The sequence below is a fragment of the Macrobrachium rosenbergii genome, chromosome 47 (genome assembly GCF_040412425.1).
Source record: "Macrobrachium rosenbergii isolate ZJJX-2024 chromosome 47, ASM4041242v1, whole genome shotgun sequence".
Classification (NCBI taxonomy): Eukaryota; Metazoa; Arthropoda; class Malacostraca; order Decapoda; family Palaemonidae; genus Macrobrachium; species Macrobrachium rosenbergii.
This window is the reverse complement of record NC_089787.1, coordinates 14714841-14786929: the sequence shown is the minus strand read 5'-3', so window position 1 is coordinate 14786929 and position 72089 is coordinate 14714841. Positions and strand designations below refer to the sequence as shown.

Here is a 72089-nt window from a genome sequence, read left to right as displayed (position 1 = left end):
ATATATATATATATATATATATATATAGATAGATAGATAGATAGATAGATATTAACTTTATCACATATTGTTCTGTGCATTAGTAGAATTAATAAAAGGACCTCATTCAAATTGGATGGTGTCTAACAGAGTTTTTTATTCAGAAAAAGTTACAAGCTTTCTTGGACAAACAGTCCACATTATCAAGTTTCCGTATAATGAGCAGATGCGTAGTCCGGCTGTATTTATATCTGTGTGCTGGGTACCTTTAATCCTATAATCGCCTAGCTCCTCCTGTGTGACCTCCACCCACTCGTGACCTTGGTCTTTCTCTGATCCCTCCTTCCAGATGTCCGTTTTCCGTGCGTTCTCTTGCTTTTTTTCTTCGTTTCCTTGCTACTGTGGAGTATACGATTTTTCTAGATATGCTGTCTTCAAAGCCGTTTCCGGTGTTCCCTGCCATCGTGTTGTTGGTGCAAGTTATGAAGGCGTTCTCTACAACCAGTCTAGATGTTTTGTTGGTGTTCCTGTACAGAAAACTCATATTTTCCCAGTCTATTCTGTGATCATTTTCCAAACAGTGTTTGGCAACTGCTGACGTCTGATTATAATGCCTTATGTTCTGCAAATGTTGTTTGCTTCGCTCTTTACATGATTTGCCAGTTTCGCCATAGTACCCTTCTTCACAGTCTAGACACACTGCCATATATACCCCTCCTCTAGTCTCTTCCCCCTCTGCCAACTTTTTGTTTCTAACTATTTTATTCCTGATGGTGTTTTTGTAGCTGCCTATCAATTTGAAATTATTTAGCTTTCTGTTGATGGGTGCAATAGAGTTGTTGTTCGGGACTGTAATTATTTTCTTTCCTACCAAATGTTCCTTTTCTATCCTTTCCCTCTCCCCAAAATAGTTTTTCCTTGCTTTGATATGTGCCCACTCCCACCAGTACTTAGGGTAGCCTAATCTCCTAAAACTCTCCCTCAGGTAATCCAACTCTTCGTCTAAAAATTCGGGACTGCAAATCCTGGAAGGAGGGACTGAGAAAGACCAAGGTCACGAGAGGGTGGAGGTCACACAGGAGGAGCTAGGCGATTATAGGATTAAAAGTACCCACCACACAGATATAAATACAGCCGGACTACGCGTCTGCTCATTATATGGATACTTGATAATGTGGACTGTTTGTCCAAGAAAGCTTGTAACTTTTTCTGAATAAAAAACTCCGTTAGACACCATCCAGTTTGAATGAGGTCCTATATATATATATATATATATATATATATATATATATATATATATATATATATATATATATATATATATATATATATATATATATATATATATATAAAACAACATAAGAGATGTTTTATGTCCATTTTGAATATTCTGAAAGAGGTAAAATGTCCCAAATATCTACGGGTTTGATCCATTTAAAATTTAGAGCTTTAATTTGTTGGAAATGCCAATATAATAGCGATTGAGTTGTGTTTCCTTATGGAGATATATGTGTTTTTTTTTTTTTTTTTGTTCTCAAGAGGAAAAACGTCCTTAGTATCCATGTTTTTGGTTCCATGAAAATTAAGTGTTTTGATTTATTGAAAATGCTATATAGTAGTAAATGGGTCATATTTACACATTCTTTTTCAGTTTTATTATATTTTTGTCTTCAAAGACATTCGTAAACTATTCGCAACACGATGCTTGAATGAGAGAGAGGGGGGTGGGAGGGTTCCTCTCAATCTGGTTTATAGTTTTTCGAAAATGCCAGTATAAAACTAACTGGGACGTGTTTCCACATTGTCATAATTTTTATTTTAATTTTTTCGTCTTTAAAGACATGTAAACTATTTACTACACGCTGCTTGTATGAGAGGGAGAATTTCCAATGGTTCCTTTAAGACTGTTCACAATTTTTCGAAAATGTCAGTGTAATAGAAACTGGGTTGCCTCCACATTCATGTCTTATTTAATACTTTTGTATTTTTTTTTAAAGACATCCATAAGCTATTCACAGTACGCTGCTGGAATGAGAGAGAGAGAGAGAGAGAGAGAGAGAGAGAGAGAGAGAGAGAGAGAGAGAGAGAGAGAGTTTCCAATGGGGAGATGTAATTCCGCACCAGGTGTCTCTCTCTCTCTCTCTCTCTCTCTCTCTCTCTCTCTCTCTCTCTCTCTCTCTCTCTGCTGAGTAGGAGTAGAGTTCTTTTCAAAGGAATTCTCCCTCTCCTTCAAGACGGTTGTCTGTCGTCAAAGACCCAGTATATATTCCCCGAGTGTCTGTTAAAGGAGTGTTTTCTTTCCGTTTATAATTTTCTGTTTGGTCAATGCGAAACATTCTGACACACTTTTCTGTAGGAATATGTAACGACTGCATTTATCATCTGTTTTTATTTTCATTGTTTTTTCAATTTTTCTAAAAGTGTTTCGACTCCATAAATACATATGATAACTCTGACACACTTTACTTTGTTGGCTGTTAGAAGATATTACGATTCTTCATATTATCTGTTTTTTTTTTTTTTTTTGCACAGCTTTTCAGTCTTTTGAGCCTTTTACTTGACCTCCATTCCCGCTCTTTTTGTTCAGAGTTGCTATCCAACACCTCTGAGTATTGCTTCTTAGAATAAGTGTAGGGGTTTTTCTCTGAATGACACTTTGAGATCCTTGTGCTTCATCTTCTCCATTTTCTGGATCTCTTTCTCGTGCTGTCCAACTCCAATTCTTTTCACTGTCTTAATTAAGCACCGAATGGCCGAAAGAGCCCACCCAGTGCTTGCAGAGTGAACCGTAAACAGTGGAGAGATATGATGAACTTTCATAATGACATATCTGCCATTTCTTAATTAAAAAATATTGATAATGAAGGAATGAAGTAGCACTGTCCCTCTGCAGTAGCAAGCTTAATGTAGTATAGACTTGCCTCCCGCTCCAAGTGGCTCATTCAGGGGACTTACTGAAGTGATATTTAGTTATTCACTGCACATGATCCGTTGTCAGTCCTTTTGGGACAGCCACATTATTATTACCAGCTGACGTCAGCGCTGTCGGGAATATGCAAATCTGTTCATTGTTCAGTAATCGATGCCTTTCTTGGTTATAATGATCCTCCTGTAGAGGAAATTTCAGTTTGAGTGTAATAGGTCCTCTCTCTCTCTCTCTCTCTCTCTCTCTCTCTCTCTCTCTCTCTCTCTCTCTCTCTCACCGAATCCATGGCTGGAGTGTCCATTGGTGCAAATATTGGATCAACTTTATTCTTGAGGGCGACTGTACTATTTTGTTTATTTTTTTGCATAATTACCCATTATCCGCCCCCCCCTTCTCTCTCTCTCTCTCTCTCTCTCTCTCTCTCTCTCTCTCTCTCTCTCTCTCTCTCTCTCTTTTGTTCGAATCCAAACTTAGTGTGTCCGTCGGGCCAAAAATTGAGTCAACTGATTAACTTTACTTCTTAGTGCCACTATACTCTTTTGTTGTTGTTGTTGTTGTTGCTTAATCACCCATTAGTTCTCTCTCTCTCTCTCTCTCTCTCTCTCTCTCTCTCTCTCTCTCTCTCTCTCTCTCTCTCTCTCTCTGTCCAAAAAAATTTTCTGTGGTTTTCCTAATCTTGGTTTTAAAAAATTCTTATATTCCTGTATTGTTTTTTGTACTTGCTTTTAAAAGTTCACTTTTATTTATACTTTTGAATACTTAGTTGAATTACTAAACTCAAAATCTTAAACATTTTTCTGAAGTGAAAATTATGGAGAGAGAGAGAGAGAGAGAGAGAGAGAGAGAGAGAGAGAGAGAGAGAGAGAGAGAGAGAGAGAGAGTTGGGGGGTGCTGTGTTCAAAAGGTGTGTTCATTGAACAAGACGAAAGGCAAAAGATTCTTTACTAAAAAAAACAAGCAAAATAATGAGTGAGAATCGTGATAATATAAATTTCCTTTTTCATCACCTGTCGGATGGCCTCTGAAGAACAAAACTTGACGTTCCATAAGGAGGTTTCGCTGGAAGAATGGGAACACGGAAGGAAAAACGACATTTAAAGCAAAGGGGAACAAAAGACCCAAAGAGATGACGTTTTTTTTTTTTTTATCACTCTTGAGGTTAAAAAAAAAAATCGTAATTGAAACGGCCTCCGCAAAGGATGTGCTGAGTTTATTAATGGTTGTATTGCGATCATAACGAGAGGAAAAGAGTTGAAGAAATAAAATCCAGAGAGAGAGAGAGAGAGAGAGAGAGAGAGAGAGAGAGAGAGAGAGAGAGAGAGAGAGAGAGAGTTATATCAATTATAGATTCTTTTTTATTATGAAACAGACAGTAATAGTAAATTCTCTTCTGTAATGTGTGTGTGTGTGTGTGTGTGAGAGAGAGAGAGAGAGAGAGAGAGAGAGAGAGAGAGAGAGAGAGAGAGAGAGAGAGAGAGAGAGAGAGAGAGAGAAATACGAGTTTTGTCAATACTAGAGTATATTTTATTAGGCAACAGACAGACAGACGATAATAGTAAATTCTCTTCTATGAGAGAGAGAGAGAGAGAGAGAGAGAGAGAGAGAGAGAGAGAGAGAGAGAGAGAGAGAGTTATACCAATTATAGATTCTTTTTTTATTATGAAACAGACAGTAATCGTAAATTCTCTTCTGCAATGTGGAGTGAGAGAGAGAGAGAGAGAGAGAGAGAGAGAGAGAGAGAGAGAGAGAGAGGAGAGATCAATTATAGATTATAGTTTTTATTATGAAACAGACAGTAACTAAATTCTCTTCTGTAATGTGTGTGTGTGTGAGAGAGAGAGAGAGAGAGAGAGAGAGAGAGAGAGAGAGAGAGAGAGAGAGAGAGAGAGAGAGATACGAGTTTTGTCAATACTATTGTATCTTTTATTTTGAAACAGAAAGACAGACAGTAAGAGTAAATTCTTTTCCACAATGTATGTGTGTGTGTATGAGAGAGAGAGAGAGAGAGAGAGAGAGAGAGAGAGAGAGAGAGAGAGAGAGAGAGAGAACTCAGACATTCACTTCAATTACTTCCAGACTAAATGACTGCAAAGTAACTTTCTATATTTTGTATCATGACTGATTCATATAAAGTATAACGTTTCCATTTGACAGTTTTATTCAAATCTACAAAATGAAAGTGTCAAAAATGAAAATAAATATGAGATCAGACCCAGAAAGGGGCTTTTGGGTAGGAACAAAAGCCTGAGCAATGAAATTAACAGATGCACAAACGCCCAGTCTTGCACTTTGAGCAAGCACTTGCCAAAATGGAACTGTGCTTTCGTTAACACCAGGATTATTTCTATGTGAAGTCATAGAACAAACGCTCTTCTGTGGGAGGGGCTCGTTTTATGCAAGTTGCAACAGGTTTATCTCTCTCTCTCTCTCTCTCTCTCTCTCTCTCTCTCTCTCTCTCTCTCTCTCTCTCTCGCCAAGTTTGTCTCTCTGTACAAAGATTACCCATTGTGAGTTGTTCCGTGGAAGTTGCAAAAGGTTTAGATTTCTCTCTCTCTCTCTCTCTCTCTCTCTCTCTCTCTCTCTCTTGTTTTTGGCTCTCTCTCCTTTTTTGGCTGGAGTGGAGATTATTTTCATCTTCTTCTTTGGCTACATTTATTTAATTTTCCATTTGCTTTTACTTAAACCTCTGTGTAGGACTTGTTTTAAAAACATCCCATTCAACTTTTTCTAGTAACCAAAGAACGCACAGTGATGATTGTGCATAATGACATGGAAATACGATTGAAACTCGTAAGTTTTCTTTATTTTTAAGTTGTACGGGAGAGAGAGAGAGAGAGAGAGAGAGAGAGAGAGAGAGAGAGAGAGAGAGAGAGAGAGAGAGAGAGAGAGAATTGCCCTTCAGATCGAGGTGTTGGTCTTTGTTATGACATCTTTCTTTCTGATTTTCCCTTTGACAAATTTTGTAGTCGTGTTTCTCAGTTAAATTGTTTGTTTCATTCCTTGATTTAGGCTTTGCAAACAATATTTCTTTTGAAGCAGTGCCACCTATCACAATCAGTCTTTTTTAAGAGAGATGACAGACTCAAGAGTTTCAACAGGAAGAATATATTGGAATATAAATGGACGAGTTAAAACTAGAAATACTTAATACTTTAAAAGGAAATAATTCATCTCGGTTATTAAAGCATCAAAAAATGATGCATACAACATCATAACTCTTCCTTATCATTCCTCTCTCTCTCTCTCTCTCTCTCTCTCTCTCTCTCTCTCTCTCTCTCTCTCTCTCTCTCTCTCTCTCTCTCTCTGCGTACTGAAGATTAAGTCCACCAAGTAGGATTATGGGGATATTTCTCTTGATTGGAGCGGACTTATTCTGAGGATTAGACTGGTGATTGGGAGCAGCCATAACAGAGAGAGAGAGAGAGAGAGAGAGAGAGAGAGAGAGAGAGAGAGAGAGAGAGGTATTGTATTGGCAAGTAACTACGAAAGGAGAAAGGAGAACTACCACCGTGATACCATCTCATCAAGTTTCAGTATCTCTCTCTCTCTCTCTCTCTCTCTCTCTCTCTCTCTCTCTCTCTCTCTCTCTCTCTCTCGTAATTAATCCCCTCTACTGCCTAGCAAACAGACAGACGAAGTGTAAATATTGTCAAGCGTTCTAGAGAGAGAGAGAGAGAGAGAGAGAGAGAGAGAGAGAGAGAGAGAGAGAGAGAGAGAGAGAGAATAATCATTACCTAAATGAAGCGAAGGTCATTATTCACTAATGAGGTCCCTTTTTTTATTTGATGTGAGATAGTGATATATACCACTCCCCCTTTCAGAGAGAGAGAGAGAGAGAGAGAGAGAGAGAGAGAGGGGGAATGAATATTCAGTAAATACTTATTTGCATATTTCCAGTGGCATCAATATCTAGGGAAATTTTATGTTTATAATCCCATAGAATTTGAGTTCCATAATTTTAATTTCCAAGACAGGAAATATTGAGATAATAAGACATGATTCAAATAATTTTTTTTAAGCCAATGGTGAATATTACGACGTGCAGAAACCACTAATCCTCGTTTATTCTCATATGAATGAGAATCAGTGATTCTCACTGATTTCCACGTAATTAAAAATCAATGATTCTCACTGATTTTAATACAAATGAAAATCGGTGATTCTCACTTAATCCCACTCAACGAAAAAGAAAAGGATAGTTTTCATGAAGCAAAATCTGAAGAATGAAGTCAACCAGCTTTGGTGACGCTCCTGATGCAGTTCACCTTTGAAGTAGAAACATTTTCTTTCTTTTATTTCATTCGTCAGAAGTGCTCGCTTGTCTTTTTTATTATTATCTTATCCGGACGCGAACGAATTTGATCCGGACCGTACTATGCGCCGGCCGTAAAAGCATGCCAGATATTTGATTGGGATTTATCAATGAATGTTGTTTTAAATCTGATATATTAATAAATGGCGTTTTAATTTAGATATATTAATAAGCGGTCGGAATGTATGGAGCATAAATTGGGTGCTCAGAATGTTTATCTTCTCGTATCCAGTCGGAGTATTGGAGGAGAAAAGGCCTCTCTCTCTCTCTCTCTCTCTCTCTCTCTCTCTCTCTCTCTCTCTCTCTCTCTCTCTCTCAGTTCCAAAGGCTATTCATAGAGGATGGAATTGCGTGCATCTAGAAAAATAACATTCTCACGCAAAAAGTAGTTTGACTTTCCTAAATCTCGAGGCGTATGTAGCCTATGTATGTATGTATACCTTTGTGTAGAAGTTGGGAATATATGTTATTGTTACCTTCCTCAGAAATTTAAGGCATAAATATGACATTATTTATAAAATATTAGTCAGATGCATCCTATTGCAAGGAAGTATTATTGATTGTACATGTCGATTGTACCTAATGTTCACACTTAATGCAAACATTTTATGAGAAGGCATCTTGTACCAAGGTTAAAAAATTAAGTTTGAGAGAGAGAGAGAGAGAGAGAGAGAGAGAGAGAGAGAGAGAGAGAGAGAGAGAGAGAGAGAGAGAGAGAGAACACTGAGTATGTTCTATTCTTCAACACATATATATCCTGAAGACAGACAGACAGACAGATGGACAGAGAGATGTTTCTTCTCAGCAAATTCAGCGTCAAGAGTACTGCATTTCCATTTCGCAGAAGTCTGCAAAAGTCCCCTAATTATAAAAATATCTAATTAAGAAATAGCTGAATCTTACTCCACTCGAGTTTTACTGAATTCTCAGTTCTTACAATTCCCTTTCCATTCTTAATTAAAATAAGCTTTGCTTTAATAATAATAATAATAATAATAATAATAATAATAATAATAATAATAATAATAATAATAATAATAATAATAATAATAATATTTCCTTTTATATAGAAGCTCAATGGAGGGAAATATAAATTCATTTGGGGAAGATCTTTTTTAACAACCAGGTCACCAGGGCGTCCATCACCTAGCTAGATTATAATGACGTTGGTTTTGTTCAAAAGGGAAAAGATATATTCTCTGAGAGTCAGTTCTGAGTGCGTCAAGTTTGCAATTCGAGGCAGAGAGAGAGAGAGAGAGACAGACAGTCCTTTCCCAGTCTCCCGTGTGCCGTTTCTTTTATTTAACAATAATCTCGGCTTTGGAACCACCTGCAACAAGTTTTATGATATTTCCTGCACTTGTTAGAAGATAATTTAGAATATTGTCAGCAAGAATCTCAGAGATCCCTCGACCGCCAACGAGGTAACATGTTATATGTGGCTCTAACTTGTATATATGTAGAATCTACTGGTCACTTTTTACCATATACATATGCAATTGTAATGGCCACAGTGCCCTCTTCACTTCTCGAATTCTTCGCGCTTTTTTGGATACGCTTGTCACTACAAAGCCTTAAGATCCAAGTGCAAGAAAAATGAAGTTATGATGTCCGGTGGCGGGAACGAACCTAGGTTCCATAATCACAACTAGGTCACGTCGTGGTCAGGTCGGCAACATAACCTAGTTGTGATTGTGGGCTTGCAACTTCATCTTACAATACTCGGTGAAAATGCACCATCCACACCTTGCCCCCAACTTTCAAGAAAATTCTTATGAATGATAAAAACTTGCCAATACAAATTTATATATCATACACCTGTTGAGTAAATAACACAAACATCATATTCTGAAGCCTTATATATTATAAAACTATTAATTTATTTATATTAATTCACACTTAAAAAGCTAATCATTAAAGAATTTTCGCTCTCAGAAGATATATCAAGATTTTATATATATATATATATATATATATATTATATATATATATATATATATATATATATATATATATATATATATATATATATATATATATATATATATATATATATATATATATATATATATATAGAGAGAGAGAGAGAGAGAGAGAGAGAGAGAGAGAGAGAGAGAATGTATATTTCGTCTTGCTGAAATATATAAAAATGTTCATTTTTGTCAACAATAATACGTTAATTCTTTCTCAGAGCCACCAGTTAATACTGTCATTCTTCTGGTTTCAGTGACCTTTGTCATTTTAACCCAGAAAAATCGCAATTTATCATTTGTTTATTATTCCTCCATTATTCAGTAATAATAATAATAATAATAATAATAATAATAATAATAATAATAATAATTTAGAGCTGAATAATAATAATACCAACAATACTAATAACAATGATAATAAAAATATCGTTTATTTCAGCTCAGGGTTATATACGGGGATCGGCATCAACTTACAATTTATCGATATTAATTCATATATTATATGAACCTTCTGAATAAAATTTTAAATGATATGATATACAGTAGACAAGGCGCCGCCTTCCGCTAGTTAACAAACTAGGGTAAAGGCTACTTTTGGCTTTTAACGATGATATAATTGCCATCCCTGTAGTTACGTAATGGATCAGACGATCACGTGACCCATAGAACTGTTACTCGAAACTGGTTTGGTCCAGTTATTTATTCTGAAAAGGATACTACTAGGGCCATCTATGATCACTTTTAGGAAACCGAGCTTTCAAAACAGAAACTATGGTTGTTGTGATGAAAGGCAAACTAACATCTGTACATGCCTTGAGTCAATGACTTTTAATAAATATAAATGTGTTATACAAATATCAATACGTAATTAATAAGGATTTAAAACAAAACTTACGCTAAATAATTCTCAGAGTTAGTTTTGTTATGACGAAAAAGCCGGAATGTAGATGTGCGTGCATCCAGTTTGACTAACAGAATATGCAATATACAGCCATCTATCTATAACAGATATATGTCAATCCTTCTGTACTGTTATAGAAGTAGTTATTATATGTTTTTATCTTATTTTCATTCTTCATAAAAGGCTTTATAAAGTATATTTCAACCGACTCCTGCGCAGTAAAATCTGTCAAGGTTTGTGCAAATGGTTCCCAAGGTCACCTTGGGAAAATTGCCGTTCCTGAAAGTTTTCTTTTGACCAAATATTTACAGAAAACAACCATTGATTACTCCATAGGGCGTATTGCATTCAATGTATAATTTCGTACTATCGTGTATTATAGTTTTTGTATAATTTTATACAATATTCGTACGTAATTAAAGCGTAATAAATCAATTTGTAGATGACAAACATCGAAACTGTCGCAGGATTACCAATGGCAACTTTACGAATGTTTCATTGTACGAAAATCTGGACGGTAATTTCTATCTATAAGACTATGGAGAAACTACTGGAATTTGAAAATATAATGTTATTAGTTAAAGTTGAATAATGCCTTTTGGTGCTGCTTCACGATATTTATATAACTTAAAAGGATTTTACGTTGGTTATTCTGAAGGACAGATCCCCACGGGTTTTAAACAGCATTTCTTTTAAGATATTCCATTTCTCTAAATATTAGCTAATTCAGGAAACACAGCTCATGCACATTATTTTATTGAATATATGGTTGTTTGAAGCTTTCCTCTTTCCAAGTAGCATCTCTGAATAGGCAAAGTTTAGTCCAAAATTAAATTAAAAGGAATCGTTATTTGCGCTCTCAGTGGCCATAGGAGAGTCAGGAATGCCAACTTTTTCAAATCGCAAATTAGAAAAACTAAAGTCAATGTCTTATTTCTTGAGCGGTTGAACCAGAAACAGAAGAATGGTAACAATTCTACTTTTCTTCTTTGATTCGGGATGAGAATAGTTTGTTATTAGCTAGAATATCTTATCAGAACCTCTTGTTAGGTTGGTCATCCTGCTATCTCAAATGGACAATAGAAAACAATTCGTTCTTCTCAATTCTTCTTCCCTCCCAGGCGTCAATTCTAGAGGGAGAAATATTAATTCGTTTCAGTTATTTTGCTGAGAGAGAGAGAGAGAGAGAGAGAGAGAGAGAGAGAGAGAGAGAGAGAGACTTTCAAAAATGAAGATACAGTTAACTTATTACAGTCGAGTTCATTTTTCGTGAGATATGACAATTTGCACCCCGAAGGAAAATGTATGATAAGCCTTCGTATCCTGATAAAGATCTGGGGTTAATATAGTAGGGTGGTAATTGTCTATTTAAACTCACGTCCACCCCAGAAGACATGGGTTCGAATCCTTGTCATGTCAGAGGGGTTTTTATCATTCCCTTCTGGTCTAATAAATATATACTATTCAGGGGAAACAAACGCGAGATTAAAGCTTATGATGTGATCTCGTAGGCAACATGAAATTGATCAAATTAGCTCTGATAAGCAAAATCGTATGTGATGCACACACACTTTCTTAGACATTAAGGTCCCTATTATTGTGCTGTCAAAAACGTGTTTTGGTATATATAGGCTATACATTTAACTAAAGGTACGTGATTGTATATGATTTTGCAGATGAGTAAAACCACCAGCATCATATGGTGCAAAGGATCTCACTGAAATTATACCATGGAATCAAAAAAAGACAGTATTCCATATAAAACAAATGATAGCAAACATGTTTTCTTTCTCTTCTTGAAGGGAATGAGGGAATCTGGGGTTAAGCCAGGTTAGAGAAACATACCAATTACTCCAGGAAAAGACTAGAGTGTCACTCAGCATCAGATATAAAACTGAGCAATGTACAAAAGGGATTGACCACATACGAAAACACATATAGGCCTAGACCAAACGTAGTCAGTAGGACTTGAGGCAAAACAATAATAACTAGGGTTAATATTGCAGTGAGGTCATTTTAACCAGACATATGTAAGAAATATTAAGCATAAGCTTAAGAAGACATCAAGCATCATCAGCTGGGAGGAGGAAGAGGCGTATGTCAACAAAAAGGCCATGGCCTTGTTGCTCCTCAAGTTTTCGTGTATTTTAGTGCAATTAAAACTGTTGACTCAATTAAAAATTACTTTAGAGGTACGTACATTTGCTGTGATAGCATTTGCTGTGATAGCATTGAATATGTTAATAATGAGCCATAAGTTTATATTTGGGATGTTGTTTTTTTTTTTAAACCTGATCATTTCGTGATAAATTATATAATTATAATTGTATATTTTATCACATAGGTTTATGGGTTATAGGTAGGAATCTCGTTATTATTCCTATAAATTAGTGAAGACAAAGATTGTGAGCGAGGATTCGGACAGCTAGGATGAGTTTCAAAGAAAATGGAATTACATCAATTATAAGGTATCATTCTACTATTTTATTTATAATTGAATCTTTCGCCATGTATAATTATGTGTTTTAAGCTTTATGTTTTTCAGTATTCTATCAAAGGAATAAATTTGACGCATGTACTCCAAAGTAAATATTACCTAGAATAAGAAAAAGGTCAAGAAATACAAAACATAAACAGATAGACGCCTACCTAGCAGATTCAGTTGATGTCGTCATCTCAGTTGTCACAGCAGGCCAAATGTCATTTCATGGTATCCTAAGTGATATAATATAATATATGGAATTTCAGCACTGTACAAAAGGGAGTAGATTGCATATGATGTCATAACTAGGCCTAGGCCAACCTTCGTGATACCTGATTGCCCTGAATTATTCTTAAGCATAACCAATGGGCCTTAATTTGGACCACCTGAACAATTATTTTAGACCTAATATTGCCAATAGTGAATCTAACGTAAGCATTGAGGTTATTTTAACCAGACAAAAGAACATTTTAAAAGTATGCCTAAGAAACCTTACAAGTGCGTATACGATTTCAAGCGTCTTTAGTTCAAAGGGAGGAGCGTTGGTAAGCAAATGTCTCTGTAACTGCTTATGTTGTCGTAAAATTCAATTGAATTAGAGCTAGTGATTCAGTAAAAAGTAACGATAGGGTATATGAATATGCTGTGGTGACAGTGATCAATAAAATCAAGAGTGTTATGTGGTATTTTCGAAATAAGAGAGAAAATTTTTAAGTGGCTCCGGGTGAGAGCCAAAGTGAGGGCGATGGTGCTGCCATCTATTGACAGACTGTGTTATAATTATTTTCTTTTTTACTTTTTTTAACCTTGCCGTTGAAATCGTAAATGAAATGGCTTTTATAAAGATGATACAGATAATAGGTTCCTGTTATAGGAATACAGGTTATAAATAGGAATCTTATTATTCCTATATATATATATATATATATATATATATATATATATATATATATATATATATATATATATATATAATATAATATATATTATATATATATATATAAATATATCAAACGTCCTTTAATATCAATTCACATAGTTCTCTTCAGGTGGGCTATATATCACTCATTTATAATATATTTTTATGATAATAAGTCCATCGTCCCGGGGATCCACCAGCGACGGACGAGGAATCAGGACTTTTTATGACACACTAACCAGTCGGCCAATTTAGAGGTGGTTCGATCACGGGACGACGGACTTATTATCAGCTAAAAAAAAAAAAAAAAATTTATAGAAAATATATTATATCATAGAGAAAATATATTATTTCTCTTGATATGAATCAATGTGATATTGATATATTAAATATATAATATATTTTATAATTTGATTGTATATGAATCACATATGATGTGATAAATAGTCATATATATATATATATATATATATATATATATATATATATATATATATATATATATATATATATATATATATATATATATATATATATATACATCACATTAACGAAAGGCATCCTCAACATCTACAGTTTATTCTCAATGCCGACGTTTCATGACGAATTCCAAGTCGCATTTTCAAGGCTATAAAATATAATATAATTTAAAACATCAATAACAAATTAATGCAATGGCAACAGCTCTTTATGTAGTAAAAATATTTAAAAAACAAAACACCTCATTCCAAGACAAGTCAATAATAGGTAGAAGGAGTTCACTAAAATCTTAAAACAGCCTACCTATAAGAAAGAAAGAACAAGACTAACATAAATAAGTAAAAACAGAGTGAGGAAAACCAGTTGTCCAAACTAGGCTATAAACAATTTCACTGAGGACGATTGAGTATTTAACGACGGTACAGTCTTCTTGATAATTATGGATTCTAGGATGGTTAAGTCGTTGTTGTTCTGCACTTGGCCTAAGATGGAAAAATCCTTGCTGTCAATATAAGTTTTACATAATTTTGAATGATTTCGTATATTTGATTGCTCAGGATTAGATAACCTGCTACCTGTTCTATGACTTATGCCCCTGTGGGAATCTATGCGGACCTTCAACAGCCTCCTCGTGCATCCCACGTATATCCCGTGATCACATCCCGGGCAAGTATACTTGTAAACAACACTGGACGAAAGCAGAGGACTGAGCCGGTCTTTGACTCTGAACAGAGACCCTATTGTTAAGGAATTTTTCGGGATGATTTTCAGATTTAAAGCTGGAAAACTCTTTTGAATAATGGCTGTGCATTTTTTCCTAAAAGTATCATCATGCACGAAAGGGAAACTTGCGTACATCTTCAGTTTCATACAGTCGATTCAGGTGTTGCCGGTACTCATTTTCTGTAGTAGCAGTTTATTTAGGGATCTGAAAAAAAGTCGTGATGGAAAACAATTATTATTGAAATATTTCAGTAAAAAACCACCCATCTCATCGTGAAAACTCATCCAATTTGACGAGTGGGTATAAGCCCTATGGAGGAGGGTTAAAACAGAGTTCAGTTTAAAATTAAAGAAACACGAACTATAAAAATTCATTCCCAAATCAGTAAATGTATTTTTTCTATACACACCTGTGTAAAAACCTGAGTCACCTCTGGAAATAATAAGATCAAGGAAGGGGAGTTTGTTATTTACCTCCTTCTCCATCGTGAACCTTATGTTTGGATGTTGTCGGTTGACGAACTCCAGAAAGGACTCTGCATGACATTCATGACGAAACAGGGAGAACGTGTCGTCAACATATCTTCGATAGTTTTAATTTTTATAGAGTAAAAATTATCTAGCCGACGCCATGGCCGATGATTACGAGCCAAGAGTCGAAAAACATTCGTTACGTAAGCAAGGTAAACACCGTTTGACGAAATGTTGCCCCGCCCATCCACCAGACAGAAACTCATTCACCTTGTTCCATCGGCTCTGAAACCCATAGCAGTCAAGAATGGCTAACAGGATTTGGAATTGTCCCCATGGTTGCAAAACTGCATTTGTCTTACGACTTGCAACTTTATACAGTCAAGAGAAAGCCCGTGGCCATACTTCTATAGCCTGAATAGGTAATTATTCAGTTTCTAGTTTAAATCCAATGTTTATGGTCTTATTTGTATTTAGCGTAACGTGATTATAATACTTGTAATGTCATTCAGGATTTTGAACATGTCCATTAACTATTCACTATGCCACCAAGAGAGAGAGAAAGAGAGAGATTGTATGTAAAAAGTCTTTATATAACTATTTTTGTTAAAATAAGATTTTTATCCAAAGTAAATACAAGCTTATATGTGCTAAAATCTCCAGCAGACCAACGGATCATCCGATATAATGTTTTTCTTCTTCTTTAGGCAGTACGACCGTGTTGGATATGTTTTGGGCATGACTGCAGGTGCAGTGAGGGTCACCGTCAACCGTGCCTCCAGTTCCGTTCCTTCACCATCGTCAGGATCACAAGCGCCGCCTGTCTTTGATAGCTTTATGATTGGTGCCATTCGCCGCTGTATCCACAGAAAGTTTGCCGAGAAGGAGCATTTTACTGTTGGTTCCTTGACAAATGACCTCAAAACAGCTGGCATTATTCCGGAAATGACATCATGGGCTTCAGTACTTCGACTCTTGCATTCTATGGGATTCAAGTATAAAACTTCCCAACGTAAGATGTATGTAAGGAAGGAATCTCTGGAAATTGTATGCCGCCGGATAACTGCTTTCTGTGATCTATGACGCCAGCGGGAGGAAGGAAGGGTGGTCGTTTACGTAGGTGAAACCTGGTTTACGACAAGGATGGCCCACAACAGGGAATGGGCAGACACTACGCAGGATGTCACCAGCCCCACTTACAGTCGTCAGGTTCCTCCTGGAGAAGGTGAGCGTTTTGTGGTGGTGGCAGCTGGCACGAATGAGGGCTTTATAGATGGTTCATACCTGTGCTACCCGGCCTAGACCATTCAGGGAGACTACCATGGTGAGATGAAAGCAAAGTTGTTCAAACAGTGGCTAACGACGCAACTTCTGCCATCCCTTCCCGAGCCATCTGTACTTGTGCTTGATAAAAGTTAAGTATAACATAGTTTAACCAGACCACTGAGCTGGTTAACAGCTCTCCTGGGGCTGGCCCGAGGGATTAGACTTATTTTTACGTGGCTAAGAACCAACTGGTTACTTAGCAACGGGACCTACAGCTTATTGTGGAATTATTGTGGAATGTGGAATTATTATGACGAGAAATGAATTTCTATCACCAGAAACAAATTCCTCTAATTCTTCATTGGCGGCTCGGAGAGTCGAACGCTGGGCCAACAGCGTGCCAGTCATGCATCATATCATAGCACACTGATCGAGGAGAGTCGATGCCCCACATCAGCAACCAAAAAGGCAGATCTTGTCAGGCAATTATAATGACTTCCAATATATATATATATATATATATATATATATATATATATATATATATATATATATATATATATATATATATATATATATATATATATATATATATATATATATATTGTTCAATTCAATTAACCTATTTTAATGGGAACTTTATCAAATTGCACTTTATTGCTTCTAATACATGTAACAATTTATGATCTATCTTTAAGGTATTAATGTTCTATTATGTTCTCTCATCAGGTGGCTAGAACAGCGCAGGATATCGTTCCGACCTTCTGCTACACGCTCGGAGCTGCTGCTTATTTGCCAAAAGAATCGGCTGGAGCGAAGGTGTGAGATTGACAACACCATCTGTGAATGGGGCCATGAGGTTGTGCGTTTGCCCCCCCCCCGCTCACCCCGAGCTCAATGCAATTGAAGAGGTGTGGGGGGTCATGAAGAGACAAGTACGTTCCTCTCTCCGTCGATTTACTTGATCCGACATGCAGGACAGGTTGGAGGAAGCCAGGCTTTCTGTTACCCCGGAAGTGTGGGCAGGAGCAGTTCGACAATCCCGTCATTTCGAGGAGGAGTATTGGGAGTCGGACAATATCCGAGAGACAGTAGAACCAGTCATCATTAGCCTGGCCAGTGACGATGAGGACGGGAAGATGATCTTTTCCTCGAGAGTGATGGACTGCATTTTGTAAATAAATCATGAATAGTTTTAGGAGTTTTATTTATACATCTAATGGGAATTTATAGAAGTAAAGTGAACATAATTCATTTATCCTTTAAAATAATTACAACATGTAGCAAAACAAATAGTAAAGATGATAATGCAATGAAGGAATGATACCATACTTTATCTTTAGCTTCAACATCGGCAATTACATACCCAGTTGACATAATTTGTTAGCTTAATGAAATAACCTATCATCTAATGTTATACTTAATTTCTGAGGAGGCCATGGCTTATTGCACAGTGAAAAAACAAGACAAAGACTTTACAAATGGCGGAACGATACATAGATGTGGGTGGGATATCTGTGCTAGCGTAGTAATACTACTGTAGCAGTAGTGACGCAACAGTAGTAATAGCAGTAATATACATGAATTAAACGTTTAGGCCAACTGCTGGGATCCTTGAGGATCATTTAGCACTTCTTACAACTACTCGAAAAATGAGTTTTTATAGCCAGAAGTTAAATTTTCTAATCCAACAATGCCCATGATAGCCTTCAGTGTTATCCTGAATTATAATGAGGCCAAAGTGGGTGGAGCCTCATGAAGTCATCACTCTGACGATAATTATTGGTGAAGGTTTAAAGCCAAAATACGGTACCGGCTATTTTTTTTTTTCAGTAAATAGGTAGATAGCCAATAAATAAAAATTGCTTGACATTGGATATAGCAGTTATCAAATCAAGCCTGTCTACTATGTTTTTGAAAAGTACCAACTATTCCCTACATCTTGTCAATCTGATTGTGACCTATAAAGTAGACTGTAATTTCTTAGGAAACTTATTCTGGGAGCTAGACTAATAATCGAAGTGTTTTTATGTTTATTAACATATTTTGTTGGTTTGTTCATAATGACAATTATCAGTGGAGAGGTTTCAGAGTTCATAAAGGTGTACTGCTTTGCTTGTATTTAAATTTTTATGTCATTGTTGCCAGAGGTCTAGCCTTCGTTACGTATAGCAATCATCCATCGAGAAAGAGGGAAGAGATGCTGTCATAAGTTACGTAACGAGTGCGTTCGAAACCTTTTCTCTGAGTAAGTTGGCCCGTCTTCAAAAAAAGTCACTTTTACATTATAGGTACCAAATTTATTCAACCTACGTAATGCAGAATACAGTCAAAATTTATGTGTAGATATAATGTGTATTCTGAATAAGCATTATATTTATTAAATGCATAGATAAAAAGTTATTGCGAAAAAACCCGTGTTACAGAGGCCCTGAATCTCACAGTAGGCCACATATACCGTAGTTTCAGTTACCAGATTTTTTTTTTTTTTTTGCCATGAAGTTATATTTGAAAATCCATTGTGTCAAACAATATAATCTTGAAGTGAAATAAGCCTTTTTGCCATGAAGTTATATTTGAAAGTCCATTATATCAATAATATAATCTTGGTATACATATATTAATTTAGAGTAAATTAATATATATTTATATTTCAGATTGTTACTTTCAACATGCAAACCTACAGAAAGATACTTCAAAGTCATTGAAACGGAACTCTGACCATGAATGAATTATACGAAGGCAATGACACCAAGTGACTGAGGCCACGTGAGGCGAGAAGGCCTTTCTTTCCATGGAAGCTGCAGGTGTGAGGAGACAGCGCGAAACGAGGCTCACATATGGCGAGACGGCAACTCACGTGAGATGAGGCCATCGTAGCTGCAGATATGAGGAGAGTTACCAGCTTAGTTCTTTGTAACTATAGTTACTCTGTAACTGTAGTTACTTTATAACTGTTACAGTTTGTTGTTATTGAATAAAACTGCTCCAGTTTGCAACTGCTTTCCTCGCCAAAGACTGACAAACATCATTCAGTTGCTGGTAGGATGTAGTAACCTTGAAAAAAAATTATCAGAAAGATAGAGGAAACTATATGTATATATATAAATATAAATATATAATAAATATATATATATATATATATATATATATATATATATATATATATATATATATATATATATATAATAGTGATAGCTGATGCAGTTATCACTTTCAACACTACCTGCATTAAAGAAGGTCTTCTACCTACATTTATTATTATTATTATTATTATTATTATTATTATTATTATTATTATTATTATTATTTTGTTCTTAATTACTGCTATTATTTTACGCACAAGAAGTTTAGCACAAGAATAACACGTGTTATTATCACACAACAAGATTCACCACTGTTTTCTGACCTTCATTTATTTTCTAGGCATCACTGCAACTTTCCAGCCATTCACATGCCCCACCTTGGCACTGAAGCCTGCTCTACACAACTTATCAAAATCAACAGAGAACTTCACAGCGTCTAAGTAAGTAGGCATTTCCAACAATTGCATGGTGTAATATAGCCAGTGCTAAAGGTTGTTTGTGGCGTCCCTAAGGGCCCTAGCTGCACCCACACTTTTTAGCATTTTATTTTGCTTTCATTCTGCTTGCTTGCTTCAGTCTTACTGTCCAACCACTCCAACTCCCTCTCTCTTCACTGTCTGAAGCACTGAATGGCTGAAAGTACCCAAGTAATTGGCTTTGTAGAGATTTTCATACATTAATTAGTCAACTGTTTGATTCTACAAGTGAAAGAACATGTCCACTGAGTCTTAAACACTCATTTAAAGATTTTAGAGGGAGTCTCGATTTATTTTCTGTCTGTGTAGCGTCATAAAACACGCTGCAAATAAATTGGTTTTTGAACAGTTCATGAATTAAATTGGTAGACATTCGACCAACGTAATACAGTATATTACTTATAGATCGATATCATGAGAATATTGTTTGTTTTGCGAGGAAAGTTTGATAAGAAAGTCAAAATTCTCGTATGCAAGGCTCGACGAATACAACCATGTCCCAAAATGAGAATATATATATATATATATATATATATATATATATATATATATATATATATATATATATATATATATATATATATATATATATATATATATATATATATATATATATATATATGTGTGTGTGTGTGTGTGTGTGTATCAGAATCTACTGGTCACTTTTACCAGACACATATGTAATTCTAATGGCCACAATGCCCTCTTAACTTCTCGAATTCTTCGCGCCTTTTTGGATATGCTTGTAACTACGAAGCCGTAACATCCAAATGCAAGAAATTGAAGAGACTGTGATTGCCGGTCGCGGGAGACGAACCCGCATCACCATAACCACAAGGAGGTCACGTTGCCGACTTGACCACGAGAAGAATAAAAGTCTATTAACTCTCGTGCATACATATACCTGTCATTTTCAGATATATTAATTATTAGAGCTGGAATAGACCAGTAGATTATACATATATATTTCAGCCTAAAAAGCAATAAAAACGATTGCCCACTTGGATATGATGGTGAGGATGGGTCTATTCCAGCTCTAATAAATATATATGAAAACGACAGGTATATGTATGTACGAGAGGTAATAGACTTTTATCCTTCTCATGATCAGGTTGGCAACGTGACCTCCAAGTGGTTAACATGGTGACGCGGTCTTCAACACTCATTTAAAGGCAGTCAAAGTCTCTTTAAAGTTTTAAATAACGGCAGTCACAGTCTAACTTACACATTCCAAAAAATTGGTTTTTGAAAGAAGTTGAAGATTAAGACTATTAGAAATTATAAGCATATCCAAAAGATATATATATATATATATATATATATATGATAAGAAAGATATATATTAACAAGGTTATATGTTATATACCATATATATATATGTATATATATATATATATATATATATATATATATATATATATATATATATATATAATATATATATATATATATATATATATATATATATATATATATATATATATATATATATATATATATATATATATATATATATATATATATATATATATATATATATATAAATATATATATATATATATATATATATATATATATATATATATATATATATATATATATATATATATATATATATATATATATATATATATATATATATATATATATATATATATATATATATATATATATATATATATATATATATATATAATATGTACACACACACACTCATTTGAATTACATTTCCATGGATGGTCCTGTCCAGGTGAGGGGAAAAGTTAATGAATTTTTTCGGCTTATCCAGATTCATATGCAAGGCCGGAATAGTTTTATTTTTCATTTATTTAATTCATTTATGTCCTTTGTTCAACCAAGTGAAATATAAACATTATATGGCCACTTGGCAATCTCGTTATTTACCAAATTCTGACTTGGGGCATGTCTACCCTTTACCTGTTGGAATTGAGTGTATACCTGTAGTTAACGGAATCTCGTATATTGTTTAATATTTACTGGTCTGAGGGGTCCACGGTGCGTCTGATTTCTAAACAGTTTTAACCCAAGATCATAGCTATTTGTAGCATTTGACTGGCGTCACCTATAAAATGATTAAATAAATAGAGAATTAAAAACTTGATATGATCTACAGAAACCAGGTTTCTTGAAGCAATAAGAGATATATATGATATATATATATATATATATATATATATATATATATATATATATATATATATATATATATATATATATATATATATATATATATATATATATATATATATATATATATAGAGAGAGAGAGAGAGAGAGAGAGAGAGAGAGAGAGAGAGAGAGAGAGAGAGAGAGAGAGAGAGAGAGAGAGAGCAGGAAGGGTAATGTAGCTTTACTGACAAATGAGGCCTTTGAGATATTGTTGCCAAAAAGAAAAAAACCACTGTACGCTTTTAAATTATCTGGTATATCATTTCTCATAATTTTACTTCAGTAAATTCATTTTTTTCTTTATTACCAAAAAGAAACTTGTTTTGAAATTTTTTGCATTTAAATATTAGTAAATGCATAGATTATACTAAAATTGAACAGCAAATCAACAGTACACAACATAACCAAAAGACAATTATAATCTAACAAGGAACTTCATGAAGAAACATCTGTTTAACTTGAAAATGAAGTCGAAGATATTTCATTTGTTCCTGTCAGTTGATACAAAAGAAGAAGAAGAAGAAGAAGAAGAAGAAGAAGAAGAAGAAGAAGAAGAAGAAGAAGAAGAAGAAGAAGAAGAAGAAGAAAAAATGTCATTTGACGGGGAAAAGTAAACAAACAGAGGCAGAAGGAGTCATTTGTGACTGTTTGCTGGTCTGTTTCTGAAGCTGCAGAAAGTTTTCGAAGTGGTACGGGACTCCTATTTGTTGTCCTTTGACTTTCTTTGACTTTCTCTGACCTTGTTAACCCTTCCTAAGTCTCCCCTTTCGTATCCAACCCCCTCCCCACCCCACAACAAAAGAAAGACATCAATTAAGGGAAGAATACAAGCCACTATAAGCAGCAATGATTCTACTCATTTGGAGTTTCATGCTGTCAGTGGCGAGAGATTTTTTCAATGTGGGATTAAAACTAGGGATTATTTCCATTTGTGCTTGGTCATATTCCCTCTCTCTCTCTCTCTCTCTCTCTCTCTCTCTCTCTCTCTCTCTCTCTCATGCACACACAAAACACACATACACACACAACAGATAGCCATGTGACCTCGTTCGCCCAGGCATCGTGGACTGTTTTGCTTTAACAGCGCTGCGTCAACAAGTGATATGAACAACACACCGCGACTCTCTCCTTTCTCTACGCTACTGCGTCTTGGTTTTATCATAGTCAAACAGATACAGAAATTACACTTCATTATATTATTACATATTGCTCTGCCACGCCCTTGGATGCTCCGGCAGACAACTAGGAAGAAGCAAAAAACGGACGTGTGGCACAATACAATCAAATTATGGAAGGAGGAGCTCACAGAACTTGTTACTGTAAAAAGTGAACGAGACCACATGATAAAAATTCAAGAAACATATATAATAAGATGTTCACAAAGAACAGCCCCTTTAAGAGCTATACTCAATAAAAAAAAATAGGCAGTTCTACCGACTGCAGTCAAATAAGTATTGACCAATGAAGGCTTAACTAAATACATACTGAACAAAATAATGCATACCCAAACCAAAAAAAAAAAAATAAGAGGGTTCGTAAATCCAGCGTGTTGCAGTAACAACACTAAATAAAATGCAAGGACACAGATATGTTAAGAAAAATGTCTGAACCCTCTGTTGTTGAAATATGTGCAACAAAATAAATGTAATATAATTCACCATAAGGAAGACACACATATAATAAGTTAAAAGAGCACACACGGTACGTAAATTATAATTGGGTAAACTCTAAGCACACACTAAGACAGAGTTCTGTCCACAAGATATATAATATAAAAACATTTAGTGTACGCTACTTTCCTAATAGTTGAAAGCTCTTGACCTGTAAAACTACATTCAGGCAACCACACACTATGACAGCTCTGTTCCTTCAAACTCAATTCTTCCTCACTGCCCAAACAGAATGCTAACCCGTTTGGCCACCACGACGTTATGTAAACCGCAAGACCGGTCGACTAAACGCAGCACTCCTTTGGCCAGTAAAGTCAGACAGTCCAACTCTTCGGACAAACGCTACGTCACTATGCCGATTCCGTCGAATGTGAAAACCCAAAACCACAATGGTGAAATTGGAGGACTGGTTCTCCTCCGCCAGTAACGTTGTTTAGACCGCTAGTGAAAACTGGCATCTCCACCGTAACAGTTATGAAATCCCACGTGGAGTTCAAGAAATAACGATATCCACGGGTCAATGTTGTAAGTCCAAAGCTCTTGTAGTCCTTCGAAGTGGCGTTGCAACCATCCAAAAGTAGACCAATACTGGTTTTCGGCACGGAGCCCCTTGGAGAGGACATCTGGAACTCGTCCCGCCCGTACAGAATTGTTGAACCATTGGTCAGCCTGTGTAAGTATGTGTCAGCTTCAAAATCATGATAACCAGCCAGGCAATGATCTTCTCCCACTAAGAAAGTCCCGTTAAGAACTAGTTGCAGCAGACAAGAACGAGCGTCTACTTTTCTGAATACAAACGAGTCTACTGAGCAGATCTTAGAATTCAGAGAATTGATGTAGTTCAGTGTATGTTTGTCATCGTCATATACGACTGTGTATATGTTCTCAGTCCTAGACAACAAAACTAGTGCCCTATAATTGGATACCTTTGGAATCATGGAAGCCTCAAACCTAGTAGGAAAAGGTTGCAAAACGTAGGACTCCCAAGGACCGGAAGGATTAAAGGGAATAGAAATTAATATTTTACCCTGTTCAACCCTCACAGAAATTAAACTATAGTAAAACTCAAGTCTGTGCGGCTCAACTAATGGTTTTCAACCCATCCTATCACGAGCATTATAGATAATCTGCATCAAGTCCTTTATAGGCAACAAGTGTGGTGACAAAACTCCATTAACTGCCAAAGTTATAGCTTCAATATAATCCTTTGTTTTCTCTTCAAAAGTTATGATATTGTCATACATTTGGGATACCTTTACAGTAATAAGATAAAGTCGTTACCAACAACTGAGTATCACCCATGCCTTGTAAAAGACTAGTAGCATCATTTAATTCGTCTACTAAACTTTTAATAGTCTGTAACTGTTTATTTAACTGGGAGACGATTACATCTTGTTTCTGCTCAAGCAGCTCAAGTTCATGTTCTTCAGCTCTTAACTTAACCAGGTTAGCTATTCCAAGACCTACACCAACTACTGATCTAAAGATATCTAAACCACTAAGTGCAGCAAACTACATCATGTGGGATAGACCATTTCAAAAGCTCATTTACTTTAACTCTTGTGTCTACTAACTTAACATTAACTTCTTTAAACAAAAGTTCAGCCTCGTCATAAATGGGTGAAATAGGTCCTGTGTGATTAATAAGAGTAAAATGTTTTTTCCCTATGGATTCTAATGAAGTAAAATAAGAATATTGGCCTAGAACCGACAAAATATCATCAGTACAAGGCACAGGAACTCTATCTGGGATAGTTTCCTCATTGAGTTTCCTGAAATCAACACAAATCCTCCAAGTACGATCTTTCTTGGGGACGACAATTAATGGAATCTCTCTCTCTCTCTCTCAGTTCCTTTAAGAGGTAAATAACCACCACAGACCCCTCTCCTAAGTGACCACCACCCCAGACCTCCTAAGTGACCACAACCAACCACAGTTGACCACCTACCATGTACATATTTTATACTCTCTCTCTCTCTCTCTCTCTCTCTCTCTCTCAGTTCCTTTAATAGGTAAATAACCACCCCAGACCTCCCCAATCCTAAGTGACCACAACCAACCACAGTCGACCACCTACCATGTACATATTTTCTATACTCTCTCTCTCTCTCTCTCTCTCTCTCTCTCTCTCTCTCTCTCTCTCTCTCTCTCTCTCAGTTCCTTTAATAGGTAAATAACCACCCCAGAACCCCCCCTCCTAAGTGACCACAACTAACCACAGTTGACCACCCACCATGTACACATATTTTCTATAATTCTCTCTCTCTCTCTCTCTCTCTCTCTCTCTCTCTCTCTCTCTCTCAGTTCCTTTGACAGCTAAATAACCACCTCAAAGAACCCCACCTCCTAAGTGACCACAACCAACCACAGTTGACCACCTACCATGTACATATTTTTCTATTTTCTCTCTCTCTCCCCTCTCTCTCTCTCTCTCTCTCTCTCTCTCTCTCTCTCTCTCTCTCTCCGTCTCAGTTCCTTAATAGGTAAATAACCACCCAAAACCCCCTCCTAAGTGACCACAACCAACCACAGTTGACCACCTACCATGTACATATATTTCTATAACTTCTTCTTCTTCTTCTTCTTCTTCTTCTCTTCTTCTTCTTCTTCTTTTTTAACGTGCTTTTATTCCCATTTTTGTATGGGTGCTACTCGATGCCTCTTTTGAAGGACTTGATTTGGCTTGGGATAGACCTGTGGTCTCGACGCTGCCCTGCCTGACATCGCTAGACCCCGGCACGCATGTTTCATGTATTATACCAGACCCAACGCCCTTTCTTCCCAGCAGCGAAGTTATTGCGCTGGTATGGCGAGAGTTCGAGACGTGAGATGTTTGTTATGTTTTAGAAGGTGTTGTAGTGGCTTTGTTTTGTGTGTGTATTTAGTCTGTAACATCCATTTGCTTTTTAAGCAAACCTATCCGTTGATTACATATATAATCCCGGGATGTCTACACGGATAGCAAAGTGTCTGCCTCTCTGACCAGTCGGCTAAGTGGTTTGAACTCGCGCCACAGACCCCACGGTCCGGTGCTGCTGCTGTGTAACCGACTGGAGCCACCGATGCTCCCTCTCTCTCTCTCTCTCTCTGTCAGTTCTTTAATAGGTAAATAACCACCCCAGACCCCCCCCTCCTAAGTGACCACAACCAACCACAGCTGTCCACCTACCATGTGCATATTTTCTATATTCTCTCTCTCTGTCTCTCTGTCTCTCTCTCTCTCTCTCAGTTCCTTTAATAGGTAACAACCACCCCAGACCCCCTCCTAAGTGACCACAACCAACCACAGCTGGCCACCTACCATGTACATGGAGCTTTCTATATTCTCTCTCTCTCTCTCTCTCTCTCTCTCTCTCTCTCAGTTCCTTTTTAATAGGTAAAATAACCAACACCCCAGAACACCCTCCAAAGTGACCACAACCAACCACAGTCGACCACTTACTATGTACATATTTTCTATATCTCCCATTCTCTTTCTCTCTCTTCTCTCTCTCTCTCTCTCTCTCTCTCTCAGTTCCTTTAATAGGTAACAACTACCCCAGACCCACCTCCTAAGTGACCACAACCAACCACAGTCAACCACCTACAATGTACACATATATTTTCTATACTCTCTCTCTCTCTCTCTCTCTCTCTCTCTCTCAGTTCCTTTGACAGGTAATGACCACCTCCAGACTCCCCTCCTATGAACATAACCAACCACAGTTGACCACCATCATGTACATATTTTCTATCTCTCTCTCTCTCTCTCTCTCTCTCTCTAGTTCCTTTGACAGGTAAATAACCACCCCAGACCCCCACCTCCTATGACCACAACCAACCACAGTTGACCACCTACCATATACATATTTTTATACTCTCTCTCTCTCTCTCTCTCTCTCTCTCTCTCTCTCTCTCAGTTCCTTTAACAGGTAAATAACTACCCCAGACCCACCCTCCTGGCACCACAACCAACCACAGCTGACCACCCACCATGTGTACATATTTTCTATACTCTCTCTCTCTCTCTCTCTCTCTCTCTCTCTCAGTTCCTTTGACAGGTAACAACTACCCCAGACCCCTTCTAAGTGACTACAACCAACCACAGTTAACCACCTACCATGTACATATTTTCTATACTCTCTCTCTCTCTCTCTCTCTCTCTCTCTCTCTCTCAGTTCCTTTACAGGTAAATAACCACTCCAGACCCCCACCTCTAAGGGGGTGACCACAACCAACTACAGCTGACCACCTACTATATACATATTTTGTATACTCACTTCTCTCTCTCTCTCTCTCTCTCTCTCTCTCTCTCAGTTCCTTTTACAGGTAAATAACCACCCCAGACCCCCCCTCCTAAGTGACCACAACCAACCACAGCTGACCACCTACCATGTACATATTTTCTATACTCTCTCTCTCTCTCTCTCTCTCTCTCTCTCAGTTCCTTTAATAGTTATATAACCACCCCAGACCTCCCCCCCTCCTAAGTGACCACAAATTTGTTACGCTTTAATTACGTACGAATATTGTATAAAATTATACAAAAACTATAATACACGATAGTAAGAAATTATACATTGAATGCAATACGCCCTATAGAGTACTCAATGGTTGTTTTCTGTAAATATTTGGTCAAACGAAAACTTTCAGGAACGGCAATTTTCCCAAGGTGACCTTGGGAACCATGTGCACAAACCTTGACAGATTTTACGGCGCGGGAGTCGGTTGAAATATACTTTATAAAGTCTTTTATGAAGAGTGAAAATAAGATAAAAATACATAGTAACTACTTTTATAACAGTACCGAAGGATTGACATATATCTGTATGGAGATAGATGGTTGTATATTGCACATTCTGTTGGTCAAACTGGATGCGCGCACATCTACATTCCGGCTTTTTTGTCATAACAAAACTAACTTTGAGAATTATTTAGTATAAGTTTTGTTTTAAATGCCTATTAATTACGTATCAATATTTGTATAACACAACTATATTTCTTAAAAGTCATTGACTCAAGTCATATACAAATGTTAGTTTGTGGTCTGGTTAAACTAATATACTTAATTCGCCTTTCATCGAAGCAACCATAGTTTCTGTTTGAGAGCTCGGTTTCCTAAAAGTGATCATAGATGGCCCTAGTAGTATCCTTTTCAGAATAAATAACTGGACCAAACCAGTTTCGAGTAACAGTTTAGGGGGTCACGTGATCGTGTGATCCATTACGTAACTACAGGGATGGCAATTATATCATCGTTAAAAGGCAAAAGTAGCCTTTACACTAGTTTGTTAACTAGCGGAAGGCGACACCTTATATAGTGTATATCATCATTTAAGATTTTATTCTGAAGGTTTATATAATATATGAATTAATACCGATAAATTGTAAGTTTATGCCGATCCCTATATAAATTTATAACCCTGAGCTGAAATAAACTTTATTATCATTATTATTAGTATTATTATTATTATTCAGCTCTAAATAATTATTATTATTATTATTATTATTATTATTATTATTATTATTATTATTATTACTGAATAATGGAGGAATAATAAACAAATGATAAATTGGGATTTTTCTGGCGTTAAAATTGCTAAGGTCACTGAAACCAGAAGAATGACAGTATTAACTGGTAGCTCTGAGAAAGAATGAACGTATCATTGTTGACAAAAATGAACATTTTTATATATTTCAGCAAACGAAATATAAATTTCTCTCTCTCTCTCTCTCTCTCTCTCTCTCTCTCTCTCTCTCTATCTCTCTATCTATATATATATATATCTATATATATATATATATATATATATATATATATATATATATATATATATATATATATATATTTATTATATAAAATCTTGATATATCTTCTGAGAACAAAAATTGTGAATGATTAGCTTTTTAATTATGAATTAATATAAATAAATTAATAGTTTTATAAATATTATTTCAGATATATAAAATCTTGTTATATAATTTCTGACCACTGAATTAAATCCTAGGGCTAAATGGATTAGACTTTTTTAGTATGAATTAATATAAAAACGGGAAATAATAGTTTAATAATTATATGAAATGGATTTCTATCACCAGAAATAAATTCCTCATAACTCAGTGGGTGCATGATATATAAATTTGTATTGGCAAGTTTTTATCATTCATAAGAATTTTCTTGGAAGTTGGGGGCAAGGTGTGGATGGTGCATTTTCACCGAGTATTGTAAGATGAAGTTGCAAGCCCATAATCACAACTAGGTCAATGTTGCCGACCTGACCACGACGTGACCTAGTTGTGATTATGGAACCCAGGTTCGTTTCCCGCCACCGGACATCATAACTTCTTCATTTTTCTTGCACTTGGATCTTAAGGCTTTGTTCTTAAAATATAGTCTTGAAAGGAGAAGAGAACGCACATGGTAATTCAAGATAGAAACAGATGGCCATTACAAAACATCATGGAACTAAAATTATAAAAGCAAGTGACCAGTAGATTCTACATACATAAAACTATACAAGTTAGAGCCACATATAAAACATGTTACCAGCATCGATAATGGCGGTCGATTCAATGCTGAGATTCATCTGAGGAACAAAGATTCTAAATTATCGTCTAACAAGTGTTTAGGAAATATAATAAATATCTTTTTGCAGGTGGTTCCATCCAAGACTGGAAGATAAAAATATACGGAAGATGCGTTAGAACTCTGGTAGACATCAAAGGCGACTCTCACTGAGGACCTGGGGCAAACCTCTCTTGTAAGGTCTGTAAGGTAGGTCTCTCTCTCTCTCTCTCTCTCTCTCTGCTCTCTCTTGCAAACTTGACGCACTCAGAACTGACTCTCCTCTCTTTTATTAGAGAAAATAATCACCATTTCTAATCCTCAGAAAAAGTCCGCTTAATCAAAGAAAATCCCCATAATTTCATGGACTTAATCTTAAGTACATAAGTAAGATATTACAAGATATTACAAGAAAGATGTACCTAAATATTTAGAGAGAGATTATGGATTTAAAAAAAAGAGTTATGATCAAAATCGATATATTTTTACTGAATATGATTTGACAATAACTAAGATGAATTATATAAGTTTTAAAGTAACCAGTGTTTCTAATTTAATTCGTCCATTTATATTTCAATATTTCCTCTTGTTGGAATTTGTCTGTAATATTAGAAAAGACTTATCCATAACAGCATTGATAAAGAAATGTTATTTGCAAAGCCTATATCATAATGAAACAATCAATTTAAACGAGAAAACGATCATTGTTTTGTCAAAGGGAAAATCAGAGAGAACGTATGTATATTTAAAACTCGATCTGATGGTAATTCTCTCTCTCTCTATCCCTCTTAATCTCTCTCTCTCTCTCTCTCTCCCGACGTACAACTTAAAAATAAAGAAAACTTATGATTTAATAATATTTCCATGTAAAATATATGCGATATCATCACTGTCCGTTCACAATTGTCACATTAGATGTTTTTAAAACAAGTCCTACACAGAGGTTTAAGTAAAAGTGAATGGAAAATTAAATAAATGTAGCTAAAAAAGATGAAAATAATCTCCAGTCCAGCCAAAGAGATAGCCAAAAACAATTGAGTCCTTATCATCTGGAAAGAGAGAGAAGATATTTGGAAACTGTAAACCTTTTCCACTTCCATCTAATCTTTGTACAGAGAGACAAACTTGGCAGAAGAGAGAGAGAGAGAGAGAGAGAACTTAAGAGAAGAGAATGAGAGATAAACCTGTTGCAACTTGCACAAAACGAGTCCCTCCAAAAAAGCGTTTGTTCTATGACATCATTGAAATAATCTTTAAAATGAAAGCACAGTTGCATTTAGCCTCCGTGTTTGCTCAAAGCACAAGACTGAGCGTTTATGCATGATAACTTCATTGCCCAGGCTTTGTTTCTAAAAGCCCCTTTGGGTCAACTCTCATTTTATTTTCATTTTTGACACTTTCATTTTGTAGATTTGAATAAAACTGTCAAATAGAAACGTTATACTTTTTATGAATCAGTCATGATTAAAATATTTGAAAGTGACTTTGCAGTCATTTGGTTAAAATATTTACTGAAGTTTCAATTTTCTTTGTCTCTCTCTCTCTCTCTCTCTCTTCACATAATCTTCTAAAATCTCTTCTCTCTACACACAATCAACATACATTGTCCAAAGAATATATCTTACTGTCTGTCTTTTTGTTTCAAAATAAACAGAATTATAATCAGCTAGTGACTCCTCTCTCTCTCTCTTAAAAAGATCTCTCTCATAATAAAGAATTTATTATTATCGTCTGTCTGAGCTATTTCTAATAAAAGAATTATATATATTATTATTATTATTATTATTTCTCTCTCTTTTCTTACACATTATTATTAATTACATTACAGAGGGAATTTACGATTACTGTCTGTTTCAGAATGAAAAGAATTTATAACTGATATAATTCAGTAAAACTCTCTCTCTAAGATTCAGCTCTTTCTCTCTAGATATTTTTTAATTAGGGAAAACAGACTGTCTGAATAATGGAAATGAATCTATAATTGACGCTGAATCTGCTAGAAGAAACATTTATCCGTCTGTCTCTCTGTCTGCTTCATATAAATGTGTTCTAAGAATCGACAAAACTCATGATCTCTCTCTCTCTCTCTCTCTCTCTCTCTCTCTCTCTCTCTCTCTCTCTCTCTCTCTCTCTCTCTCTCTCACGAGTACAACTTAAAATAAAGAAAAACATTAGTTTCAATCATATTTCCATGTTAGTCAATCATCACTGTACGTTCTTTGGTTACTAGAAACATCTGAATGAGATATTTTAAAACAAGTCCTGTTAGAGGTTTATGTTAAATTTCTGAGGAATGGAAAATTAAATAAATGTATATTCTTCCAAAAATGAAATGGACTCCAGCCAAAAATTTCTAAAAAAAGGTATGAGAGATAGATAGAGAGAGAGATGAGAGAGAGATTTAGAGAGAGTCAAAGACTTTTTAATGTGAGAATGTTATTTTTCCACGAACAAGTCAAATGGGTAATCTTTGTACAGAGAATAAACTTGGAACTGAGAGAGAGAGAGAGAGAGAGAGAGAGAGAGAGAGAGAGAGAGAGAGAGAGAGAGAGAGAGAGGCCTTTTCTCCCTCCCAAAAAAGCGTTTGTTCTACTGACATCACATAGAAGATAAACATGCTGAGCGAGCACAGTTATGCTTTCCGACCGCTTATTAATTTATCAAATTAAAGACGCCATTTATTAATCCGTCAATTTAAAATCCATTCATTGATAAATCCCAATCAAATACCTGGGTGCTTTTACGGCTCGCACTATTTTCATCCGGACAAATTCATTTTGTCCGATTTGAATAAAAATGTCAAATAGAAACGTTATACTTGACGAATGAAGTAAAAGAAAGAAAATATAATGAATTGCATCAGAGCGTCACCAAAGCTGGTTGACTTCATTCTTCAGATTTTGCTTCATGAAAAAACTATCCTTTTTGTACATTGAGGGAATAAGGAGAATCTCACTGATTTGTCTTTCTGTTTCAAAATAAAACAGAATCTGTTATTGAATGACTCTCTCTCTCTCTCTCAAGATCTCTCACATATATAAGAAGGAATTTATTATTATCAGTGGTCTGTCTGCGCGTTTCTAATAAAGATACTCTAAAAAATTGACAAAACTTGTTATTTCAAATATTTCTCTCTCTACTGAAACACAAATTCACACACATTATTAAAGGGAATTTACGATATACTATGCCACTGTTTCATAATGAAAAAGAATCTTTAACTGAATATTCATTTCTCTCTCTCTCTCTCTCTCTCTCTCTCTCTCTCTCTCTCTCTCTGAAAGGGGAGAGAATATAAATCATTACTGTCTGTCATAATAAAAAAAGAATCTATAATTGGTAATTTCCTCTCTCTCTCTCATTATAGAAGAGAATTTAATTATCGTCTTCTCTCTGTTGCCTAATAAAAGATACTCTACATCGACAAAACTCTATCTCTCTCTCTCTCTCTCTCTCTCTCTCTCTCTCTCTCTCTCTCTCTCTCTCTCTCTCTCTCTCTCTCATTAGTGAACAACTTAAAAATAAAGAAAACTTATGAGTTTCAATCATATTTCCATGTTATTGTGCAATCATCACTGTACGTTCTTTGGTTACTAGAAAAAGTTGAATGAGATGATTTTAAAACAAGTCCTACACAGAGGTTGAAGTAAAAGTGAATGGAAAATTAAATAAATGTAGCCAAAGAAAAAGATGAAAATAATCTCCACTCCAGCCAAAAATGAGAGAGAGAGAGAGAGAGAGAGAGAGAGAGAGAGAGAGAGAGAGAGAGAGAGAGAGAGAAGCCACTTCCACGAACAAGTCACAATGGGTAATCTTTGTACAGAGAGACAAACTTGATGATGAGATGAGAGAGAGAGAGGTGGTAGTTCTCATTTCTCCTTCTCGAGAGTTAAACCTGTTGCAACTTGCAAAAACGAGTCCCTCCCACAAAAGAGCGTTTGTTCTATGACATCTCTCTCTCTCTCTCTCTCAGTTGCATTTTGGCATGGTTTGCTCCACAAGATCACCAGTTCTAATCCGAATAATTCCCTTGCCCAATCAAGAGAAATATCCCCATAATCCTTTTTGGGTGGACTTAATTTATTTTCATTTTTTACACTTTCATTTTTGTAGATTTGAGATAAAACTGTCAAATAGAAACGTTATACTTTTTATGAGAGAGAGAGAGAGATGCAAAGAGAGAAAGTGACTTGAGTCATTTAGTCTGAAGTGATTGAAGTGAGTTATGATGTTGTATGCATCATTTTTTGATGCTTTAATAACTGACATGAATTATTTCACATTTAAAAGTTTATTTAGTATTTTTCTAGTTTTAAAATAAAACAGAATCCATTTATTGATTCCAATATATTCTTCCCTCTCACATATAAAAATTCTTGAGTCTGTCTGTCTATTTTAATAAAAGATACTTAGTGATAAACTCGGTGACATTGCTTCAAAAGAAATATTGTTTGCAAAGCACTAAATTACAAGGAATGAAACAAACAAATTTAACTGATAAACACGACTAAAAATTTGTCAAAGGAAAAATCAGAGAACTGAATAAAAAAAAGAATCTATAATTGGTATAACCTCTCTCTCTCTCTCATATAGAAGAGAATTTACTATTATCGTCTGATCTCTCTGTTGCCTAATAAAAGATACTCTAGCATCGACAAAACTCGTATCTCTCTCTCTCTCTCTCTCTCTCTCTCTCTCTCTCTCTCTCTCTCTCTCTCCCGACGAGTACAACTTAAAAATAAAGAAAACTTATGAGTTTCAATCATATTTCCATGTTATTATGCACAATCATCACTGTACGTTCTTTGGTTACTAGAAAAAGTTGAATGAGATGTTTTTAAAACAAGTCCTACACAGAGGTTTAAGTAAAAGTGAATGGAAAATTAAATAAATGTAGCCAAAGAAAAAGATGAAAATAATCTCCACTCCAGCCAAAAAATGAGAGAGAGCCAAAAACAAGAGAGAGAGAGAGAGAGAGAGAGAGAGAGAGAGAGAGAGAGAGAGAGAGAGAGAGAGAGAGAGAATCTAAACCTTTGCAACTTCCACAGAACAACTCACAATGGGTAATCTTTGTACAGAGAGACAAACTTGAGAGAGAGAGAGAGAGAGAGAGAGAGAGAGAGAGAGAGAGAGAGAGAGAGAGAGAGAGAGAGAGATAAACCTGTTGCAACTTGCACAAAACGAGCCCCTCCCACAAAAGAGCGTTTGTTCTATGACATCACATAGAAATAATCCTGGTGTTTACGAAAGCACAGTTGCATTTTGGCAAGTGTTTGCTCAAAGCACAAGACTGGGCGTTTGTGCATCCGTTAATTTCATTGCCCAGGCTTTTGTTTCTACCCAAAAGCCCCTTTTTGGGTCTACTCTCATATTTATTTTCATTTTTGACACTTTCATTTTGTAGATTTGAATAAAACTGTCAAATAGAAACGTTATACTTTATATGAATCAGTCATGATGCAAAATATAGAAAGTGACTTTGCAGTCATTTAGTCTGGAAGTAATTGAAGTGAATGTCTGCTTTCTCTCTCTCTCTCTCTCTCTCTCTCTCTCTCTCTCTCTCTCTCTCTCTCTCTCTCTCATACACACACACACGCACACATACATTGTGGAAAAGGATTTACTCTCACTGTCTGTCTTTCTGTTTCAAAATAAAACAGAATCTGTTATTGACATGACTCTCTCTCTCTCTCTCTCTCTCTCTCTCTCACATATATAGAAGCGAATTTATTATTATCGTCTGTCTGTCTATTTCCTAATAAAAGATACTCTAGTATTGACAAAACTCGTATTTCTCTCTCTCTCTCTCTCTCTCTCTCACACACACACACACACACACACATTACAGAAGAGAATTTACGATTACTGTCTGTTTCATAATGAAAAAAAATCTATAACTGATATAACTCTCTCTCTCTCTCTCTCTCTCTCTCTCTCTCTCTCTCTCTCTCTCTCTCTCTCTCTCTCTCTCACCCACATTGCAGAAGAGAATTTACGATTACTGTCTGTTTCATAATAAAAAAAAGAATCTATAATTGGTATAACTTTCTCTCTCTCTCTCTCTCTCATATATAGAAGAGAATTTACTATTATCGTCTGTCTCTCTGTTGCCTAATAAAAGATACTCTAGCATCGACAAAACTCGTATCTCTCTCTCTCTCTCTCTCTCTCTCTCTCTCTCTCTCTCTCTCTCACACACACACACACACACACATTACAGAAGAGAATTTACTATTACTGTCTGTTTCATAATAAAAAAGAATCTATAATTGATATAACTCTCTCTCTCTCTCTCTCTCTCTCTCTCTCTCTCTCTCTCTCTCTCTCTCCTCTTTTCCTCTCGTTATGATCGCAATACAACCATTAATAAACTCAGCATATCCTTTGTGGAGGCTGTTTCATAACCTCAAGAATGATCAAAAACAAAACAACGTCATCTCTTTGGGTCTTTTGTTCCCCTTTGCTTTGAGTGTCGTTTTTCCTTCCGTGTTCCCGTTCTTCCGGCGAAACCTCCTTATGGAACGTCGAGTTTTGTTCTTTAGAGGCCATCCATCCGACGGGTGATGAAAAAGGAAATTTATATTATCACGATTCTCACTCATTATTTTGCTTGTTTTTTTTAATAAAGAATCTTTTGCCTTTCGTCTTGTTCAGTGAACACACACCCTTTGAACACCGCACCCCCAAACTCTCTCTCTCTCTCTCTCTCTCTCTCTCTCTCTCTCTCTCTCTCTCTCTCTCTCTCTATAATTTTCACTTGAGAAAAAAGTTTAAGATTTTGAGTTTAGTAATTCAACTAAGTAATCAAAAGTATAAATAAAAATGAACTTATAAAAGCAAGTTCAAAAAACAATACAGGAATATAAGAAATTTTTAAAACCAAGATTAGGAAGACCAGAGAAAAATTATTGGAGAGAGAGAGAGAGAGAGAGAGAGAGAGAGAGAGAGAGAGAGAGAGAGAGAGAGAGAGAGAGAACTAATGGGTGATTAAGCAACAACAACAACAACAAAAAGAGTATAGTGGCACTAAAAAATAAAGTTAATCAGTTGACTCAATTTTTGGCCCAACGGACCGGACACACTAAGTTTGGCAACAAAAAAGAAAGAGAGAGAGAGAGAGAGAGAGAGAGAGAGAGAGAGAGAGAGAGAGAGAGAGATGGTTTAGATTATGAAAAAAATAAACAAAATAGTACAGTCGCCCTCAAAAATAAAGTTGATCCAATTTTTGCACCAATGGACACTAGCCAGTTTGGTTCGAACAACAAAGAGAGAGAGAGAGAGAGAGAGAGAGAGAGAGAGAGAGAGAGAGGAGAGAGAGGGGGCCTATTACAATCAAACTGAAATTTCCTCTACAGGAGGATCATTATAACCAAGAAAGGCATCGAATACTGAACAATGAACAGATTTGCATATTCCCGACAGCGCTGACGTCAGCTGGTAATAATACTGTGGCTGTCCCAAAAGGACTGAGAACGGATCATGTGCAGTGAATAACTAAATATCACTTCAGGAAGTCCCCTGAAAGAGCCACTTGGAGCGGGAGGCAAGTCTATACAACATTAAGCTTGCTACTGCAGAGGGACAGTGCCACGTCATTCCTTCATTATCAATATTTTTTTTCATTAAGAAATGGCAGATATGTCATTATGAAAGTTCATCATATCTCTCCACTGTTTACAGTTGACCCTACAAGCACTGGGTGGGCTCTTTCGGCCATTCGGTGCTTAATTAAGACAGTGAAAAGAATTGGAGTTGGACAGCACGAGAAAGAGATCCAGACAATGGAGAAGACGAAGCACAAGGATCTCAAAGTGTCATTCAGAGAAAAACCCCTACAGTTATTCTAAGAAGTAACAATCAGAGGTGTTGGACAGCAACTCTGAACAAAGAGAGAGGGAATGGAGGTCAAGTAAAAGGCTCAAAAGGCTGAAAAGCTGTGCAAATAAAGAAAAACAGATAATATAAAGAATCGTAATATCTTCTAACAGCCAACAAAGTAAGGTGAGTCAGAGTTATCATATGTATTTATGGAGTCGAAACACTTTTAGAAAAATTAAAAAGCAATGAAAATAAAAACAGATGATAAATTCAGTCGTTACCTGTTCCTACAGAAAAGTGTGTCAGAATGTTTCTCATTGACCAAACAGAAAATTATAAATGGAAAGAAAACACTCCTTTAACAGACACTCGGGGAATATATACTGGGTCTTTGACGACAGACAACCGTCTTGAAGGAGAGGGAGACTTCCTTTGAAAAGAACCTCTACTCCTACTCAGCAGAGAGAGAGAGGGAGAGAGAGACACCTGGTGCGGAATTACATCCCCCCATTGGAAACTTTCTCTCTCTCTCTCTCTCTCTCTCTCTCTCTCTCTCTCTCTCTCTCTCATTCAAGCAGCGTCCTGTGAATAGCTTATGTATGTCTTTGAAAAAAAAAAATACAAAAGTATTAAATTAGACATGAATGTGGAGACAACCCAGTTTCTGTTACACTGACATTTTCGAAAAATTGTACAGCAGTCTTAAAGGAACCATTGGAAATTCTCCCTCTCATACAAGCAGCGTGTAGTAAATAGTTTACATGTCTTTAAAGACGAAAAATAAAAATAAAAAATTATGACAATGTGGAAACACGTCCCAGTTAATGTTATGTTGGCATTTTCGAAAAACTATAAACCAGATTGAGAGGAGCGCCTCCCCCCCCCCAGCCTCTCTCTCTCTCTCATTCAAGCATCGTGTTGCGAATAGTTTACGAATGTCTTTGAAGACAAAAATATAATAAAACTGAAACCGAATGTGTAAATATGACCCATTTACTACTATATAGCATTTTCAACAAATCAAAACACTTAATTTTCATGGAACGAAAAACATGGATACTAAGGACGTTTTTCCTCTTGAGAACAAAAAACAAAAAAAAACAAAAACTCAAATTATATCTCAGTAAGGAAACACAACTCAATTACTATTATATTAGCAGTCCCAACAAATTAAAGCTCTAAATTTTAAATGGGTCAAACCCGTAGATATTTGGGACATTTTACCTCTTTCAGAATATTCAAAATGGATATAGAGACATCTCTTGGTGTTGTTTTTCTTATATATATATATATATATATATATATATATATATATATATATATATATATATATATATATATATATATATATATATATATATATATATATATATATTATATATATATATTATATATATATATTATATATATATTATATATATATATATTATATATATATTATATATATATATATATATATATATATATATTATATATATATATATATATATATATATATATATATATATATATATATATATATATATATATATTATTATTACGATCTCGCCTCTCGAGATCGACAGGTTCTTTACTGAAACAAGCAGTTGGGCTGAAATGACTGACGAGAGGTGACAAACAAAGGAGGGAGGAGCAGAACAAAACCAAAAAGTTTACCTTAAAATTAATTTATTTACAATATAGTTATATACATAATGTACAGTTGAGTCAGGTTCAATTTATAAACAAAATGAACATTACTGCAAATGAATTGAACTCTCAACAGCAGCAAAAATAAAATAATCAAATTACTTTAAAAGGTCAATAACAAAATAAACATCCTAAATAACAATTAACAGTACAAACGTTACACGTAAGGGAGTCTACAAAAATAATTAAAACATTAAATCTGAAAGCAGCAACTCCAAATAATTTACATGAATAACAACACTGAGGAAAGCTTAAACACACAAAATAGAATGGGGCCAGTAAAAATATGCATGTAAAAATTTTACACAAGCAAAATAATGAACCATTCAAAACCATAATCAATACCCAGGCAGCAAAACTAATCACACAAATAAGCAGGCAGCTCAAAGGAACACTGCAGGACAACTCCGACAGAGTCGAAACGACGACCATCTCGTCCTCAAGCACAGTACTGACGTCCTCCTCCAGTACCGACGACCATGACAGAGCCGACACGGCAACCATCTCGTCCTCAAGCAACGTACTGACGTCCTCCTCCAGTCACGACGACCATGACAGAGCTGACACGGCAACCATCTCGTCCTCAAGAAACTCTCTGCTGCTAGGACCTGACTTGCAGGTACGGATATCTGCTGCTGCTACTCCAACTGGCTTGCTGCTACCCTGGACCCTATTCATTGCTGCTATGAACCTGACCGGTTGCTGTTACGAACCTGACTGATGAAGTCTGACGCCATCTAACAGACGTCAACTCGCCAGCAATTAAAAACAAACAAAAACAAAGGAGGCAACAATCTACCAAGGGAACAATCGACAAACGATTGTTCCTAACACCTCCCCACCTAACAGAAAAAAAAAAAAAATTTCAATAAAATTTTTTTTTTTACAGACAAAATACTCTCCCCCAATGCTGCCACACCCCCACCAGCCAAAACAGAACCAATCCTGGCAAGGTCGCCAATATTACGATCTCGCCTCTCGAGATCGACAGGTTCTTTACTGAAACAAGCAGTTGGGCTGAAATGACTGACGAGAGGTGACAAACAAAGGAGGGAGGAGCAGAACAAAACCAAAAAGTTTACCTTAAAATTAATTTATTTACAATATAGTTATATACATAATGTACAGTTGAGTCAGGTTCAATTTATAAACAAAATGAACATTACTACAAATGAATTGAACTCTTAACAGCAGCAAAAATAAAATAATCAAATTACTTTAAATGGTCAATAACAAAATAAACATCCTAAATAACCATTAACAGTACAAACGTTACACGTAAGGGAGTCTACAAAAATAATTAAAAACATTAAATCTGAAAGCAGCAACTCCAAATAATTTACATGAATAACAACACTGAGGACAGCATAAACACACAAAATAGAATGGGGCCAGTAAAAATATGCATGTAAAAATTTTACACAAGCAAAATAATGAACCATTCAAAACCATAATCAATACCCAGGCAGCAAAACTAATCACACAAATAAGCAGGCAGCTCAAAGGAACACTGCAGGACAACTCCGACAGAGTCGAAACGACGACCATCTCGTCCTCAAGCACAGTGCTGACGTCCTCGCTTTTCGAGATTGACAGGTTCTTTAAAACAAACAAGCAATTGGGCTGAAATGACTGACGAGAGGTGACAAACAAAGGAGGGAGGAGCAGAACAAATACAAAAAAGGTGACCTTAAACTTAATTTATTTACAAAGTTATTTACAGTACATATTTACAGTGAGTCAATTGGTTCAATTTAGAATAAACAATTAAATGGACATAATTACAAGTGAATTAATCACTTAAAGGAGCAGCAACAATTAACTGGTCAGTAAAACATAAATGAGTCAAAAACATAATAAACATTAGCAGCACACACAAGTGACCAGCACAATAATTGAACTAAATTTTTTTTTAAGGAGACACCAATAACATACACGTAAAAACTCTAGGCACCAAGGAAACACATAACATAATTAATCTGTATATTAACAATATACTATCATACATAGAGAACTTCCCTTAAGTAAAAATAAGCAACTTAATAAACTATTAGAGGCTCTCATTAACTGCCCGAGGTCCTGAAGTAATTACAACTACTGATGCGAGGTAGTGGGTATAACACATGTGTCTCAATTCAGTTCGGTAATCACCTGAAAATTTCGATAGGTCATCAATTAATATTACCAAGCAGAACTAAAAGTCATAACAACTGCCTATAATTCCTGGCTTAACAGTAAACTGCACATTTAAGCAGAATTACGTAAATGATTATTGGCTATCCTAGCAAAATTGAATAATATTAACACTCCCGAAAGGATAAATTCCTGACAATAACCATGTTAATATATATGCCAAGACACAAGACACGTATAATTGGCTCATAGATGATTACATATATTAAAGACATGCAAGGCCTTACTTAAGAAATCACTTCCCCAAGCTGGAATTTACAAAGGGCTTGACTTAAGACCCACTCTCTAGTTGACCCTTACCTGTAATGAATTCCAGAGCGGCAATTGGCAACATTAAGAGGTTATGTTCTGACTCTTGACACGACGAGGACGAGCGTTGTAGAACTTCTTCAAAACGACTGCACTAGTTCAACATGGTAGGTCACTCCCCAGGATTAATCTACCCCACGATCATTGCTGGTACATAGGGCTTCTAAAAGTAGGAGAAAGTCAGATCCTTCCAAGTCCTAGTGATAGAAGTCAAGATTAAAATCTCCTACGAGAGGGTTTGCTTCCAAGTCGGAGACAACTCGCTGCCAGACTGCTTCGGCTAACTCCGTTATGACCGAAGTAAACATTTTTCCCCGATAACAACGGGTAACAGGTGGAAGGGTCTATTTAAAAGTGGGTCAAGGGTAATTACATAAGGGACAAGTAATATAAATAAACCAATTTACATATCTTATGTCTTAACATATGAAAGACGTTAATAATCATACACCAAAATTAAATTTCTTTTAGTCCACCACCAGCGATGCAATTTTTTTCAGTACAAAAATTGTATCTAAAAAAATAAAAAAATATACTAACATTTCACTCTGTCAAAATCTCCCTGGTCTTCTGCTCACTAACTATAGCAGCCTTTCTTTTGACACAGGGAGCCTCTGATAAAAGTTTAACAGAATCATTAGTCGACGAAAGTTCTGAATCATCCGATCTTTCGAGAAAAGGAATCAATGTTGTAATGTGTCTTTTAACAACTTCCCTAGTAGAACCCTTTCGTATCAGTGCTCCTGTAACTTCACCGGTACTGTTAAATTGCAATTCTTTAACCAAACCCATAGGATAATTGTTAGGTTTTGTGTGCACCTCTTTCAGCAGGACAATATCCCCAATTTTAATACCCCTCTGTGTAATAGGTTGGTATCTATCCTTTTTATCAACAGCTTGGTTAATCAGTGTACCCAAAAACTCGTTATGATATTGAGATAACAGATTATTTCTGACTTTCCTTAATTTCATATACTCATCCTTAACCTGTTGGGGATTTACACAAGGTTGCCAGTCAGGATCCTCATCTGGTATACCCTGTAATTCTGAATGAGATTCAAGGAAGTCAGTTCATAGCTCTTAACTAACTTCTCAGGTGTAATTGGTTCAGGTACAAAGTCTAAATCTCCTTCTCTAAGGGATTCCTTAAAGGCTATAGGTCTCCTATTAACAAGGTGAACAGTGTGACAAACAATAAATTCAAAGTCCTCATAAGATAAAACAAGATTTTTTATACTTCCAAACAACAATCTTTTAACCTGTTTGACACAAACTTCAACAAGAGATCCAAGCTTACTGCATCCTTTAAAGTATTGCTGAAACTGTATAGGGCGAATATTGTTCTCTTCAAAATGTAACTGACTTGCATGATCACTTAAAAGGTTCTGCATCACATTAGCCCCAGCTATAAGCTGTGTCCCCATATCACTGACGCACAATTCAGGGATTCCATAATCAAAACAATGCAGCTGAAAAGATCGCAAAAATTCACTGCCCCACTCCAAGTACATGCAATGCATAGTAACCACACTTTTTGAGTTTCATTATTCTTCCTAACATGGAAAGGACCCATATGATCTATGAAAACATTTGCAAATGGCTTGGATGGTAGATTAGACCTGAAATCCCTATATGAATTCTGACTTAATTTGAAAGTTCTATTATTAAAACGCCTACAATGAACACATTGTTTTAATGCTTTTTTGATTGTCGAAAAATGCCTAGGGATATGAAATTGTTTGCGTATTTCCGCTAGAACTGAATAACATCCTGAATGAAACAGATTGAAATGAACATCCAGAATAATTAGCTTCGTCAAAACTCTATCTCTCGGCAGGAGAATAGGAAAACCATTATTATTGCTAAACCATTTCTTAAATTTGCTTTTAACCCTAAGAATACCATCATCATCCATGAATATATTAAGCTGAGTAATGAGGTTAGGAATGGCCTTCAGATTAAAACTATTCTTACTCTGAAAGTAAGCAAAGATCTCTGGAAAACACCTCCTTTGCTCTGTTATAATAACTCTCTTACTAGCTTCTGCAAAGAGATTAGGGTTAGTGTCAGATGAGGTTTGAGAACATATACCTGCCTTTGACTTCCAGTTTCTTATGCCGACTAGTATTCTGCGATAAATCAGAATCAACTTACGAAAGCTGGAATAATTGCAGGGATCAATAACATATTCAGGAGAACCTGTTAGAGAAGAAAACGTTGTTTGAGAAAGTTCTGGCCCTACAGGTGCATTCAAACTGGAGCGGTACCCGGAGTCTGTGACAGTCATAGGATTTGGAATAATAAAAGTCATGTCCTGTTCCCCACCAGGGAGGTCATCCAACTTCGTACCCGGACCGACGAGAAAATTAGTTTTATACAACTGCTTATGTGAGAGGCATCTAGTAACACAGTCGGCCGGATTCTCTTTTCCTGAAATGAAACAAAATCTTATTGGAAATCCTTGACACAACTTTTGAATATTACCAATTCTATTCATTACAAAAGTTGAACACTTTTGCATTTTATCCAATTTCTGGGAGGAAGAATTAAGCCAGTGCAGGGCACAAAGAGAATCAGCATAGAGAATCATTTCTACTATGTTAACAGGTTTCAGACAAGAAGGTCCAGAGATATCTCTCTGTAGTTCCACGAGAGTTTCGACACCCAAAACAATGGCATTTAACTCTAATGAAGGAATTGACTTATTCTTCAGCTGAGTGTTAACCATACGGTTCTTAGCTTGAACAAAACTCACCTTACCAGATTCAACGTGCTGCAAAAAAATTACTGTACCATATAAGTCGTGACTAGCATCAGTATAAGCCATATCCTTATAAGTACCATTCCTGGGTCCGACATACCTACCTATCTTAATGGGAGGAGAAGCATTAGCTTGTTTACATATATTCCCCATTCACGTTGAAGCTCTAATGGCAACAATGCATCCCAACCTAGGTTTTATTGCACTGAAGCCTGTGCATAAACAAACGGCTTCTGTTTAAAACAGGCATGTTAAAGCCATATATGTCAAATTGAGAAGCAATTGTTCCCAAAACAGCACGTTTAGTAGTGGCCTTGCCATCAAGGCAAATAGGCTTTGTAAATATTTCATCTCTTACTCTGTCCCATGCAAGACCAAACAACTTTGTAGTTTCAGGGGTCTGAGTTTTCATGTCTTCATCTATCTTAATTTGTAAGGAATTATCATTAGTGATCATCTGCTGAACCTCGAATTTGTACGGAGCAAATATGCGAGGCAGCTCATTATAAGCCCATTCTAAAGACTCTCCAGTTTCCATGGTAATTGCACCATTATCCATATACAGCAAGGTGTACATTAAATGTTTTAATTCTGACAAATCTTTATCCGGTTCTTCCTTAAAAACTAAAATATAATATAAAGAAAGCATTAACAAAAACGGGCTACAACGCAACCCAAAACTCAGCCTTACATTGCGATAAGCTACAACAGAAAAGTCCCCAGCTTTAACATTTTTATACCAAAGGAACAGCAATTTTGACTGATCAGACTCACTTAAGGAAAGCATATTGAATGCTTTTTTCAAGTCATAGGTAAGCAATTTCTGACCGAACCTTAAATGAAGAAAAACAGAGGATAGCTTTGGTTCAATGTGGGACCTGGATGCATACACTGGTTGTGAGAGAGGCTTAGTTTCTTATTTTTCTCATTCTCTCTCAAATTGGATAAAAAGACCACCCGACACTTAGTGGTCTCCCTCTCAGGCTTAAAAATTCCCATGTGAGGAAGGAAAGCATAATCTGGGTGCAGGGCTTTATATTGTTCAAGATCATGAATAGGTTTTATTATACCAGCTGCTATCTGATCCTTAATAGTCTGATCCATTAAATGTAAATAACTAACATTATTTTTAAGCTTCCTAAAATTGGACTTCAAAATTACCTCTGCTAAATGTTCATTTTTCGAGAGCAAGTGCGATACCTCACCATTCCAAAGTAAGGGAACTCTAATCCTACCATCGACTTCTCTAGATATATTATTAAAAGTATAATCAACTAACTGCTTATTCAGTTCTACAGTTTCTTCCTCATAAATAGTTTGGTCATAATTAATGAATTTAAGGCATTAAAGCTCCAATATTTCATTTGTGGCCTTTTGTAATTTACACTCCATAAGCTTTCCCTTGTCACTCAAAACAGAAAAATTACTACTACTTTTCAAAGTATTATAGTGAAGGTCATGAACCTCATCATCCAGAGTAGGGAGGATAAAATCTGCAACAAATAACGAGTGAGTGTGGACACTTTCAAAAGACTCCACACTAGGTGGACTAGGAATACTAGCACTGACAGGCATCGAAGGCCGTGGCAAAAAAGGTATATTATCGACCAGTCTTTGAACATTGCCTACCAGCATAACGCCAATTGGGGAATCTACATATACTGACAGAGTATCCTTTCCAAACAGGACGTCTTTACTTGGAATACAAAAAGCAGCATCTGAACCAAGCAGAAATTCAATATCCATTACTTCACGGATATTTGAATGAAGACCCACATCAGCAAATGTAAACCCTTTATCTAAAAAACCCTTCACTGCCGTGCCGAGCATCGGTAAATTCAACTTAATCCTGATTTCAGGAATAACCATGGCTGGAATATTATAATTACCATTTCCTAGAGTAATAGGAATCTGAACTACCTTGCTCCTGTAAGTTTTAACACCATTGAAACCATGAATTGTAAGATTAACATTATTTTTGACAGTTTCGAAGTCATAAGTATCAGCTAACTTCTGTGAAACAAAAGTGCTTTGAGACCCACTGTCTTTTATACCCCTATACAAGCGCTCTTGTCCAACAATGCCAAAAGTGAAAGTAGGAAGAACAGAGTCACTAACGAAATTTGAGAACACTGTAACCCCATTATTTGTTTCTGCGCTTGTTATAGCTTCACTTTTCTTACAATCATGTAAATTATCTTTGTTACACAGAAAAGAAAAATGCCAGCCAAAACATTTAAAACATTTTTGTTTAAACCTAAATTTACATTTAGCAGTGGGATGCGAAAAACTAGCACATTTCAAACAACCTTTAAAATACTTCAATTTATCTACTTTAGACTGTGGAGTGGGAAATTTAGTACATTTATATAGTAAATGATTGAAATCCTTACCATGGACCTTTGAACATAACGAACAACTTTATTCTTAAGAGAATGCACTTTAACTGCCAAACTAGCAAAACTGTCAGTATCTTCAGTACTACTATTGTTTGATAAGGAATGCTTTGAAGGCGTAACAATTGACAATTTTCTCGAGTTTTCATACCTCTCGCAAGCTACAAAAAGTTATCCAAAATTTCCGCAATTGAAGGAGAAGTCTTATTAGTAATTTGCACCAACTCTTTCCTAAATTCATCATTCAAACCTAGCCAAGCAAAATAAGTCAAAAATCATCAGAGGATATTTGCAAAACCTTAGTAGACTCACATAGATTCCTTAGCCTTGAAACATAATTAAATGGGTCATCACCTAGATTTAGTTTCAACTCTGTTAGTTTCTTAACGGTGGAAGACTTCCTAACTTCTTCCGAAGCAAAAGCTTTAATCAAGAGCGATTTAGCATCTTGGTAACTCTGTTTATCTGCTTCAAGAGAATTCAGCAAAACCTTTGCACGACCTTCAACTTGCTGTTTAAGCAAAAGTAACAAATCCCTATCAGGATATTTATAAACACCAGTAGTAGCCTCAAATTCTACAAAAAACTGCAAGAGATCCTCATTTTCCTTGCAACTAAATTTTGGGAGGGGCGCTGTTGGCTGCTTTAGTAAACTAAGAGCTGTGTCCGTGACACTACGGGAAGGAGAAAATTCAAGCAAAGGCAAACATCTCTCTATCTTATCTAAATAATCAAGGCAAACCAAACATTCCTCTTCTAATTCGAGTTCTGTAACTGCGCTATCCTCGAACTTTAAACTTTGAATTTTAAAATCCAAATCAAACAAACCTTTCTGGTAACTTAACAGGAGACCCTTTTCCGATACTTTCTGGGATGCAGTAAAATTTACGTAGGACCCCAATTTATTAAAGGCATCCGTTACTTTCTTACGAATAACCTTTCTCTGAGTAATAAGCAGTTTTAAATTGGACATGATAATATATTACTTGACAAAAAATCCCCAGTAACAATGATTGCTAATAGAAAACCCCGAGGGAGTGAGCTACAACTAAACCAGTGCAACCTAATTTTGAGAGCCTCTTAATTACCTAACTTGCAACAGTCCCTGTTCGGGCGCCATGAACTAAATTTTTTTAAGGAGACACCAATAACATACACGTAAAAACTCTAGGCACCAAGGAAACACATAACATAATTAATCTGTATATTAACAATATACTATCATACATAGAGAACTTCCCTTAAGTAAAAATAAGCAACTTAATAAACTATTAGAGGCTCTCATTAACTGCCCGAGGTCCTGAAGTAATTACAACTACTGATGCGAGGTAGTGGGTATAACACATGTGTCTCAATTCAGTTCGGTAATCACCTGAAAATTTCGATAGGTCATCAATTAATATTACCAAGCAGAACTAAAAGTCATAACAACTGCCTATAATTCCTGGCTTAACAGTAAACTACACATTTAAGCAGAATTACGTAAATGATTATTGGCTATCCTAGCAAAATTGAATAATATTAACACTCCCGAAAGGATAAATTGCTGACAATAACCATGTTAATATATATGCCAAGACACAAGACACGTATAATTGGCTCATAGATGATTACATATATTAAAGACATGCAAGGCCTTACTTAAGAAATCACTTCCCCAAGCTGGAATTTACAAAGGGCTTGACTTAAGACCCACTCTCTAGTTGACCCTTACCTGTAATGAATTCCAGAGCGGCAATTGGCAACATTAAGAGGTTATGTTCTGACTCTTGACACGACGAGGACGAGCGTTGTAGAACTTCTTCAAAACGACTGCACTAGTTCAACATGGTAGGTCACTCCCCAGGATTAATCTACCCCACGATCATTGCTGGTACATAGGGCTTCTAAAAGTAGGAGAAAGTCAGATCCTTCCAAGTCCTAGTGATAGAAGTCAAGATTAAAATCTCCTACGAGAGGGTTTGCTTCCGAGTCGGAGACAACTCGCTGCCAGACTGCTTCGGCTAACTCCGTTATGACCGAAGTAAACATTTTTCCCCGATAACAACGGGTAACAGGTGGAAGGGTCTATTTAAAAGTGGGTCAAGGGTAATTACATAAGGGACAAGTAATATAAATAAACCAATTTACATATCTTATGTCTTAACATATGAAAGACGTTAATAATCATACACCAAAATTAAATTTCTTTTAATAATTACATTACATAAATTCAGAACAATAAATGATCAAAGCAATAAAATAAATTAAGTCAGTGCATAAATGAACATATAAATGACCAAAAGCATCATAAGGATGAGCAGCTCAACAGACATTACAAATGACCAACACAATAGGCATTAAACCGAGTCAGGAAAATCTACATATAAAACCAAATCAGTAAACATTACGAAAGCAAATTAATAAGCCATTCAAAAATAAAAACAATACCCAAGCAGTAGAACTAAATACATAAACTGGCAGCTCAAAGGAACACTGCAGGACAACTCCGACAGAGTCGAAACAACAACCATCATGTCCTCACGCACCGTCCTCCTCCAGTACTGACGACCACGACAGAGCCGACACGGCAACCATCTCGTCCTCCAAGAAACAGTACAGACGTCCTCCTCCAGCACTGGACGACCACGACAGAGCCGACACGGCAACCATCTCGTCCTCAAAACTTCTCCACTGCTCTGCTGCCAGGACCTGACTCGCAGGTACTGATACCTGCTGCTGCTGCCCTCAACCTGACTCGTTGGTGCTACGAACCTGACCGGTTGCTGTTACGAACCTGACTTGTTGCTGTTACGAACCTGACTGACGAAGTCTGACGCCATCTAACAGACGTCAACTCGCCAGCAATTAAAAACAAACAAAAACAAAGGAGGCGACAATCTACCAAGGGAACAATCGACAAACGATTGTTCTTAACACACACACACACACACACACACACACACACACACATATATACACATATATATATATATATATATATATATATATATATATATATATATATATATATATATATATTGCAATGTCAGCGTTTTTATTTTGCTTTTGACAGGAAGTGGAAGGCAGGAAGATAATCGATATGTTTTATTAGTTGGGTCCTGGAGGATGAAAAAAAACAATAACTTCGGAAAGGGATAATCAAACAATGAACTTCTCTCTCAGGGATAATCTAAAAAAAATCTCTCTCTCTCTCTCTCTCTCTCTCTCTCTCTCTCTCTCTAGTTGAGTTTTTATTTTGCATGTATTATTCTTCTCGTGGTGTCTTCGAAAAACAAAGGATAATAATAATAATAATAATAATAATAATAATAATAATAATAATAATAATAATAATAATAATAATAATGGTTGTAGATTTTTTCTTATATTTTTAAGAGGGAAAAGGGAAAAGTAAATATGAATATTAAAAAGAAATATAAAAAAATTAGTCAGTCACCCCCTCAGTTCTCAATCAGTTAAGCAGGTAATATGGAAACACTTTCTGATTATGCACTTTTGTCGACTGTCAATTTACATATTTACATATAAATATAAAAAAAAAACTGACTCTTACTTTTGTAAACTAAAACAAAACAACCATTCATTCTCTACAGCAACCAAAGATGAAGAATCCAACTCGTGGACTTTCTCCTGATTGGTTCTTTTACTCCATTCTACAACTCTTCTCACAAAACAACACACGCTGCAGTCTAGACTGTGGAGGTTTTCACTTAAACCCACTTTCCTGACTGAAAGGAACACGAACACGGCCTAACATTCCATCAACACATACACACACAAAAGGAAATTATTTCTCATCCCTGTAACTCAAAACAGACTGTTGTACTGTACAACCTCTCCTCCCTAACTGAAAAGAGTTGGACGAAAGCAGCGTCTGAACGCAACTCTTACTCTCTCAATCTTTCAGGTTCCTTTCGAGAACTGATCCGGGAATCAATCGATTCCTGAATGAGAGACATCGTGCTTGCAGTTGCTTCCCTCCACCTGCCCTTCAGATAAACAGAAAAATCTCCTCTTCTTTTGAGTTTTTTCTTTCTATGAGGCCCTCAGCGCTCTAAATACAAGCAAGAGTATATAAAAAATTATAAATATATATATATATATATATATATATATATATATATATATATATATATATATATATATATATATATATATATATATATATATATATATATATATATATATATATATATATATATATAATATAAATATATATATATATAAGTATTACTCAGCATTTTTTTTCAGAATTGAGTTTTCCTTCACATGTATCGAATAAAAAGCTTCTGCACTGTTCATCGTCGTCATATCTATTCAAACACTGAATGCAAGAAAAGTCTCTCTCTCTCTCTCTCTCTCTCTCTCTCTCTCTCTCTCTCTCTCTCTCTCTCTCTCTCTCTACACACACACACATAACAATAACAACACAACCCCCTCTTTCCTCTCCCCAATCCCCAATCATTATTATTCCTCCCACTTTGTCGTATTTCAAAAAGGGGAACAAAAGCGCATCGCTCGATGATACCAACGGCACAGATATATAAATATTCCACCGAAATTAACGAAACAGCCGTTATTCCGGACGCCGTCCTCTTCGCCATGAATGAGGCACCAAAATTACACATTAAAAATACAAGAAAAATTCAGAATAAGAGAAAAGTTTTAAAAATAAGAGGATAATTAAAATGAGAATATTGAAAATAGGAGAAAAAGTGGAGAAAAATAAAAATGAAAAAAATAAAAAATAAGACAAAATAAAAAGAAGGGAAATAAGAAAAATTAATGAAGAGGAAAATAAAAATGAAAAAATGAAAAAAGAGGAAAATAAAAAATATGAGGAAAACTAAGGAAAATATTAAAAATAAGGAAAAAATAAGCAGAAAATAACAATAAAAAATTACTTTATGGGACAAATTAAAATCTGAGAAAATTAAAAACCGAGAAAATTTAAAAATAAGAGAAAATTTAAAAGAGAAAATCTAAAAACTAGAAAGATTACAAATAAGAGAAAATTTAAAAATAGGAGAAAAATATAAACTAAGAGAAAAATTACAAATAAGAAAAAATTTTAAAAATAAGAGGAAAATAAAAAAAAAGAATGACAAATAATATGAAAATAACAAAAAAAATATAATGAAGAGAAATTTTAAAAAATAAGAGAAAATAAAATGAGAAAAATACAAAATAAGATAAAAATTAAAAATAACAAAATAAGAGAAGAAATCTAATTTCGTGATTTCCAGATTCAACTTGAAAAGAATGAAAGAGGCGCTAAAAAGTCAATCCCTTTAGTGGAATGAAAATTGAAAGTATGAGATAATGACAAATACTGAAGCTGCTGCTCTTCTCATTATTTTTGCTGCTGCTGTGAATGTCATGAAGCCTCATCAGGTTGGAATTCTTGCCGTTATCTCTTCACTCAAGTGTTTGAAGATACGAAACATAGCAGATTCAAAATAAATAAATGAATATATAAATAAGCAGGGAGTCTCAATTCCAGAGCAGTTAGATTTAAAACAAATAAATAAATAACTAAACATACAAACAAACAGGAGTCTCTGTTTCAGAGCAGTCACTAAAAAAAATAAATCAAATCAAATAGCATCAATAAAATGAATAAATGAAATGAAATAAAATAAAATAAAAATAAATAAATAAATAAAAATAAATAGAATAAATAAATTACAAAAAAATAAAATATATAAAATAAATAAATAATTAAAAAATAAAATAAATTAATGTAATAAACATAAATAAAACAAATAAAATAATTAAAAAATAAACAAATAAAATTAAATAAACAAAATAAATAAATACAATAAAGTAAATAAAATAAAGAAAAATAAAATAAACATAAAATATATACAGAAATAAAATAAATAAAATAAATACATAAAATAAATAAAATTAATACATAAAATAAATAAAATAAAATAAATTAAATAAATAAAATAGAATAAATAAATAAATAAATAAACAAATAAATAAATAAATAAATAAATAAAAGAATATAAAATAAATAAAATAAAGAAATAAATAAAATAAATAAAAAAATAAATAGATAAAATAAAATAAAACAGAACAAATAAATTATAATAAAGAAAATAAAAAAATAAATAAAATAAAATAAATAAAATAAAATAAATGTAATAAATAAATAAAATAAATAAATAAATAAAATAAAATATAAAAAAATAAATATATAATAAATAAAATAAAGAAAATAAAATAAAATAAATAAATAAAATACAATATATAAATTAAAATAAAAAAATAAAAATAAATAAAACAAATAAATAAATGAAATAAAATAAAATAAATACAATCATTAAAATAAATAAATGAATAAAATAAATAAATAAATAAGATAAATTCAGTAAACAAAATAAATAAATAAAATAAAATAAAATAAATAAATAAATAAATTAAAATAAATCAAAATAAACAAATAAAATAAAATAAATCAAATAAAATAAATTAAATAAATAAAAATAAATAAAATAAATAAAAATAAATAAAATAAATAAATAAAATAAAATAAAGAGATAACATATATTATTACGATAAATAAATAAAATGAATAATTAACATGAAATAAATAAAATAAAATAAAATAAATAAATTATATAAATTAAATAAATTAAATAAACAGATAAAAATAAATAAATTAAATAATGTAAAATAAATAAAATAAAAATAAATAAAATAAAATAATAAAATAAATAAAATAAGTAAATTAAATAAATAAAATAAATAAAACAATAAAATAAATAAATAAATAAAATAAAATATAGAAATAAACAAATATATAAAATACAATAAATAAATTAAACAAATAAAATAAGATAAATAAATAAAATAATAAAATAAAGAAAATAAAAAATAAAAATAAAAATTAAATAAATAAAATAAAGTAAATTAAAAAATAAATAACTAAAAATATAATAAAATAAAACAAGTAAATAAATAAAATAAAAACAAAATAAATAAATAAAATAAAACAAATAAAATAAATAAATAAATATAAATAATAAAAATAAAATAAATTAAATAAATAAATAAATAAAATTACTAAATAAAATAAAATAAATTAAATAAATAAATAAATAAAATTAATAAATAAAATAAAATAAATAAATAACTACAATAAAAAATAAATAAAATAAAGTAAATAAAATAAAATAAATATGTAAACAAAATAAAATAAATAAATATATAAATAAAATAAAGTAAATACATAAATAAATAAAATCAATGAGTATAAAATAAAGTAATTAAAATAAATAAATAAATAATAAACAAATATATAAAACAAATAAATATATAAAATAAAAATAAAATAATAAGATAAGTAAATAAATAAAATTAATAAATAAAATAAAATAAATAAAATAAAATAAATAAATAAAATAAAATACATAAATAAATAAAACAAATAAGATAAATAAAATGAAATAAATAAAACATATAAATAATATAAAATCAATACAATAAAATAAATAAAATATATAAATAATATAAAATAAATAAATAAATGAAATAAATAAAATGAAATAAAGAAATAAAATAAATTAATAAAATAAAAATAAAATAAAATAAATTAAATAAAAATAAAAAAAAAAAAAAAAAAATAAAAATAAATAAATAAAAATAAATATAAAATTAAGTAAAAAATGAAAAAAATAAATAACTAAACTAAATAACTAACTAACTTACTAAATAAATAACTAAATAAATAAATAACTAAATATATAAAATATAACTACATAACTAACTAAATAACAAACTAAATAACTAAATAACTAACCAACCAACCAAATAAATAAATAAATAAATAAATAAATAAATAACTAAATAACAAAATAACTATCTAACTAACTAAATACAGACATACAGACATACATACATACATACATACATACATACATACATACATACATACATACATACATACATACATAAATAACTAAATAAATAAATAAATAACCAAATGAATAAATAACTAAATAAATAACTAACTAACTAACTAACTAACTAACTAAATAAATAAATAAATAAATAAATAAATAACTAAATAACTAACTAACTAACTAACTAACTAACTAACTAACTAAATAACTACATACATACATACATACATACATACATACATACATACATACATACATACATACATACATACATACATACATACATATATAAATAAATAAATAAATATATAAAAATTCCCGTCCGTGAACCCACCCGGAAACCTCATTTGGAATGATTGAGACACTCCTCTGTAATACCTCCTCCCTCACCCCCACCCATTTCAAAACAAATAACATCTAAAGAAAGTCGCAACCAGAAGACAACCCCCCCCCCTCTTCAATACAATTTCTCCAGGGGCCTGGGGACAATTACATCAGCTTCTGCCCCAGAATCCTCCGGGACACACGTCCTTCAAAATACCTGCGCGGGTTCTCTTCCAAAGACGAGATTATACCTATATAAGAGATTTCGCTTATGATCCTTATTCAAAGGATACGTCGTCGAGGGATGTTGAAGGATGCTGAAGGATGATGAAGGGTCCTGCCGTAGGAATGGAAGGAGAGGATTGATATCGAGGGGCGTCCTGAGCATCCTTCAAAGTTAGAGAGCCGCCTCTGTTTCCTTCCACCAACCTTGACATTTGAGGTTGGTCAATTGTGTCCGGTTGCCTTTCCCGTCGGCGTCTACGAGGCGGCAGTAACAACAACAACAACGACAATAATAATAATAATAATAATAATAATAATAATAATAATAATAATAATAATAATAATAATGATGATGATGATGACTAGAATACATAACATCAAATGTTACAAAAATTACAGCTGGTCTGAGAAAGGACGCCAATTACCTACTTAGGAAAATGAAAATCATTGTATTTTAATAATTTATATACATGTTCATCCACCTATTTATTAATTTTCTTTATTTATTTTTATCTTATCTAATACGCGATCTCTTCTTTCTGTATTTCCTATTACCCTCTGTAACTTCCTCCAAATGAACGCCATAATATTCTTTGGAAGCTTCAATTTTAAGTCAACGGCCCCTCGGGGGGGCTTGTTCCATGTTAATAGGGATCGTCTTCTGAATAATAATAATAATAATAATAATAATAATAATAATAATAATAATAATAATAATAATAATAATAATAATAATAATAATAATAATAATAATAATAATAATAATAATAATAATAATAATAATAATAATAATAATAATAATAATAATAATCTGATAAAATATATTTATCTTTTGTTTATCTCTATATTTCTCATACACAAGCATCCAAGTATACAAATCTATACATCTATAAAAATGAGCAGATTTTACGGCAGCCATCAGCCATCTTTCGCGAGTATCGGCGTCGTGATTCTGATATTGATCTTTTCCCTTGCTCTACTTTGCTCTCACTCAAACCTTACAACAACAACAACAACAGAAGAAATCGGAAAGTACGGAGGTTGAGGATTGAGGGAGGGAGGGAGAGTGAGAAGGATGGGGGTGGGGGTGCGGGTTTGATTTGGCGAAGGCGATAACGTGATGGCAGCACCATCCTCCATCAGCTCTGATGTTTCCTTTGTCCATCGTTCTGGGACCGAATCGAGGCTTGATGAGGAGACGTCGAGACATATAAGTGAATCTCTCTCTCTCTCTCTCTCTCTCTCTCTCTCTCTCTCTCTCTCTGGTGTGATGTTGAACAGGAATATGTTATGCAATGATCAAACAGCAATTCTATTGGCAAAATGCAAAGCAAAAATGGGAATGTTGTTCCGGCACTGCAAAACAAGAAAAGCTGAACACATGATTATGCTTTATAAAACGTACGTACGTAGTCCACTTGAATATTGCAATATAATATGGTACCCACACTACCAAAAGGATATTGCACAAATAGAGAGAGTACAAAGGTCATTTACAGCTAAAATAGAAGAAGTTAAGGACCTTGACTACTGGGAAAGACTACAATTCTTAAATTTATATAGTCTTGAAAGGAGAAGAGAACGGTACATGGTAATCCAAGCATGGAAACAGATAGAAGGAATTACCGAAAACGTTCATGGAGCTAAAAATATCAGAAAGAGCAAGCAGAGGTAGATTAATAGTGCCCAAAACTATACCAGGAAAACTAAGGAAAGCACACAGGACATTAATCCACCACGCACCAGCATCGATAATGCAGCGTCTATTCAATGCGCTACCAGCTCATCTGAGGAACATAACAGGAGTGAGCGTAGCTGTATTTAAGAATAAGCTCGACAAATATCTAGGATGCATCCCAGAACATCCAAGATTGGAAGATGCAAAATATACCGGAAGATGCGTTAGCAATTCTCTGGTAGACATCAAAGGTGCCTCACACTGAGGGACCTCCTGGGGCAACCCGAACGAACTGTAAGGTCTGTAAGGTAAGGTCTCCACTTCGAAAAGGCGACAGATACAGACTAACTACGGTGCGTCTGATTTCTTTAGGCATGACCAAACGAAAAAAAGATATAGCAAAACAAAATAAAAAACAAACAATAAATCAAATAAACACAGCAAAGAGAAGCATAAACTATCAAAAAAAAAAAAAATTAAAAAATAAAAGAACACTTAAAAGATTTGTTCGAGATGTTGAAAACGAGGGAGTATCAGCATGGCCACCGAGAGTACAGGCCGTTCCGCCGGGACATTTAAACTTTGTAAAAATAGCCGCTGTAATAACGGTTGACCCAATCTCAAATGGGAGTAAAAATCTTTTATCGAAATTTTCATAATTTGGTGGTCCATTGTCAATGTGAAATCAATATCTAAAGGAAAAAAATAATAAATAATGAATATTGCAAACGAAAACAAGAAATATGATTTCCTTCCAGAAATTCTTGACTGGTTAGTGAAATGGGAGGGAATTCAAAACATTCAAATGCATTGAAAATACTACATATGCAATTAAAAATAGCAAAATATTGTAGAGAAGAACTTAATATGCTATATATTCTTCCTGGAAAAATTCAGACACAAAGAAGCTCGGTTTAGTGAATATCGTCAGCTTGCTGGTGGGAACTATAATATATCAGTTAGACAAATTTTTGAATGTGAAAACAAGATAAGGAGAATTTCCGCTATGAGTATGGCTTTACCATTTTCAGGGACAAGGGTAGAACTGAAAGATCTTGAAGAGATATGTTGGGAGAGAATGAATGTTGTTGAAAGTGAAAATATCATTGTAAATTGATATTATTGTGACACCTCAAAATATTGAAGCATGCAATAATGTTCTCCCCGTGATAGTTTACCTGGCAGGTTATTGCTGCTACAATAAATAAAAATGAAATGTAAATCTTGCCTAGACATTTTGACAAGAGGTGATATTGCCAATGAGAGTGAGTTGCAAGCTGAGAATTATGACTATGTGAAAGGGATCAGTAGAAGCGTTGCTTCTCCCAGACACTGCAACTGTGAATATTGTGAGGTACAACTACATTGTAAAGCTTTCAGACTGCAGCATTCAAAAGCACAACAAGCCAACGACAAAAATGAACATGACACTCGATGTTCTGAGTCAAGAAGAAGGACATTTGCAATTTGATACCTAAAATGACCACACATCAGAAAAATAAACGGATGATTGTCTGGGCTTCCACAAATTCTCTCCCTGAATAACTTTTGCCGAAGAGAAAATGACTAAATCCAAGTCAGAAAGTCTGATGGTGGCTCAGGTAAGAACAGGAATAAATAATTAATAAATAAAAATAAATAAATAAAAATAAAAATAAATGAAAATTATAAAATAAATTAAATAAATAAAAATAAATAAATTAAATAAAGAATAGTTATTAAAATATATTATTGTTAAATAGTCAATGAATAATAACTAAACTAAACTAAACTGAAATAAATAAATAAATAACTGAGCTAAATAATTAAATAAACAAATAAACTGGATAATTAGATAGATAAATTAAATAGTAAAATAAATAAAATAAATAATAGTCAAAATATAAATAAATACAATAAATAAATAAACAAATAAAATAAAAGATAAATAAATAAAATACTGTGTCAAAGTTAGTAATAAAAATAAAAATAAAAATTACATAAATAAAATGTTAAATTAAAATAACTAAAATAACAAAGTCAGTCGTCGTCAAATATTAATAAATTTTTTTATCTATACAGTATTTGTTTTATTTGTGTTTATTTATGCTGTTTTCTTACTTATTTTTATGTATATATTTATTTTATTTAATTTTATATTTATTTGTTTTATATATTTATTTTTATTAATTAATTTTTATCTATATATATTATTTATTTCTATTTATTTACACACACAGCTGTTATTTATTTTATTTATTTTAAAAGGATATTTGTTATTTAATTATTTTATTTATCTTTTATTTTATTTATTTGTTTATTTAATTTATTTTTTTATTAATTTTATTAATTATTTTATTTTATTTATTTTATTTATTTTTTTAGCTAATTTATTTATGCATTTTATTTATTTGTTTATTTACTAATTTACTGATTTTATTTAGTTTATGTATTTATTTATTTTATTTATTGTATTTATTTATTTTTTATGTATTTATTTATTTATATTATTTTATTTATTTATTTTATTTATTTTCTCTATTTTATTTATTAATATTTAGTTTGAAAGATTTGTTTAATTTTATCTTTTCATTTTATTTATTTATTTTATATTTGTAAAATTAGGCTGCAATTAGCTTATTTTAATTATTTATTTTTATTAAAACATTAGAAAAACTTTATTTTACATGTAAATTTATTTCTAATTTATTTATTTTATTTTCCTTTTACTTTTCTTATGCTGACTTAAATATCTATTTCATTTATTTTATTTTATTTAGTTTGATCACAGCCTAGTTGTCTCATACCCACATTTATTTTACTTGCATTTTATTCATCAAAGACGACATTTTATCAAATTTTTATCTTTTTTTGTATATATTTAATTTATCCGTTTTTCACTTTATCCAATCTTCCGACAGACTTTTTCCAATAGATGAAATTTTATTTGATTTTTATTTTTAACATTTTTATTAGTATTTTATTTTTTATTTTATTTTATCTTATTAATTTTATCAATTTGATTTTTAATTGTTTTTATTTATTATTTATTTATTTTATTTTTGTTTATTAAGATTATTAATTTTTATCTATTTATTTATTATTATTTCATTTTTATTTTTATTTAAACATCTGAAAAATCTTTTATAAATTTTTTTTTAAATAAAAAAATAAATGATAAATAAATAAATTAATGCGTAAATTTAAATAATTAAATTTAAAAAAATAAATAATAAATTAAAATAAAGAATTATTTAATAAATAAATAAATAAATATTTTATTTCTTTATTTCATTATATTTATTTTATATTATTTATATATTTTATTTATTTTATTGTATTGATCTTATATTATTTATATGTTTTATTTATTTCATTTTATTTATCTTATTTGTTTTATTTATTTATGTATTTTATTTTATTTATTTATTTTATTTGATTTTATTTATTTTATTTTACTTATTTATTTTATTTATTTACTTATCTTATTATTTTATTTTTGTTTTATTTATTTATTTGTTTTATTTATTTGTTTATTGTTTATTTATTTTAATTACTTTATTTATTTTATATTCAGTGATTTTATTTATTTATGTATTTACTTTATTTATTTATTTATTTATTTTATTTTGTTTACATATTTTATTTATTTATTTACTTTATTTTATTTATTTTTATTGTATTTGTTTATTTATTTTATTTATTTATGTTTTATTTTATTTATATTCATTTTTTTATTTATTTAATTTACTTTATTTTAATTATTTATATATTTATTTATTTATTTATTTATTTTATGTTTTATTTTATTTATTTATTTTGTTATTTTTTTAGTTATTTATTTTTTTATTTACTTTATTCATTTTATTTATATAATTTTTATTTTTATTTTTTATTTTCTTTATTTTATTATTTTATTTATTTATCTTATTTTATTTGTTTAATTTATTTATTGTATTTTATTTATATATTTGTTTATTTTTATATTATTTTATTTTGTTTATTTATTTATTTTATTTATTTTACTATTTTATTTTATTTATTTTTATTTTATTTATTTATTTTATTTATTTTACTTTATTTATTTTATTTATTTTATCTATTTATTTAATTTATTTAATTTATATAATTTATTTATTTTATTTTATTTACTTATTTATTTTATTTAATTTATTTCATGTTAATTATTCATTTTATTTATTTTTTGTAATAATATATTTTATCTCTTTATTTTATTTAATTTATTTACTTTATTTATTTTTTTATTTATTTAATTTATTTTATAATATTCATTTATTTTATTTTATTTATTTATTCTTTTTAATTATTTTTTATTTATTTATTTATTTTGTTTTATTTAATTATTTATTTATTATTCTATTTATTTATTTTATTTATTTATCTAACTTTATTTTATTTATTTGTTTATTTTGATTTATTTTAATTTATTTATTTATTTTATTTTATTTTATTTATTTATTTTATTTATTGAATTTATCTTATTTATTTATTTTATTAATTTATTTATTTTAATGATTGTATTTATTTTATTCTATTTATTTATTTGTTTTATTTATTTTTATTTTATTTATTTTAATTTATATATTGTATTTTATTTATTTATTTTATTTTATTTATATTTTATTTTATTTTCTTTATTTTAATTATTTATTTAATTTTTATTTATTTATTTTATTTATTTATTTTATTTTATTTATTTATTTTATTTTTTTTTATTTTATTTATTTTATTTTATTTGTTTTTATTTTCTTTAATATAATTTATTTGTTCTGTTTTATTTATTTATTTTATTTTATTTATTTATTTATTTATTTTATTAATTATTTTTTTTTTTATTTTATTTTATTAATTTTATGTATTTATTTTATTTATTTTATTTCTGTATATATTTTATGTTTATTTTATTTACTTTATTTTATTTATTTACTTTGTTTATTCAATTTTATTTATTTATTTTTTAATTATTTTATTTATTTGTTTTATTTATGTTTATTTTATTCATTTATTTTATTTATTAAATTATTTGTTTATATTATTTATTTTTTTTTTTAATTTATTTATTTTATTTTTATTTATTTATTTATTTTATTTTATTTAATTTAATTTCATTTATTTATTTTATTGATTCTGTTTGATTTATTTATTTTATTTTATTTATTTTTTTTAGTGACTGCTCTGAAACAGAGACTCCTGTTTATTTGTATGTTTAGTTATTTATTTATTTGTTTTAAATCTAACTGCTCTGGAATTGAGACTCCCTGCTTATTTATATATTCATTTATTTATTTTGAATCTGCTATGTTTCGTATCTTCAAACACTTGAATAAAAAAGAGATAACCTGAATTCCAACCTGATGAGGCTTTATGACATTCACAGCAATAGCAAAAATAATGAGAACAGCAGCTTCAGTATTTGTCATTATCTCATACTTTCAATTTTCATTCCATTAAAGGGATTGACTTTTTAGCCTGAAAATTCTTTTCTCAAAATCTGGAAATCACGAAATTAGATGTCTTCTCTTATTTTGTTATTTGTATCTTATATTTAATTTTTATCTTATTTTGTATTTTTCTCATTTTATTTTCTCTTATTTTTTAAAATTTCTCTTAATTATATATTTTTTTTTATTTTCATATTATTTGTCATTCTTCTTTTTTTTATTCTCCTCTTATTTTTAAACATTTTTCTTATTTGTAATTTTTCTCTTAGTTTATATTTTTCTACTATTTTTAAATTTTCTCTTATTTGTAATCTTTCTAGTTTTTTAAGTTTTCTCTTTTTAAATTTTCTCTTTTTTTTTAATTTTCTCGGTTTTTCAATTTTCTCAGATTTTAATTTGTCCCATAAAGCAATTTTTTATTGTTATTTTCTGCTTATTTTTTTCCTTATTTTTAGTATTTTCCTTAGTTTTCCTCATATTTTTTTATTTTCCTCTTTTTTCAATTTTTCTCATTTTTTTATTTTCCTCTTCATTAACTTTTCTTATTTCCCTTCCTTTTATTTTGTCTTTTTATTTTTTTCATTTTTTATTTTTCTCCACTTTTTCTCCTATTTTCAATATTCTCATTTTAATTATACACTTATTGTTAAAACTTTTGTCTTATTCTTAATTTTCCTTGTATTTTTAATTTTTAATTTTGGTGCCTTATTCATGGCGAAGAGGACGGCGTCCGGAATAACGTGGGTTTCATTAATTTTGGTGGAATATTTATACATCCTGTGCCCTGTTTAATCACTGAGGATGCTTTTGTTCCCCTTTTTGAAATACGACAAAGTGGGAGGAATAATAATGATTGGGGATTGGGGAGAGGAAGGAGGGGGGTTGGGTTGTGTTGTTATTATTGTGATAGAGAGAGAGAGAGAGAGAGAGAGAAGTCAGAGTGAGGATTAGAGAGAGAGAGAGAAAGAGAGACTTTTGTTGCATTTAGTGTTTGAATAGATATGACCTGACTTGTGAACAATTGGTTACAAAGCTTTTTATTCAATTATCTGAAGGAAAACTCAATTCATGAATTAATGCTGAGCAATATTTATATATATATATATATATATATATATATATATATATATATATATATATATATATATATAATATATTTATAATAATTTATATATAATATATATAAATATATATATATATATCATATATATATATATATATATATATATATATATATATATATATATATATATATATAATATATATATATATATAACAGGTATATAAATATATAATATACTAATATGTCATATGAGTACCAACACTAACTAAATAAATTTCTATCATATAATTACTAGTTAAGATCTTTTATTATGATATTTTGATTTCCCAGCAGTGAACAGGTGGCAATATGGACGTGTATTTTATTATGACTACAAGTCTAAAATGAATGTAACCAACCTGATACAATATACTGCATATATAATATAATTATCTGGCTTAAAAAGTTTCGTATACCAGCATTAAATTTTCAACTGGTGACTCAGCAATAGTACCCAATAGAAGCATATATTTTATATATACTACTTGAATAAGATAGGAATAATCAGTCAATATCATTTTATAAAGATTCACTTTCTGACTCAATGTCGGATTAGAAATTCAGGTCTTTTTATTTGAAGTCAAGGCGAGGCCAATAGGCTGCATATGAGTCTCAAAGAAGTTGGAACCTTAACTCAAAGGGATAACATATTGAAATGTAGAAATCTCGTTGATTGGGTCATTGCTGAGTCGGGAAGTTTTTTAGGGACCAGCCTATATATCCAAAAGATCATATATGCAATGTCAGTTAAAAACTTGCCCAGGTTGATATATAAATTCTGTTTGGGTAGAAAGTTATAAATAGAGATCACCAACTTATGTAATTTTAGATTACAAACGTTCTGTATGGCCAAGTGGAACACCCATTATTCCAACTGAAAGACACACATAAAATCCTGACATGACACAAAAATATATTATATATATATATATATATATATATATATATATATATATATATATATATATATATATATATATATATATATATATATTATAAGGTGTTATAATATATATAACCATTTTATAAGTGTTTATATGTCTTTGTGAAAATTTTGATGTTTTGCTTGCAGATTCGTCATTTATTGTGAAGACGTGATTTTAAAATGTCTTTTTCTTGCAGATAAGTTATATATCATGTAAGCTTACAATACTATGGAATGTTTTTCCCTTTGTTTAATATTTGAAATTGTATTATGAACGATGGATTCTTATCAGGTCCCCACATCCTGTTTACGGAGAGAGAGGGTAAAGAGCTTGCCTTCCCTATTGACTCAGGTGTCTTGTAACTCGCACTAAAGAAAAAGAACCCTCTTGTATTATCGTGATGAGCTGTCACCCAATCGGCGAGTTCCCTATTATATATTTGTTCTTATGCTTAACCCATCGTTATTCTGTTCGTAATCTGAGAAAGAGAATGAGGAACAGTGAGATAAGTGGAGTTGTTTTGGGTCTAAAAGCGCTTCCCATTGTTTGCTCAGCTGTGTAAGTCTCCCAAGAATTTGGTTTAAAATATCTTTTTCTGCTTAGCTCTGAACAGGAAATGTCCATCATGTAGATAAGAGGTCAGGCGCTTTGAAACTCAGTATATGTATTTATACATGTATGTATGAATGTATATATACTTGTGTATTGTATACATACCCTATGTATCATGTATTCTGAAGGGCCTGTTGGAGAGTTATAAGCACAGTGCTTTTCCAAAGACAGTCAGTCTGCTGGAAGGGTCCATTAAGAGAAGCATCTCTCTCTCTCTCTCTCTCTCTCTCTCTCTCTCTCTCTCTCTCTCTCTCTCTCTCTCTCTCTCTATCTACTGAAGGATCACTGTTTGTAATAACAGAAAAGCTCTGTTAAACTCACCCCAGGAGTGTGTTAATTTTGTAGAGGTGATCAGGAATATTATTTTGTACAAGTGTTGAGAAGATGATATATAATGGTGTAATAATTTAAAAAAGGTAATGTGGTGATTACTGAGTTTTGTATTGTTAAGACTTGAAGTGATATTCTTGGTAAAAGAGAATTATTATTTTGAATAAGTCTTAGTGCATCAGTCTAACTTTTCTTTTTATAAAGATTGATATAATCTTTATATAATTTTTGGTGATTATTGTATATTTTCATTTTTGCATATCGCATTCTTATATGTCTGTGCTATCACATTATTATTATTTTATTATTACTGTGTTTTGCTGGTGATTTCTTAACATTTTGCTAGTGCCTACCTGTTATTGAGATGTTGGAGAATGTGTATGTGGATTCCAGTCAGTAATATTTTGGTGATTGTTTGTAATGGTTAATCAGGTATATACTTGATACTTGAGTGATAGTTAATAGTTTGATTCTTACCTAACCAAATTGCTTTTTTAATAAATTAGAGTTTTGTGAATTAAACTTGATTAAGAAATACTTAAATCTTACTCTGTTGTCAATTAATGGTAAATCTTTTGAGATTGTGAACTTTACATATAACTTTTGAACTTAGAAATAAACCTGTTTGTTTAAAGTTTTTAAAACATAGCGTTTCATTTTGATCACCAGTAATTAGAGACATTAATGAATGTGTACAAGGTAAGTGATGTATCTGTTTGTTCACCTGAGACTTATCTAGGTAAAATAGAACCAGAGAGACAGTTACAGTGCTGGTTGAAGTGAAACCCATATTCCACTAGTCTGGATATAACTTAATAATTGTTGCCTCATCCATAGCTTGATAAAGTTACATTAATTTTCTCAAGTGATAAGTAAGTTTCATGGAACCATTGTACCTTTAGAGATTCAGTCGCACTCTTTGTTGTGAGGTTTCAAGCATCTGGTCGATGTGAGGTAACTTTTGGTATTATTATTTGTGTAATAACCAGGTGCTTGATCACTTCGTGACAAAAGGTTTGATCACTTTGACCAATAAATCAAAAGATTTGTTAGCCAGACCAGGATAAATTAAATTATATTGATGCCCATCGTCTAGGGAGAACTAAACAGAACATCACTCTGGTTTTATGATTTATACTGTGGTGTTAGGAATATATTTTTATAGGATAATAACCATATAATTATTATGATATAGTGAATTGTAAACCCTTCTTGTTGAGTAAACTAGAAAAATGGCTCAGTTTGAAGTTCAGGAATTTATGGCAGCTCAACCATCAGAAAGTTATAAAATCTCACCTGAATATAGGGACAGTGGACTGAAAGTAACAATAACATGTGGGGCTAATGTTACTTTTGATATGATTGAGGCACAAATTAAGTGTGTCGCAATCAAAGCATTAATAAGCTCTGGTAAAGTAGATGGAGAGTTAGGGGAGGTATATGAATTGTTGAATGCAGCTGAGATAGAATTCTCAAATAAGGCAAGGCAAGAGAATGAGAACGGTGATGTACAGGCAGAATTTAGGAGTTTAGACTCAGAAGAATTTTGGAGTAGAATGAAGGTGTTAGAGTCAGAAGAAAACTTACTTAGACTGCAGATACAGGCTGATAAAGAAAAAAGAAGAAAGAGATAGAGCAAGAGAAGAAAGAGAAAAAGAAAAAGAAGAAAGAGATAGAGCAAGGAGGCGAGAAGAAGAAAAAAGAGAAAGGCAAAACATGAAAGGGAGTTGGAGTTAATCAGAGCTCAAGTATCTGGTCGATGTGAGGTAACTTTTGGTATTATTATTTGTGTAATAACATATATGATCATTGACAGCATTATATATATATATATATATATATATATATATATATATATATATATATATATATATATATATCTTTATATATAATATCATTTATTGTTTGCATTTATGTGTTTTAGGAAAAAGATGGTTAGACAATTGTCCTTTAGATTTTAAGCCCTTGTTGTACAGGAGGTATGTTCGATCAAGATACCTTCCTAGTTTTTTAGAGTCGTGACCAGATTCCTCGTTTTTTGGAGTACCTTAATAGTAAACATATTAATATAGAATTTACTTGTGAAATCGAAGATGATCATTTGTTTGCTTTTTCTGGATATTCAGGTAAAAATCTTGATAATAGCTTTTGTCACACCTCAGTCTTTAGAAAGCGTTTACCTTCATTTATCTTATGCCTAAATTTCAATCAGCTACACCTTTGAAATATAAGATGAATTTTATATTTACACTAGTAACCAGAGCATATAAAAATGTTCTAGCTTTTTGAATTTGCATGAAGAATTGGAATTTCTTTAATTTCACTTTTAAAAACAATGGTTATCCGTCGAATTACGTAAACACATATATTGGTAAACAGCTTTCGAAATTATTTGTAAACAAACAAGCCAGAAACTACTGCTAATATAAAGAAAACTTTATTTATTTACATTTAACTTTTACTGGAACTCATAGCTTATTTATCTAAAAAAACAATTAATTTCTATTTTGTCCATTGGTTACCCTCAGCTGGATATAAAATATATTTCTTTGCAAAATTTAGATAATTTTTTAAGACGCCATACCAAAAAGCCTTCGGTCCAATCTGATCTATAAATGGCAGTGCAGTGGTTGTGATGCCACTTACAAAAACTACCAGATCAACTGGATGAGATGGTTTGAACATCTCAACAAGTCATTTTGTACTGGTTATCTTTCAAGACCTAGTTACTGTGCAAATTAGAGTACACTGCGAGTACAGACTGGTCATCCTTTACATATTGATGATTTTTGTTTTAACCACTGCTCAGTTTGCTGCAAACCTCGAAATTTAAGAAGTTCTATACTCCAAGATAAAGCCTTCCTTGGCTAGAAATGGGGCCTAACCTCACTTTTTGTGTTTTTAGTCTGCGTTTTACAGGTTTGTATATTAGTGATTTTGTCTTTCCTTTGTGAAACTATTTTTGCTTTTTTTTTGATTAGCCATCTTTTAAAACCTTTATATTAATTTATTGTGATTATGAATTTTTAAATAATTATAATTTAATTTTAATTTGTAGACAAAGTACTGCTCGAAACAACTACCCCAATAAAGGTGTAAAATTATGTTCCGGGTTTTGGCCTTTGACCTTACTGCTATTTAGACAATTTACGCTAGGCAGCGTTGTCACTCTTAACCGTTAAGTGATTGAAGCATTTCAAATGAACTCCATTAGCTGTACTTTCAATATTAGTGGTCAGAACATTTTGCCATCCAATTAACAGGACTCGAAAACTTGAGAACAAGGCTCAAGCCAAACTTTGCTCTCGTTAAAAATGTTGCTTAACCAAAACAGGGCTTCCTCCCCACCCACCTGTGAGGCCATTCCTGTTAGTAATGTTCAGGAAATTAAAATTAGTACAAATGCCTTCCATAAGGACACTAAAAAGAACAGGTATAGTATCCACATTAGAACCAACGGATTAAGTAGTTTGACTCCTCAACGTTTGGGTAACCATTCCGTCGAGAAATAGTACACCACCAGACCAAGGTGGACAGTGACACCCAGGTAATTTACTGTGGTTTAAACCACAAGATAGAGGAATGGAAACTCCAAGCTCAGCCCACAATTTTATTAATCAAAACCATTTAAGGTGGTGTTGGGTTTTTCTACACTGGCATGTCTCCATCCCACCGAAAACTCAGAACTGGGTGAGGGGTAATGTAGGCCGCATATACTCAAGGACTAGTATTTAATAATGCCTCAAATCATGGCCGTGAAGACCAGAAATATTCCCGTACATTAAAATTTTTATAGTACCATTGTCCATTGCTTGTGACAGTTTGGGGCCTTACCATGCCCAGAATAAAGTTTTTAACTTGACAATTGAGACCAGCCATCTAAAAGCACTCACTTCTCTTACAACCTAATTCACAACTACTGCATGCACATAACGCTGCATTGAGCAGGTTTTGTTAGTTCAAATGACACCTAGTACGAAATTTTATTAAAAAGCTTTGCCTGCAAATTCAAGTCCCTGAAACCTTACACTGAAAACTCTGGTACTGAAAGAGCAACGCCTTTACTTGGATTTTAGAAGTCTACAAAGTATTAAGTTGTTTTACTCGTTCAAGTTTTCAGTTTCTACCCTAACTTTAACCCTCTTGCTGTTCAAAATTACAGAATAAGGTCTCCCGTAATTTGAACTCAGTGATACAGCTTCCAAGGAATCATATCCAGAAAAAGCATTCTGCTTTATGCACGTTCTTGTCTATGCATATTTACCTGTTTGGCCTCCACAATACCTGGATATTTCGTTACAAGTAATTTTTCAGCAGTTTTTGGAACACTTAGCTAAAATTTATTATAAAAGAAGTCATTAAGTGTAGCTAATTAGCAAGTTGCCTAGCCACAAAATATTACTTTAAAACCATTTAAACATTAAACTCGTGCATATTCTCAGAAAGTGAAACCAACAGCAAAAAATTTGAGTCTACAAGATTTTGTATGTTCAAATTACCCTATTTTTGAGTTTTTACATTACGTTAAATCTCGTTCACCATATAAGGTATAAACGTAGCTAGGACTTCCAATACAAATTTGTTACACTTATTCCTAGTTCGACGTCACTTCCTCATACTAAATTACTCTGCAGTTTATACCAAATTGCTTAGCTTCGAGACTAGGATTGAAGACCACTACACGTACAGAATACCTTAGTATTACACTAAAATCCGTGCAGGATATAAGCATTATTTATAAAGTTCCAAGCACATCTACTTCCAGCAGTGGTTAGAATAAGTCAACAGGTAGTTCATTCAGTTTATCTACACCATCCACTAAGAATTTGAAAGCCACTACAAGATTTCGTATATTCAAATTACCACATTTTTGAGAACTTACATTAAACCTCGTTCACCATTAAGTGTGGTATAAGTAACCTGACTAGGACAATTTTGCACTCATTCCTAGTTTGACCTCACTTCCATATACCAAATTACTGTGCAGTTTATGCCAAATTAGAGCGGCCAGGAATTTTGAATTCTGACACCCACACATTAAAAATAATTCCTTGGTATTACGCTACAAAATCCATCCAGTTTTATGTTATTAGATAGTAATGCTATGCCCACAATAATATTAACAAGGGGTTAGAAAGAAGTCTACAGGATGTTATTCAGTTTATTAAACTATCTACATCCATTTCTACCTGTTCCAGCAGTCCCTTACAAAAGTTAACTTCGTTCACCTTTAAAATTATATTCCTTTTAGGTTCGTACTCATGAACTGTTCAATAGCCAGTAGTTGGAGGCTGGAAGTCACAATGGGTCTCACTGACGTTCAGTCCTTGGGTTCCACCATTCACAAGCTTCTTAGTGGTACAGCAATCAACACCTGAAAGAAAAAAACCAATTAGGCGCGAGAATATTTTTTGGCACGTTAAATCAAACAGCTATCGAAAATTCTTTAATACACTACCCTAAAACAGAAGCCTGCATTATCTGCAAAAATACCAAAAAATTGTAGATACTGCAGTTTTCCCTTGCCTTACTGATTTTGCAGATACTGCAAATGGGCCCCCCAAATAAAGCATTGAAGAATCATTCTGAAACTGCAGTAACCTGTGTACAAGTGTTTCACGAGCCCAGTGGGTGGCATTTCGAAAATTTTGCAGATAAAGCAGTTTTCCATTTTAGGGCAGTACAGTAACCCTATGCAGGAATATTCTCGAGCTTTCGACTTTCACTTATCAATTTTTTTCTCCCTAATCATTGCTGCCTTTTACACTTACTAAAACTATGCTGCATCCTGTTGCATAACCTAAACATACTTCGTTATTCTTCCAAATTATGTTTATGGCCCAGAATGGGTATTTGTCTAATGCAAGAGATCTAAGGAACCGTACTTTTCACCTTCATTGGGGATTTATACCAGTTATCAGTTATAACATAATAGGTATTAAGCAAAAGTGAACTGGAACTTTACGTCAT

At 32.8% G+C, this 72089-nt stretch overlaps 1 protein-coding gene across 1 annotated transcript; it reads right to left on the bottom strand.

The window, feature by feature from the left end:
* Positions 1-43813: 43813 nt before the first annotated feature.
* LOC136830867 (uncharacterized) lies at positions 43814-50445 on the bottom strand. Its single transcript, XM_067090838.1, has 2 exons — positions 49280-50445; positions 43814-44838 (listed from the first exon to the last, which is right to left on the bottom strand). Exons 1-2 carry the CDS (start codon positions 49311-49313, stop codon positions 43814-43816), a joined length of 1059 nt encoding a protein of 352 aa, XP_066946939.1. The 5' UTR covers positions 49314-50445.
* Positions 50446-72089: the final 21644 nt, after the last annotated feature.

Coding starts and splice junctions, on each gene's coding strand:
- LOC136830867 (XM_067090838.1), bottom strand. CDS start 49,313: ATGTTGCCAATTGCCGCTCTGGAATTCATTACAG. Junction 44,839..49,279: donor CGCTCTGGAATTCATTACAG/GTAAGGGTCAAC, acceptor GTTTCATTTCAG/GAAAAGAGAATCCGGCCGAC.